At 41.1% G+C, this 72089-nt stretch overlaps 2 protein-coding genes across 2 annotated transcripts; one reads left to right on the forward strand and one right to left on the reverse strand.

The window, feature by feature from the left end:
• Positions 1-6335: 6335 nt before the first annotated feature.
• LOC143284455 (endosome/lysosome-associated apoptosis and autophagy regulator family member 2-like) lies at positions 6336-52402 on the reverse strand. Its single transcript, XM_076591097.1, has 22 exons — positions 52098-52402; positions 51363-51495; positions 48947-49154; positions 44694-44841; positions 43560-43649; positions 42809-42917; positions 41337-41483; positions 40104-40192; positions 38544-38829; positions 37317-37537; positions 36554-36618; positions 33445-33696; positions 30213-30431; positions 28271-28406; positions 20556-20656; positions 18650-18729; positions 18227-18266; positions 16712-16954; positions 14040-14109; positions 12574-12656; positions 10860-11040; positions 6336-10292 (listed from the first exon to the last, which is right to left on the reverse strand). The coding sequence occupies exons 1-22, from the start codon at positions 52191-52193 to the stop codon at positions 10242-10244; spliced, it is 3048 nt and encodes a 1015-aa protein (XP_076447212.1). The 5' UTR covers positions 52194-52402; the 3' UTR covers positions 6336-10241.
• A 1167-nt stretch (positions 52403-53569) lies between these two features.
• On the forward strand, positions 53570-58790 carry LOC143285002 (protein CFAP276-like). Its single transcript, XM_076592169.1, has 4 exons — positions 53570-53762; positions 55837-56114; positions 57228-57346; positions 58493-58790. The coding sequence occupies exons 1-4, from the start codon at positions 53679-53681 to the stop codon at positions 58561-58563; spliced, it is 552 nt and encodes a 183-aa protein (XP_076448284.1). The 5' UTR covers positions 53570-53678; the 3' UTR covers positions 58564-58790.
• Positions 58791-72089: the final 13299 nt, after the last annotated feature.

Genomic DNA, 72089 nt, shown 5'->3' on the forward strand with positions numbered 1-72089 from the left:
TTGAATCGGGGTGTGGATTGGAGAATGTGCAAGGTATACTGTGTACAATCCATCCATTCTGTTCTTCCTTTTATGTTCACTTGCCAATCCATCCATTCTGTGTTCATTTTGCCACTTATCGTGTGTGTTTTTTTGTGTATATTCAAGTCTTTTGGATTTCTTCCCACTCCTCCCTCCCCTTTGGGGAAAGGGGGGCAACAGTTATGGTGTGCGTGTGTACCAGCACGTGCATATTGTATTGTTCATGTGCATTGAAACACTTATGTGATAAATATAACAGCAAGGACCAGCTTAAAATTCAGGCATCAACCAAAGATGTTACTCCTGTAAAAAAAAACTATTTGTGATTTTGGCCCCCTTCTTTCTTCTGGTCCCCTTCACATGATAAAGTGATTTAATGTCTACTGAATGCTTTAGGAACAAAATCTGACTAGTTTTCATGGTTACCTCACTGTTTGAGATCTGATCATTGATTACTGTTGGTGAGACAGTTTTCCGGTTTGCTCTCAGAATAAGAATTTTAAGGACTTCCAATATATAGCATCTTGTGCATTGAAAGTACAGCTTTTGTAAAGGATTGTGATGCCCTTATGACTGTCCCAGGATTTCATAGGGATCTGATAATAGTGTATTGGAAAGCAGCTCTCGGCCATGGAAGCTGGAGCTGGTGCGTCACTCTGTTGAGTGTTCACAACTGAAATGTGAGCTTCGAAAACTGTGTGACATTGGAACTAGTGAATTTGAAACTTATTTTTCTCCACAGCATGACATATTTTATTCGTCATGAATTTCAGCATGTTGACCAAACATGTTTTGTGTGTGCTGTTAGGAGCAGCAGCAACACAAAACAGTGGTCTTGGTACCCCTATACAAAACTTGTAATTTATTGCCCATGCCCTCTTTTGTCCCCAGAAGATTGGGCAGTTGTTTGTTTCTGATACATTTTCTTTCTTGATCTGAATTGAGTCTGTGGTCAGTTGTTTGCGTATGATAATTTTCTTTCTTGCTCTGAATTGAGTCTCTGGTCAGTTGTTTGTGTATGATACATTTTCTTTCTTGCTCTGAATTGAGTCTCTGGTCAGTTGTTTGTGAATGATACATTTTCTTTTTTCTTGCTCTGAATCGAGTCTCTGGTCAAATCCTTTTTGATTCAGTCTGCCCATTTGACATGGTTCGAGTTAAAATCATGTCGTTTACAGCATAGCCGATCACAAGGGATGTCGCCTGTGGGGATGTCAGGGGGTTGGGGTCTTTCAGTACGATTGCACCCCGGCCTTCTGGAAATTCTGTGCTAGAAATTTCCTCTTTTCTATTGCTGTTTCTGCCTTTTTTTTTTTCTTCCTTCACTGTGGTCTCCTTTTTTCTGCCTTCCCAGTCCATTCCCCCTTTCTTTTCTAGCAAGCCTCGGCACCTTTTTCTCTGTTCTGTAGTCTGTGTATGAGGTACTGTCTGTGCTGTTTTGCTCAGGCGATTTGGTCGTGAAATTTTAAACACTGGGATGGGTGAACTCGTCCATTTTGCAGTGTTACTTGCCCGTTATGGCTTTTTTTTTTTATGCATTTTTTGTTTAGCTCGATTTTTTTTTTCTTTTTCCTTTTTCAATTTTTTGTATTGTGGAGACGACATGGTTAGGTTAATGTGTCATGAACTGTGTTTTTTAGGTTTATCCTAATGCTTGTTTTTTTTTGTGTGTGTGTGACTGTTTTGTGTTTAATGCGGTTGGACAATTGAAAAGTTGGGCAGTCTTGATATGGCCCTTTGCTGGACGATAAACTACAATAATAATGATCACAAGAGGCCATTTCATCCAGGGTTGAAAACTTGCCAGATGGATTTTGTGTTCTGCTCCAATCAAATTCTTGATATTACATGTGTGATGTATTGCCAACATTCATTTTCTGTAAGTTGTAATTTTTGTTGTCTTCCAAAGTTCCATGGACTGAAAAATCAGCTTTTTTCTTTTATGTTGCAGTGCAGTTTAAAAAAAAAAAAAAAAAAAAATTGTGGGTGTGGAGATCGGGAGGAGACTGGTGATGGAAGTTTTTTCCTTTACATTTTTTGTGAACAGGTTTGTTTTGTTTTTTTAAACTGGAGACTCATTGAGGTTTGTGGTATTAAGGCCTGCTATATTTCAGGATCTCATGGAGGAGTCACTATATTCAGAAAATTTCCTATATGGCACACCACATCTGATAGACCAGTCAGGTCCTGGGTGCATGAGAAAATGGCCTGCCTGTCACGGTGGATTTCTTCTGCAGAATTTTTCCAGTCGGCAACTTACGTTGACATAAAGTGAGGTACCCCAAGTGCATGCTGCCTACAAGGCCCCGCTTTATTGTCTCATCCGAATGACTAGATGCTTAAGTTTGATTTTCCAGTCAAACTTGTTAGATAGCACGAGACTGGGATTTGAATCCAGACTCTCACAGACACAGCTTTGACAGATAAGCGTCTTAACTATTCTACTGCCTTCCTCCCTAGCTCCATCCCTCTGTCCACTTCAGTCAGGAACCTCGGCGTTGTCCTTGACAACACACTGTCCATGCAAACATTTATCAATCAGACATGTCAATCCTGCTACTGTCAACTGCGGCGCATCAGTTCCATCCGGAAATATCTGTCCACTGACGCAACATCTAGACTTGTCGTTTCTCTCATTCTCTCTCGCCTTGACTACTGTAACTCTCTATTGTCTGGTTTGCCTGCTTCATCCATTCAATCCCTTCAGCGCATACAAAATTCTGCTGCCCGACTCGTCCTCAGAAAGAAAAGATCTGAGCACACCACTCCTCTTTTGCAACATCTCCACTGGCTCCCTGTCTCACACCGAATAAAGTACAAGATCAGCACTCTATGCTACAAATGTATTCACAAATCAGCCCCTTCCTATCTCTGTGGCTGCCTTCACCTCTACACTCCATCTCGCTCACTACGATCAGCTTCGGATCCACTCCACTTACACATACCCAGATTCAAACTCTCGACTGTTGGCCACCGTTCTTTCTCTGTCTCTGGACCTTGCAATTGGAATGAACTTCCTCTTTCGCTTCGTCAAGTCTCCACACTCAGCTCTTTCAAGTCTGGCCTTAAAACCCACCTCTTCCCAAAATCGCCTCCCTTCCCTGCCTCTTCCTTGTCTTTTTAGAATTTTTTTTTTTTCCCCTTTCAGTTTTAGAGTTATGCTTGCGTGAGAATGACTGGTGCGAAAGCGCTTTGATTTGTTTATGCACAAGATTTAGCACTATATAAGTACCATTATTATTATTATGGTGAATTTTTTTTTTTTTTTAAGGAGTGATGCAGAGATTGATACAATGTATGTTATGAATGCATTCTTGTCAGATGAAGGGTTTGCATATTGTGCAGTATGTCCTCGTAAGCCCTCCAGTGATGTTTAAACTTTAGGCATTGCGTGAATGTAAGTTTGTCAAACTAAGTCAGAATGCAAAATGTTTGGGCATTTATGAACTTTAAAATGTTGTCAGACTAAGTCTGAATGCAAAATGTTTGGGCATTTATGAAGTTCAGAATGTTTTCTTTTGAGTTGCTAGCCCAAGGCTTTGTGGTTCGTAGGGCTTTAACCTTCGCTGGCTATCGTGGGTCGTACACGACCCAGAGAGGTACAAAAAAAAAAGCAAATATCTCAGCCAATTCATAATATTTTTCTACAAAATTTCAGAAGTGCTTCCTACACCTGAAAGGTCAACTTTTCCAAAAAATGAAAAAAATTCATTAATTAGTTAATGAATAATTAAAGGTGGCGTTTTAACTACACACGGACGCTTGTGTGGGTCGTGTATGACCCATGCTTTTTAAAGAGGAAAAAAACGTGATAACCCCTCGAAAGCTTGTGTGGGTCATGCACGACCCATACCTTTTTAATAGTGATTTTACAAGGTTTAATTTGCAATTAGTGAAGGAAACTAAAGAAGTTTTACTTTCAATAGCCTCACTACCCCCCCGCCCTGTCCCTTTCACCTGTCTTCAGCTTTAACCCCCTTCCATCCCTTTCTCTAACAGCATGTACCTGTGTGACTGAATATCTTTGTGCGTGTATAGGATGCTACTAGTCATCTCTCTCTCTCTCTCTCGCTGTCTCAGTCTATCTCTGTGTGCATAAGTAGGGTTTGTATGTATGTGCATGTGGTGTTGTGCGTTTGTGTGTGGTCAGTTGTGTGTGCGAGTGTATGCGTTTCTTCCGAGCGAGTCTGTGTGTGTGAGCGCATGTGTGTGCAGTCAGTTGTTACGATATGTTTTCCTTTTTGTAAATTTATTTTTGTTATAAGCTTTGGAAGAATATACAGGTTTTTGTCTCTTTAAAAGGTATGGGTCATGGACGACTGTGTGTGTAGTCAAAAGCGACAGACAGCGAAGGTTAAGCAAGTATTATTAATGCCATATTTCTGACCCTTTGGAAGTGGTACACAGTAACTCGTGTCGACAGTTGTATTTTCAATAGAAAATTTATATATAAGCGTCCAGTTTTGTGTACAGATGTCCATTTTAAATGTTTAACAATTTTGTTCTTGAATTTGTGAATAACCAGTGGCCAGCAGCAAGTATCAGTCAACAAGGATGGGAGGCCTACCATGTACTTACCAACCCCCCCCCCCCCCCTCTTCAAGAAATGATGGTAAAAAATGTACCGGTGAAAATTCCTTCAGCCCACACAGAAAATTTTAAGACCAGTCTACATGGCCTTGCAGAACATACAGAAAGGTACACGATAGAAAAATTGTGACAAAAATGGCCAGCGAATAGGGTGTTGCATAAAATTAGTGTTAATCTGTTTATTTAGCTCAAGTTCTCAAATGTGCCATGTTTGCGTCATTTGTGCTGGAGGGGAGGGGGGCGGGGGGGGGGAATGAGCTGTGTATTGTTTTTAGCATGTCTGGCATTTTCTAGTTACTATATGGTACTGACACTTCCTCTTAGAATTGGCAGTTTCAAATTAAAACAGGCCCAAATGTTTTCTTGTTTGTTTTTTTTTTTTTTTTTTTTTTTTTTTTTTTTTTTTTTTTAAAGATGTCAAGATTTTGTTTTGGGAGGTGGGTGGGTGGGTATTGTATAGTTCTTAGAGTTTCAGGACAATTTTCACCGAAAGGGAAACATTTTTATGCTGGGGAGGGGGGTGGGATGTTTTGTTTTTTGGATAATTGAAAGTTTTGCCAAGCCTGAATGCTTGAATTTCAGAAAAAATAAAAGAAATATAAACTTTTTCCTGGTTAAAGGGGAGAAAGTTTATAAAAATGTGTGCCTGAATTGCAAGTATGCAAGCAATAGGAGGAGTTTGTATTATACTCCATGTTTGGTGTTTACATATACTTACCATGTCAAACTGATGCAAACTAGGCCTATGGTTTGCTCTGTTTGGCCAAATTTCGCGCGGCTAACAGTGAAAAGACGCCCCTCTTAGTCTGGCTCAGGTTTCTGGCTAAGAACCAAGACCCTGAGGTTCCTTCCCCCTCTCCGAGGGTCAGACCTTTGTCTGATATTCTTGCCCAAGATGATGAGGATAGGCACCTGTCCTGTTCGGTGTCTCAAATATTATTGGGATAGGTCTCGCCATAGGCGTTCTTCTCAGAGGTGTCTGCTCATCTCCCTCAATGAGAATTACAAGAAAGACATCGCTGCAGGCACCATCTCCCGCTGGGTTTCCCAAGTCATTCGTAGAGCCTACTCTCATGCACACAGGGATATCAGCTGTCTTCATCCCACAGCACACGAAGTGCGGGCCATAGCTACTTCGGCTGCTTTCCAGTGCCAACACAGCATGTCTTGGAGGCAGCCTTCTGGAGGTCTGAGAATCCCTTCATCAACTTCTACCTCAGGAATTTCCGTATGACCAGGGCTGACGGTTCCAAGGGGATTTCCTTTGTCGCGGCTAACACTGCCGTCTCAGTTACAAGGGCTCCCCATATGAACCAGTAGGCGTTGCCCTCCTCCATTTGCTTTAAATTCTGCATCAGTTTGACATGGTACAGTATATGACACCAAAAGGAGGAGTTTGTATTATACTCCATGTTTGGTGTTAAATATACTTACCATGTCAAACTCGAATGCCCGCCCGCCCGTCCGTCCCCGCGTCTCCGCCGTGGTTCTCATGGGGCATTTTTGTTCATGGCCACGGAATGATTAAGCGCTTATAGTTTTTAGAGGCGTATGATAGGCTGAGAGCGGGTGGGCCCGTCTTTTCACTGTTAGCCGCGCGAAATTTGGCCAAGCAGAGCAAACCAATAGGCCTAGTTTGCAAGCAATTCACAAGTTAATGAACTCAAGTTTTACATAACCAAATACTGGACCCATGAAAAAAAAGAGGAAATATAAAGCACTGGTATGGTCAACCATGCATGTCAAACATGCCAGGAATTTTTTATTAGATCATGTTGTTGTTTTTTTTTTTAAGGGTTTTTCATAGGAACTGCACCTTTCTACAGAACTTGAGGCCTGACTAAGCGCATATGGTTTCACTGCTGGTCAGGCATCTGTTCAGCAGATGGGGTGTAGGATATTCATGGATTAGTCGGAACGCAGCGACGCTTCCTTGAGAAACTGAACTGTTCCTAGACTTGAAAAACAGCAATGAAACTGGTTTCTGTTGGGTCATCTTCTACCTAACAAACAGTTTTGACAATGAGTAACTGGTCCTAACTACTTCACAGACCACAACTGCTACAAAGTTCAGGGTGACCCAGCCTCTTCGGAATCAAAGGCCCATATAGCATAAATACTAAGATCACAGAACGTGTGTTCACAGCATCTGTGTATCACGTTTCTAACTTCAAATGGCATAATATGAATGCTCAAGGTGGAGGGGGGGTCACAGCAGAAATACTGCTAAGAACAAGATCACACCAATGAATGAGGCAAAAACCACAACTTAAAAACAATGTACACTTTCAACACTTGTGAGTTAAGTAAGATTTACCCAAGGGGAAAAATATGAACAAACACACAAAAAATACTGCAGTGACAAAATATCCATGAATGGAAACAAATTTCCTGTTCATTTCTGATTTGATACTGATCAGCAGGGTGGAGGACTTGATGCAATTTATGAAGAAAAAAAGTAACACATTCACACATGGAAAAATAATAATAAATCAAATAATAATCCATTCATAGTAAAGACAATATCAAAGTATAATGGGACTTGATGCAATTTATGAAGAAAAAAGTAACACATTCACATATAGAAAAATAATAATAAATAATAATCCATTCATAGTAAAGACAATATCAAAGTATAATGTATTCACATCAAAGAAAAAAAGCCGGAAAGAAAAACAAAGCATTAACATCAAACTGTTTCAATCTCAAGCAGGCAAGACCTGCCAAACTGTGGCCATATTGGTGATCAGTGAAGGCTGGGCCAGGTCACACATTGTGTTGGTCAAAAACTATTTGATAGAAAAAGCAGGAAACCTTGCAAAAAACAAAACAAAAGTGAGAAAGATTGTGTAAAATACAAAACACAACAAAACGACGTATTTCTTCAGAGCTTTAGCACAGATTGATAAACATTTGTTATACCTTTAGCAAGTGTATTTTTCTCTGCTGTTTAAAAGCATATCATTGTCTTTTTCCTCTAGCAAAATTTTTTTTTTAACTTTTTTTTTTATACTGTATATGTATATATATTACACATTACAATGAAAGTAGCAAAAACTTCACACATACACAAATGAATACCATACTTTTCAATCAAGTATTACACAAAAATGACAGCTTGAGTGACCAGTATTAAATAAATAATATAGGCACAGACAAAAGTACAAAATAAACATCAAACATACTTAACATGAAATCGTTATAATCAATATAATTGAAAAGAAAACCATATGCTTACGTGGTTATTTTACACCTACAGTTCTGTTATTAATTGGGGGTATTCTTGCATAGTTTCTTTTGATTGTAAGGAATTGCTGAATTTAAAAACTTTGTGATTTCCACCCCTTCCCCCTCTTTCTTTATCTTAAATTTATCTAAAATATAGTCTGTATCCATTTTAAAAAACAAATGAAACAGTGAATGCAGTCATTTCCTAATTGATTTTTTTTTCATTACAAGACAGGTTGGGTCAGATCCACTTGGTTGCAAAAATATTGTTCATATGCATTATAAAAAAAAAAATCAAAAAAAATCAGTGTTTATTATGCTGCCATTGTGTTATGCGTTCAATGTGTGCATGTGTTGTTTATCGAGCATACCATAAGCTTCAGTTTGTTGCTGCTCTATGTGTTTGCAATGTCTTTTACTTGATTTTGAGAATAAAGACATGTTTAAAGCAAACACTGCTTTTTTTCCCCAACATATCTGCATTTAGAATTTTTTTTTTTTTTTTTTAAAGAACTAGAGTATATAATGCAAACATTTCAGTGAAATAAACTAAAATGCAACCAAAAAAAAATTAGCTGAAATACTGAATTATGCATTCAAACAATTATTGGCCATTTCAATTTGTTAGGTTGGAACTGAGATTCTTGTGATAGTTATCTCGCAGAATTATCACTGGAATAATTTTCTTTTGTCTCAGACAGCTGAAAGGATTGAGATTCAAAACTGCATTTCATTATTTGAAAAAAAGGACACTGTAAACAAAACTAAAGTATTTTGAAACCAAACTCAAGTCCTTTGTGTTCCACACAGAAATATTACACTCACTCATAACAAGATTCAACAAATTCAGATCAAAGGTATATCTGGTCATAAAAATTAAGAAATTAATAGGTCTTATAGATATTATTTTTCCAAAAAGAAAAAAAACAACCCCCCCCCAAAAACAACAACAACAACAACAAAAAACAAACCAACCCAAAACCACTGACACACTTAACAACAATAACAAAAAAGCTCAAAACTGCAGGCTTTGCCCATGGCAGCCATGCATTCATCTTGGATGCTGAACGGGTTTCTGGTATTATGCAACATGTCGTTCATCACCATTCTCGTAGAGATAGTTTACTGACGCATGCTTTCGCCAAGCTTTCTGGGAACATCAACAACATTAACCTTATAACAACGTGGTGGAGGTGGGGGGTTTGGGGACGGGTGGTTAGTGATGCATCAATTAACTGACTGTTTTGCAATTTCAGTGAGGGCACGAAAACTAACCAAAAAAGAAATGAACGCCATATACATAAATATTTATGTAAGCACAGAGAGAGAGAGATGAGTCACTGATGCAAGACACAAAATCGGAGAATGTAATTTTTTTCATTTTACATCCGCTTGCCAATTCAAAATTTCAAAAGTAAAGCTTTGTTTATAAATACTTTTCACAAACTTTGTCATATTCCACAAAGATTCTGAGACATGGAAACATCTTTTAGCAGTTTTTTTTTTTTTTTAAGGACAATTCTCATATTCTACAAAGCATTTTCAGGCAAGTACTGATTGGACAAGCACTAAATTCAAACAGTTCAAAGTCTTCAATGTATATATATATTTACAACATAGATTTTTTTGCCTTCCTTGAAGGACTTTTCCACCTTTTTAAATTTCACATACTCCTTTCTGAAAATGACAGGTCATGTTATTCTCTTTTCCCAGATATGAAAATATGGCTACAGAAAATAGCACTACCCTGCATTTCCAACCTCTGTGGTTTCAAAGCCATCCTTTGACAATTGTAGCAATTTTCCCATTTTTCTCTTCAGACCTTAGATCTTTATATATATATATAATATATATATATATATATATATATATATATATATTATACAGCTAAAGTGTAAGTCGGCAGACTCTTTCCGAAAACAGATTACATGGTTGTTTCCCCTGCTCTAAATGCCAACACTCTGTGGAAGCCAGTGCTTTACAGGGTTCCCACAGAACTGACCAATCAAAGTTCCATATTTTTTCCTTCCTGACCAGCCTCAAGAGTTACCCAACGAAACACAAAGCCACACTGCATAATTTTTTTTTTTTAATTCCGCTACACAGCTGACAATACAGATCAGTGGATATCCTGCTGTAGATGTTTAATTTTCATCAAATTAAAAAAAAAAATCTATAAAGCTCTTTGTTGAATGGTACTGGTCAAGAGGGTTAAATTCCAAATCCTCAAACCCTTAAAGACAAAAACATATTTTCTGCCAAGACTTTTCCAGTCCTGTAAATAGTTCTCTTTTTTTTTTATCCCAATACTTTTCCTGACTTCCATGACTGTGTGAAAGCTGCTAACATATCATCAAAAAGGCCTCCATAGGGAATATTGTGCACTGTGGACCACACCTTGTCTATGTCAGAGGCAGCTTCTCATGCATGCGCACAGCTGCAAAGGAGTCATCCTGCAACACAACAACAGCATAATTTGTTTGGTAACACATTTTTTCAAACATCAAATCTGCATGAACCACTCCACCCAAAACTTTCTATATTCAATTAAACTTTTTTTTTTTTGGCTCAGTATTGTGATCATACAAATGTTCAATTTATTACACACAGCAAAGTGATCAGATTTATTACTTGACTGAAACGTTATTCACAGCAGAGTGATAAGATGAATTAGTTTACACATTATTCTTGTCATAGTAATCATTTTTTTAACTGCATATTACATTGCTCTCGGCATCTGCACACACCATCACGAACTGCCAACACCAAGATGAACAAGAAAATGTCCAGTAAATAGCTGACAAGACAGTCAAAGCAATACATCAATGAAACTGAACAATATACTTCAAGAATGGAAAAAAACAAAAACTTTGCGACACCAAGTGACCATTAACCAGAGATGTATAGACAAAACAACATTGAATTCCTGGAAAAAATAACAAAACAAAACAAACCAACAACAAAAAAACAAAACCCACACCACAAATTGAACAACAAAGTCACCATCACCCTCCACCCACCTTGCTTCTGGACCTGCGCATCTTCTGCCGCATCTTCTGCAGGAGCCGGGGCCCCTTGCTGTTGGTGAAGTGGACGGCATCCTCCTCCTCCCCCTCCTCCATGCCGCATGTCTCCACGCCAGGCAGCTCACCGTCCTGACCCCCGGCTGTCTCCACCAGCTTGGAGTACTTGTATTCCAGCCTGAGGCACACCACACCACACCGCACCATGCACAGAGATGCCAACCGTTACCATTTCTGTGCTCAATCGCAGTTTGTTCCATCATTATGCCAACGTCAAACTTGTTTTGACAAGTTCATTTTCGGCTACATAGCATGGTCGTGTGCTTTCTTGTTGTAGCATTACCCAGACACTCTAGACTTATCGATCACGAGGCCAGGGCAATCATACTTACCTTGGTCTCACATGATGATGCTCATCTAATCGTGTGCATGAGTGGACCAATCAGCTTAATAAGAGAGAATGTGGCTGAATCAAGTTGCGTCTCTGTCAAACAGCACTTGTGCCCGTTTGCTGATGTGGCTCAGACTCAGTGTTCCTACCAAATTCAGAATGTTCCCACCAATTTCCTGATTGTTCCTATGAACACTTGACAGGGGTTGGCATCTCTGCATGCATGCCATCTCAGCCTGGAATGCATCACTTCTGGTCCACAGATCAGGATTTATAATATGTCCCACTGTGTCAAGAAACTAAACAAGATGAAATATATTTTCTTCTTTGTTGTCAAGCTTCCGTTGCAGAGGCAAAGGGGCAAAGCATGCGGACTGATCCCCATCATTTTGCCACACCACATCTGCTTCATTTTTAAACTATTTCAAGGTGAGAACAAACGCCTGACCTACAGACTGATCCCCATCATTTTGCCACACCACATCTGCTTCATTTTTAAACTATTTCAAGGTGAGAACAAACGCCTGACCTACAGACTGATCCACATCATTTTGCCACACCACATCTGCTTCATGTTTAAACTATTTCAATGTGAGAACAAACGCCTGACCTACAGAGGCTCTGCATTCTGGTCAGTCTGGAGAGCCCAGCAAATACTAGAGAAAAAATTAAACAAGTTTTTTTCTCGATGGTCTACTTATAAATATATAGAATATAGATATACGTTTATATAGAGATTTATGTAAACATTTATTGAAAAAAAAGTATATGTAAGGAAAATCCCAAGATTAAAAACACAAGCTGAAGAACTCACTGGATATACAATATCAAACTAAAATGATATAAAATAAACCAAAGATGTCAATAAATTACAAAAAAAAAAACACCCAGAAAAGAAAGATATAACAAATCCAAATAATTAAAGACACTTATTTAATGGACCATGCTTAGCTAACGTGCATACACATATCTTGTACACACACCAATTCAAGACGACATGTACAGTCTGAGGCATCACTACAAACATGCAATATCATCCTGCAAAAACAAACTGAGGAAAACATCACTGGTGGTAACCCGGATTATGTACCGAATCATTTTTGGTATCTGATCTTCATTTTTAAAGATACTGAAATATTTCATTTTATGACAAGTTTAAAAGTCAGTCTTGTCTTTACGCTCAGTCACATACTCATGATAATATTTAGTGATTTCTGTTCTTTTCCTGCTCTCATACAATATCCTCACTTATATCTGAATGCTCTTGTATGCACCTACATAGTACACACACACACACACACAGACACACACACAACTCACTTTCTGTTTCTTGACCAGCAGTAGATCAGCAGTATGATGAGAATGAGTCCCACAGCCAGAGTCACAGGTATAGCCACCATCACCTGTGACATAATCTTGATAACTGTTTATTTGACATTGCTGCTTATTGTCCCGCTGACCACACAAGGCCATATCCAGGCTGAAAACATTGTCATTGTTGATCCTATAGAACCTAAGAAAAGAAGAAAAAAAAAACCCCAAAAAACCTACCCCCCCCCACCCCCCAACAATCCCCCCAACCCTCCCCACTAAAAAAGCACATTTGGAAAAGAAACTTGGGCACAACTTCATGTTCATGCAGATAATCTGGGCCACACCTTGGATGTTGACCAGTGTGTCCATTTTCAAAAGAGGATTAAAAAAAATCAACATAACCTGAATTCAAACATACACAAAATTACATATAATAGGCATACAAAACAAAAATATATGCAAGCAGCCACCTTACACATTCTGGGCACAAATAAAGCAAACAACAGTAACATCGTTAGAATCCCAAACTATCAAATCCAGAAGAAGAAAAAAATCAAATTTTCTTGAAACAAAATACAGGTGAATGGAGCAGCAAGACAGAAGTAAGAGGCCTGAAACAGAGATAGAAAAGAGGAAATTTCCAGTGCAGAATTTCAATAAGAGGTGATATCATTTGAACTAAAAGAGCCCCTAACATCCTCATGGAGGATGGTACATGAACTACTCTCAATGTACACCATTCTGTCCTGAAACAATAAAGCAGGTAACAAAACAAAAACAAAACAAAACCAAAAAAACAAAACAACAACAACAAAGAATCAGTTTCAAATTCATCTGCATGGAAACTGGTCCATAAGTGCAAAGGTGTTGTATTCAACTGCCATACAAAATACAGCCAGGTAACTGCAAAGAGAACATGCCTACCACATCAAATTTTACACTGTGCACACAGTGATATACTGAAAAGAGAAAGAAACTCCTGTTAACTGTAACGGCAGAAAAGGCTCTTTGTAAAAAAAAAAAAAAAAAAAAAAAAAAAAAAAAGAAAACACTCTTTTGAAGCAACCATATAAGAAAACAGGGAGATGTGACCCCAGAATGGGGCAAACATACAGAACAAAAGGAAAAACCTTCATCAGCTAAAAATTTAAATAGTCTCCAGTGCCATGAGATGGGTTTTTTTTTGTTTTTGTTTTTTATTAAACAGTTACATTTCTACTCTGGCAGACTATACTGTACAGTATTTTGTTTACACATTATACTGTGTCAGATTGAGCAAGTGTGTTGCCGGCTATATATGAAGGATTCATGAATGTAGTGCCACAACAGCCCTGAAAATGGGGTGGCCGAAAACTAAAGGACAAAATCAAATTAAAAAAAAAAAAAAAGAGAGGCAAATACTACAGAAGAAGACTAAGTGTGTATTAAAAGAGATGAGTCTATCACAGATGAATCAGAAGTGGATGACTCACAGCAAAAGGTAGCATCCGACATTTCTGTTTCATGGGCTTCAGGTCCTTGGCATCCAGCCGTACACAGAAGCTACAAACAGTCATTCACGATGTGTTAGTAGCATATCACTGTGAATGTTTTCATGCTTCTGCTGAAGCTAACAATACGCTGACTCATAACACACACAATCACCAAATATCATGTGTGAAAAAAAAAGAGAGCAAAAATGTTATATAATTATAAGTACAACCAGGTCTGCTTTACACACACACATGAATCCCTCTCTCTCACTTGATGTCACCCAACCCTCTATTTCGGATTTTATTTTCTCTTCTCCCCAACCTGCAGACCAAGAGGTGCTGTGGCCCCTACCCTCCCTGCCATTAGGGCATAAATCATGGATTTCACCTGTCAAATCAATCATCTGCAGGTGACTCAATTATAAATCATGGATTTCACCTGTCAAATCAATCATCTGCAGGTGACTCAATTATAAATCATGGATTTCACCTGTCACATTATGGGTTTCACCTGTCACAGTAATCACCTGCAGGTGACTCAATTATAAATCATATGGATTTCACCTGTCACATGAATCATCTGCAGGTGACTCAATTATAAATCATGGATTTCACCTGTCACATTAATCATCTGCAGGTGACTCAATTATAAATCATGGATTTCACCTGTCACATTAATCATCTGCAGGTGACTCAATTATAAATCATGGATTTCACCTGTCACATTAATCATCTGCAGGTGACTCAATTATAAATCATGGATTTCACCTGTCACAGTAATCATCTGTAGGTGACTCAATTATAAATCATGGATTTCACCTGTCACATTATGGATTTCACCTGTCACAGTAATCATCTGTAGGTGACTCAATTATAAATCATGGATTTCACCTGTCACATTATGGATTTCACCTGTCACAGTAATCATCTGTAGGTGACTCAATTATAAATCATGGATTTCACCTGTCACATTATGGATTTCACCTGTCACAGTAATCATCTGTAGGTGACTCAATTATAAATCATGGATTTCACCTGTCACATTAATCATCTGCAGGTGACAATTATAAATCATGGATTTCACCTGTCACATTAATCATCTGCAGGTGACTCAATTATAATCATGGATTTCACCTGTCACATTAATCATCTGCAGGTGACTCAATTATAAATCATGGATTTCACCTGTCACAGTAATCATCTGTAGGTGACTCAATTATAAATCATGGATTTCACCTGTCACATTATGGATTTCACCTGTCACAGTAATCATCTGTAGGTGACTCAATTATAAATCATGGATTTCACCTGTCACATTATGGATTTCACCTGTCACAGTAATCATCTGTAGGTGACTCAATTATAAATCATGGATTTCACCTGTCACATTATGGATTTCACCTGTCACAGTAATCATCTGTAGGTGACTCAATTATAAATCATGGATTTCACCTGTCACATTAATCATCTGCAGGTGACTCAATTATAAATCATGGATTTCACCTGTCACATTATGGATTTCACCTGTCACAGTAATCATCTGTAGGTGACTCAATTATAAATCATGGATTTCACCTGTCACATTATGGATTTCACCTGTCACAGTAATCATCTGCAGGTGACTCAATTATAAATCATATGGATTTCTCCTGTCACATTAATCATCTGCAGGTGACTCAATTATAAATCATGGATTTCACCTGTCACATTAATCATCTGCAGGTGACTCAATTATAAATCCAACTTTGAAAGAATGAACAAGAAGGTAAAATCTGGTACTACTGTTTGTGTTTTTTGTTTCTATTTTCTATTTTTTTAATTCACTCTTTTATCTATTTATTCATTTTTGAAGGTCAAGCTGACTTAAAGAAAAATCAGAACTTGAAAACAAGGAAAATGTTGGAACAAGGTGCAATTCTAGAAAGTGACATGCCGCACATAACTGATGACACTGTTGAGAATTTTCATGTGTGATAAAATACAAACATGTGATGAAGAAAGTACAACTTTGTTCTTCCTACATCTCAACCTTCAACCATTTTTGAAAAATACCAAACAGAAAATACACATTCACTGTCAATCTGACTGAAAAATACCAAACAGAAAATATACATTCACTGTCAATCTGACTGAAAAATACCAGACAGAAAATACACATTGACTGTCAATCTGACTGAAAAAAATATATATGAAAATAAAAGATGATCTGTCTGTAAATCAGTGTGTTCTTTCCGATTTTCAATGCACAACCAGTAAACAATGACAGAATCAGGAATTCTGATATCCAAAGGCAGTAAATAAAAATCTGCAGAAGTGTTGCTTTTTCCCTTCCTCAATCAGTAAATTTTCTCACCATTTCTTCCAACTCTACAACTGTACAGAGCACAGTTACAAACATTGCACAGTGATCCACTGTACAGTAAACTTTGCTGGCATGTTTCATTTACACACACACACACACACACACACACATTTGCAAAACAAACATACGCACATAAAACACTTTCTCTCATCCTCTTGCCAGCAGTAAACAAAGAAAATAACTATCCATGTTCATTTCATATATATATATATATATATATATATATATATATATATATAATTAACCATCTTTATCAAAACAAATCTCCCAGCATCTTAAACTCTCAAACACACACAAACCAAGCCCCCACCTTGGAGCGTAGTAGTGAATCAGCTGCTCCCCGTTGACACACTCCCCGCGCACCACCTCGTAGTCCTCCCGCTGGCAGCGAGGGCAGGCATGCTGGGTGCGCCAGGCGAAATGGAAGGTGCAGCCGTCACAGGTGCCGTCAGAGCACTTGGGGGGCAGCTGGATGGCGCTGGTGGACTTCTCCTCGGGGTCACACCGGAGACTGATGATGGTGGTGCGACCGTCGGGGCAGGCCAGGGTGGGGCTGGTGGTGGGACAAAGGCAAGACAAAATTTGTCATTTCCCAGAAAAGTAAGCTTGCACTGGTGTGTGTATTTTTGTTTTTTTGTTTTTTTTGTCATTTTTTTGCATCCAGTTGAGTTCCACAGCCTGAACTGGGCTGATGGGAGAAGGCAAGACAAAGTTCTTCATTTCCGAGGATGGTAAGTAAGCACTGTTGTGTTGCTTTTATTTGGGTATTTTTTGCATCCAGTCGAGTTCCACACCCTGAGCTAGGCTGATGGGACCAGGACAAGGCAAGACAAAATTCTTCATTTCCAAGAATAGTACATAAGCAATGGTGTGTTGCTCTTTTTTCTTTTTCTTTTTTTTTTATATAGTTTTTTTTGCATCTGGTTGAGTTCCCCACCCTGAACAGGGTCTACATTACTACAATACTAAATAAAGGTATAAGAACAGTGGTAATAAAACATGTAGGAAAAACGGACATAAAAAGGCACACACACATACGCACAAGCACACACACACACACAAAAGCACACACACATCAGAATATAAGAACAATGAAGTCGGATTGGGATGGAAAAAGAAAAGGAGTGGGGGACAAGGCAAGACAAATTCTTTATTTCGAGGATAATAGATAAGCACTGGTATGCTTTTTCACATCCAGTCCCCGCTCTGAATAGGGTCTACACTACACAATATTTAACAAAAATGAAAGCATGGGGAGAGTAAAAGAGGTGGACAGTGATAATTTAAGAGATCATGCATAATCATCTCTTCATAATACTGGAAATGTGAACACTGAAGACACAGAAGACACAGTAATAACAGTAATAATCATAATAATGACAATCACTGGCCAGGGTGGGACTGACGTTACAGTGATCAATTAACAAAAACGATGCATGATCATATTTGTATTTCTATTTCTCTTGTTTGTCACAACAGATTTTTTTTTTTTTTTTTTTTTTTTGCAAAACACAAAGACACACCTTAAGAGGCTACATCCTCAAGGCTCACGGGTGAAAAATAAACATGAAGATTTGATCTGGCTGATTTAAAAAACAACAAAAAAAAATCAATCCTGAAGTCAATTTGCATACAGCTCCAAAATAATTACATCTCACTTTATTTTTCAATCTTTTTTTTCCAAACTATTTGGCACAATGATAAATATTTTGGGTAATTTTTGCAATTGAGTGCATCCCACAAATGGACTTGGAGTGAACTGTCAGTCAGTACGTTTAACACACACATAAACACACACACGCACACACAATGTATGAATACTTACGTCTGTGATTTGTAGTAAAAGTGGATGTCCTTCTCAGTTTCTGGAAAAAACAAACGGCAGTCATTATTTCTCCCTTTTTTTTTAACATAAAACAAAGAAAAGCTTCATTTCATACATATAAGCACAAATGAACAAATTAGAAGATGAACACATGCACATCAGCATGGCCACGCACCTGTGCACATGCACACACTTAAAACCCTTAAAGCTCCCTCACATCAAAAGAAAACATCACTGAATTCCTCTTGACAGCTAGCCTGCTGGTAGTTCAGTTTTTTTTTTTTCCAAACTGCGCAGTACTGTACTGTGTAGCAAGAACAGGCATGTGTAGTTTTGTTCTCTCTCTCTCTCTCTCAAACACACACACCCACACACACACACAGAGGAAACAACCAGATCTTGTTGCAGCACTGAAAAACATACCTTCAGACTGGAACCCCCCAGCATGATACAGGTCGGCAAGGGACACATTGGTGACTATCTTGGTCAGGTGGCTTGCCAGGCTGTAACACGCAATGATAATTACAAATTCTAATCATACAGCACCTTTCCATGCAAAACATGACCAACTGCACTCACTGTACAATGTAAAAACTCGCGTGTGAAACATGCATTTAAACATTAAAATCATGACTAACATGCACAACCCCACACATAATTTCCAACCGCTTAAACAAAGATGCATTGTAACTGTGCATAAACCAGGGACAGAGGGAGAGAGTTCAAATCAGTCGGGCTAGTGATGGAAAGGTTTTAACTCTTGTCTATGGCCAGACTGTCCACACAATTTCCTAGCTGACTATTACTTCTGGAATGGGTTGGTTCACCGATTAACCAATGGTTAAAATCTTATTATTATTATCATTATCATTATTGATGCTATACAGCACCCAACTTTGCTCAGAGACCAAACTCAAATGAAACTTAAGTCTTTTGCATAACAGGCTGCCTACCTGGGTAGAGCCAACTGAGGGCTGCCTTTTGGTGCTTATCATTGGTTTCCTTAGTCATTCAGTCGGGCTTCAATCATACACTCACATACCTATGTACATCAACATCAGAGTGATTTGTTTTTTTAAGGATTTTCAATGTCAGACCCCTGCCGGAGTCTGCACTAGTTGGGTCACGGTTAAGTATGTGTAATTAAATTGTTTTTTAAGGATTTTTCCTGGGACAACACTTTAGTTGCTGTGTGTGGATTTGTAAACATGCTAAATACATGCCAAACATGGAACCTCAAGTAGATTACTCATGTATGACTCACATGTATTGCAATACTTGGAACCATAAAACAATGCTTGTTTTCTCAATTGTGACCCATTCACGTCATATTAAGTGACCAATGAAATTAAGCAGGTATTTTCTGGCACATATCACAGAACAGCACAGGCACAAAAAATCAATACCAACTGTGGAAAAAAATGTGTGTGTGTGTGTGTGTGTGTGTGTGTGTTGGGAGTGGGGGTAGGGGGTTGAAACATGGAGTGTTAGCCTGATGGTAATGTGACCCCTAGGAAGCAAGATAACCTGAGTGCATTGGTTTCCCAGTCGCCAGTATTTTTTTCCCCTCCCATTGGACCTTGAGTGGTGGTATGGACGCTAGTCATTCAGATGAGAAGATAAACCAAGGTCCCTTGTTAAGTATGCATGTAGCACACGCAAAAGAACCCACGGCAACAAAAGGATTGTCCCTGGAAAAATTATGAAGAAAAATCCACTTTGATAGGAAACAAATAATATTGCAGGCAGGCAGCCTGAATTTCACAAAACAGAGAAATCTGTCGGGGCCACTTCTTTGTTGTGGGCTGCAACTCCCACGTTCACTCCTGGTTCACCAGTGGGCTTTTATGTGTATGACCATTTTTACCCCGCCATGTAGGCAGCCATACTCCGTTTTCGGGGATGTGCATGCTGGGTATGTTGTTGTTTCCATAACCCACCAAACACTGACATGGATTACAGGATCTTTAATGTGCATATTTGATCTTCTGCATGTGTATACACACAAACGGGGTTCAGGCACGAGTAGGTCTGCACATATGTTGACCTGGGAGATCGGAAAAATCTCCATTCTTTACCCATCAGGCGCCGTTACCGAGATGCGAACCCAGGACCCTCAGATTGAAAGTCCAATTCTTACCACTCGGCTACTGCACCGGTCGATCTGTTGTGACCAACAGTACAATGCAATACAATGCAATACAATACAATGTAACGCGCTCTCCCTGGGAGAGCAGCCCGAATTTCACACAGAAAATTCGGTTTTGACAAAAAGTACAATACTATACAATACAAAACAATGCAATACATGCAGGACAGTGAAAGAGACCTGACAGGCTGTGTGGAGACCAGCCGTTTCTCCTTGTCGGACTGGGGGATGAGGGTGGACCGACACATCATGCCCACCACCTCACTCGCCTGGTTCAGCAGCTGCCAACACAACCACACCGTATCATCGCTAACTTCATTATCATCATCATCATCATCATAATAATCACATTATGTGTATGATCAATGGTTCCTCCATTGGGATGGGAAGTCATTTACAGCTTAGTCTTTTGTGAAGGGCCATGACAAGACTCTCAAACTACTGATTCCTAATGCTGCAGACTTACTGGGGGCTTAGCTGGCCTTTGGGATCCATCCCAACACTGGCTGAGAGAGTGGGAATGTAACTTGGGCAAGATGCTCTCCAATTTAATCAAATTCCAGCTCAGAGAGTCGGGACAGCAGTTGCCCCCTCTGATGTTCTGGTGGTCATAGTCGGACATGACTATCATACAATAATAATAAGAAGAGGAAGAATACTGATGATTAAGATAATGACTGTAATATCATCATCTACAACAACAACAACAATAATATGTGTAACTATACTATACAGTCCTGTGCAAAGACAGCTCTACGCACTTTCACGTACATCAGTTATTTGAACAAATAAATTATAATAATGAATATTTGGAATCTATCTCCAAAGAGCCCTGAGTGTTTACAAATACAATTACACATTGTATGTACATTGATGCAGATACACTTCATAACATTCTTTTGCCTATATGCATCACAAAATAAACAGGTCACTCACACACACACACACACACACACACACACACACACACACACACACCAGGCATTCAAACCGATATAGCCCCATTCCTCTCTCTACCCACCAATAATCGCAGACAGACACAGGGCGGGTAAACTAATCATAACAACTGTGGAAAAGGTGAGTTTTGAGAGCAGATTTGAACGAGGAAAAAGACTGAGCATGTCGGACAGAATAAACGAGTTTGTTCCAAACGACAGGTCTAATGAAAGAGAAAGCATGTTCCCCAAGGAGTTTCTTTAGCTTATTTGGTATGCAAAAAATGCGAGTGTCACAGGAGGAACGCAGAGACCGAGACAGAAAATAGATCTGGAGGAGTTCCTGGAGATAAGGAGGAGCAGAGCCAGAGATAACATTATAACAAACAGTGGCAATCTTGTACTGAATTCTGAAAGAAACAGGCAGCCAGTGCAGTTCTGCAAGGAGAGGAGAGATGTGGTCACGTTTGCATGCCTTGTAGACAAGGCGGGCAGCACAATTCATCACTTTCTGAATTTTTTCAACGTACTTCTGGGGGAGACATGCTAACAGAGAATTGCAGTAATCTAACCGTGAGAGAACAAAGGATGTAAGAAGGGTCTTTGTTGCGTCAACAGTCAAAAATGGTCTGATAGAAGCTATTCTGCAGATTTCAAGGTCGGCAACTTGGCACATCTTTGAAACCTGATCTTTCACTGAAAGCTTACTGTCAACGACAATGCAAGGATTACGAGCTTTGCTGGAAAAGGGGATATTTCTCTGTCCTTCAAGAGGCAGAGATAACGGAAGTTCTGACAGGGTTGGAAGAGTCAATAAGAATTACTTCAGTTTTACCCTCATTCAAATACTAACTGAATAAAAAACTGGAGGAACTTCAGACTGGAAAGCATGAATGGGGAGAGAGGGGGTGGATGACTATTTTGAAGAGAGGTTTAGACAGGTCTTGAGGTCAGACTTGTGAAAGAGCTGAGTGCAGAGATTTGACAAACCAAAACAGGACATTTATCGTAACAGCCTGTACAATCAAACGTTTTAATTTGAAGCAGCATTACAACACATCTCTAACCAAATACACTGTTAACCTTTTGAGTCTTTTTCTTCAGTTGCCAAATATGATTCAGACATGCCTAAAATATAATTTTCCTCCAAATTTGATATTCAGTTACATCCACTTTGCCATGGGGGCTCCGCCTATCATTGTCGTCACTGTTATTATTATTATCATAATCATCATCACCATTAAATTATCTATATCATTAGCATCATCATTATGAATATAACTGAACTTGAATCTTGAACCAAGGCTATACAACCCAAAATGATTGTGCCCCAATCTCATGGATTATTGGACAAACTGAGCAAACAATACTCTTAAAAAATTACAGTTACATATTACATACAGCACTCTTGTAAGAGATGAATGAAATAGAAGCCTGAATCTGTAAATTATTACACTGCACATCTATATACTGCTAATATACCCACTGTATTGTTTGTTTTGTTTTTTTCCATTTTGATGACAATGTTAATACACTTACACTGTGTCATGCATACATGTGTAGACCTGTAACTTCATAAAGAAAATTCTGTTTAGAAAGCAGCAAAATAAAAAAAAAACAACTTTCCCCCATCACATTCACTTGCAAAAAAGATAATGTCTTATTCAACAGCAGTTTCTCACAATTTTTAGCTGAGTGGGTTGTGCTGATGAGCAAATTTGGATGGACTTTTCTTTAACATGATACTACTGGTAAGTTTTGCTTTTTCCCCATTGACTGCCGGAGTTCATTACACAACCAAACCAATTGCATAAAACGCCAAAGAATAAAAACAAACCCAACCAAAATGAAGACAATACAGCAGAACCAAAATAAAGTAAATGAATACACAAATAGATAAACAAATAAAAGAAAAGGAAAGAAAATAAGCTTTCCAAAAGGGCCTTAAACATAGGTCAATGTAACACCAGTCCTGGATATATTCCACATTCCCCTTCTCTCACAATTTCTTTCCCCATTGGGGATTTTTATCATCAGTTCATGATGTAATGACAAAGTAGTAATCATCAAAAACAAACTGTCACCTTATGACAACGCCTGTAATGGTCAAGATTATACAATGGCAATTTTTGTTTTTATACTACCTGTCAGTAACATGTTCTTAGAGAGATAGAGGGAGAGAGAGAGAGAGAGAGAGATAGAGATAGATAGATAGATAGAGAGAGAGAGAGAGAGAGAGAGAGAAAGGGAAGGGTGGGGTGGGGGTGAGAGCGTGCATGTGTGTGTGCAAATCCATTCAATGATACGTGCGTGCTAGTGTATCCCTGTGTGCATACATATATCTGCAAGCAAGCATGGATGCGTGCATTCACAGATGCAAATGTTAATCGTATCTTAAACATGTTCTCTGCTTCAATATCAGAATCCAATCTAACTGCTTAAACTCGCATGGCTGTGTGCATGCATAGAAAGTGTACGTGCATGTGCATGTGTGTGCTTGCCTATATCTATTTGCAGAGTGTGTCTGTGTCTGTGCATGTGTAAGTGTGCTTCCTTCATTTGTCATGACTATGAAAATCTCTCTCTGAATCTCATACACTAAAAATGTGAGCATGCACACAATGTACCCTTCATCATGCATCCTGCCACCTTCAGTCAGAAGTTAATGTCAATCATGCATTAGTAAGTAGTTTTCTTTTATTTGTGTGTGTGTGTCTGTGTGTGTGTGTGTGTGTGTGCGCGTGTAATCAGTTGAGAAAAGGTTCTTGTTCTGTTCAAAATAGAAACATATTACACAGACATTTTTATCACAAACTTTATCCTTTTAAGTAACCTGAAATTAAAACACAGGCACAGCACAGATGCACATACAAATTATACATTATATTGTATTATTTTATCATTTGCACACACACACACACATCAAATGCATCAATGTTATTCTGATACCAAATGATGGTTTGAATCAATTTACAAGAAATGTAAATGATGAAAATGCAAATACTGTATAATTTCATGCATACTTAAGACAGCCCTTGATTCTGTACCCCATCAGTAGTCATTTAAACAGCAGATTATCTAAATATAAATATCAAGCTGTCTACAGAAACAAAAACTTAACATTTCTGATGTTAGAGAAGCCAATCAACGTAAGTAAACATAAACAATGCACAGCTAGATTATCAAAGCTCACGAAAGAACTGTTACAAATTCAATGAAGCCAATCAGTATCTGACCAATTTCATCTGTCCTTTCATACCAATGAAGGCAGTAACTCCTGATGCCACTGAGCATAGATGAATCTCCAACACATGTGCTCGACTAAATGAAAAATGTATGCTACAAAATATGTTCCAAACCAGCCAGTTCACTAACACTGGAATTAATGGTAAACGGACAATGAGAACATTACATAAGCCTTCATGTGGAAAGGCTAGTAGCTTGGCGGAATAAGCTGACTGATATTGATCCAGATTCTGTCTGTTACTGCAATTTGATTTTTGGCCAGTTGTCTGCAAGTAAGTTATATGGATGCATGGACATGATATCAGTTTGCTCTACCTGTAACACGGCTGCTCAGCCGAGCACAAAATCCGGCTCTTTAGTTGGCCGAGCAGCATCTAGCGTCTTGGGTCAAAATTTTTTTAATGCCAGACTTTCCCACCACACTCTGTACTGACCGGCACATTCGCCGCGGTATTTCTGGCCCCGCGCGCCAAACTGGGACACTGCCTTCTTTGTTTCACTCAGCCCCGCGGCCCCCACCCCGCTCTTCCCACCTTTTCACAGCATCCACACATTTCCTGCAGCGATTACAGAAAGTTGAATTATTGCTATTCCTGCTTGTATTATTGGAGTGCAGTTTGATTTGATTTACACAATTTCATTATTTTATCAACATCATCGTTTCATTTTTTTTTTTTTTTACCTTAAAAATCTTCATCTTTCTCGTGGAATGAAGGGCACGGCAGTGCCATAAGCCGACAGATACTCACCCCGCTCTCCATCCCCCTGCTGCTCACTCTCACCATGCTACAGTGTGTTCATTTAAACGTTTGTTGTGCTGCCAAGAAAAATCGCACAACTCAAAAGGTAAGCTAATCTGCATGCAGGCATGCTATATGTTCTGTGTGTATTTACGATGTTATTTTGCTAAACGCCTGTTTTCTTAGAGAGGGATTTAAACTTAATGATTTTTGCGATCATGTTTCTGCTTATCCTTCTCTTCTCTTTCTTCATTTATGTTTCAGCCGTTGCCGCAACAACCGCTATGTAAGAAAACATATTGTGTTTGGAGTCAATGGAAAGCTTATTTTGTGTTCTTTTTAGAAAACCACTTCTTTAGTCGTTATTTCCGATCCATCCGAGGAGATGATGCGCGAAAGAAACAAAGCAGATTTACCGCCGAACAAGCGTACAGCGAGTGCCGTTGGCGCGGCCTGTTTGTCAGCCGCGTTTATTTATATCCATGCCCTACTTCCTGGGTTCACGAACTTTCGCAGGGCCAACTAAAGTGCCAGCACTGAACACCCGTGGTAAGTACACTTCTCTTTTTTGATGCAATAATTACTTCAGTACACTACCACACACACAAACACACACACACACACACGCACGCACACACGCACGCAGCACACACATGCATATTATATGAGTTAACACACACGGTCTTTGACTCACGCACACTAAAAAAATGCAGATTAGAGTTAGTATAGAAGCAGCAGATACTGAAGCAAAGAACTACCAAAAACGGATACTGTGAAGATGGATGCAACCAAACTCCACTATCTCCAAGTATGGATTTACCCAGACGCCTAGGTCCGATAAACTGACCAGCTGCTGACCACCACCTCTCTAATGTTAAAAAGCATAACTGTTAAGTTCAGCAGTTAAGCAACCCATGTCCAGATCCAAACCCACTTCACCAGAAGGACAAAGAAAAACCTTACCAGGTGTTATTGGGGCTGTAGAAGACAGCTGAAAAGGTTATCAATCAACAGAAGAGTATGGAGATTCACACACACAGTATTGATTGTTACATTTTTCTCAATCTTTCAGAATATCTAGGGGAAAGAAATGTAAACAAGATGTATAAAAAAGATGCCCAGACCAAGTTCAAATAGCAGTTCAGATATTAGAGACATAAAGAAACATGACACACTTGGGGTTCTTCAATACAGTGCATCATTTTGCAAACATTTTGCAATTGGCCAAGGTCCAAGAAAAGTCTTATTTCAGAAAAAAAAAATCTCAATTGTTTTTGGATTGTAACTGAAATAAAACCTCTTAGCTTTTTTTGCCCAACTCACCACACTTTCTAAGTACTTAATGTTATGGACTTACAGCAATAAAAAAAAAAGTTATTCAAAAAAGCCAAGGAAATAATCAAGAAACAAGGAAACTGATTTTGCTAAGAAATCAAGAATAATTCCAAATACAGCTTTTCAGTGTCAATGCCTTTGCAAAAGATCATTTATTTTTCAAGAAGCAGCATCAACAGTGTGAGAGCCAAGGCTATTCACATATCACAGCGTAAAAGGGCTTTCATTGTGTTACTGCTCATCTTATATACATTTTTTTTTTTTTTTTTTAACAAATCCTCAAGTGAAATACACAAGCAACATCGAAATAAAATATTCCACAACATCTCACACACACACACACATACATACACACACATTTATGCGAATAACAACAAAAGCAAAACACACATTATTTTACATGTGTACACATCAGAGCCACAAAATCATTTTGAGGGCCCAAGTTACAACCGCTAACTTTATATCAACAGTAGGATGTTAAAGAAATGTCATCCCACAAAGGAAAAGCCACATACAAACTGAACGATAGCAATAAGTCATATGTCAAGTTAACTAACAAGGGCCAGAAACCAGACCCAGTTGTTCAAAACAGTCAAACATAAATCTTTATACCTTTGCCCAGGCTTTCCTTGCCTGGAAGGGAATAAAAAGCCTCAAATATATACCAGCTTTCATTTTCCATGAAAACAGATGTTCTCAAGACCCAACTCTGTACAATATGTCCAGGTAACATATTTCTAGCCTATGCAACTGCCAACCCAACCATACAAACAACATATGCACACATACACAGCACAAGACAAATGTGATATGTCAATAGATACTAATGATATTCAATATGCAAAGTTGTGACAATTAAGTCAAGACTCCAATCCAATAAAAAAAAAAGTTTTTGTTTTTCTGAATAATCAGAATGATTTGCTGAATAAATACTGGATAGTAGTATAGTCTTCTTCTGCATTTGTGGGCTGCAACTCCCATGTTCACTCATGTGTACAGGAGTAGGCTTTTACATGTATGGCCGTTTTTACCCCGCCATGCAGGCAGCCATACTCCACTTTCGGGGGTAGTAGTCTTCAATTTGAATATGTTTCAATAAGATTGACAAAACTTATATCAAAAAGAGACAAAGAGAGGAAATCACAGGGATTAACCTATTTCTAAAGTCAACTGTAATGAACGACAATCTTTTCAACAATAATATTCAGTATTTATATAATGCAAACACCCAGTCTGTTGGCTTTATGTGCCTCATATGCAACAACCATAAAACAGTATATAGTGGCATAAATCAGCACATGAAGGCTGAACAGAAACATATACACCACACACATACATACATACGCACACACCAAGATGTTAAAACAGATTGCAAATATGAATCATCACATCCAAAAAGTACAAAATCACACATGCACACACGCGCCACAGTACACACACAGAGAGAACATCACAACACACACACACACACATTAGGTTGGAAAAGAAAACTTGAGGAGAGAAAAAAACCAAAACAAAACAAAAACGGAGAAAGACAACAAAAAATACGACAATGCACATCCATATGCCACGTAATTTTGTTCTGAAAGAGGACAGATGTGAATGAGCGATGCAGATCCAAAAGCGTAGCTTATCCTACCTGGCTTTCCGCAGTCACGTTGTTGATGCAGATGGGCAGTTCCTCGTTCTTGGCGTTACACAGAGTGAGGTTGAAGCCATGGTAGTACATGGTGCCACCCGCGGTGAACAACCTTCCACCCTGAACATAGTGCACCCTGAAAACAGAGGAAGCATGCACTGGACTGAAGGTGCAGGAGCTCTAGCGCCCTGATGCATACTTACCTCGCAGACTTGAGAGATATATTTACATTCACAAGATGTGTACAATATACTTACCGTAAAGTTCGGTCTATTGAGCGCACTGGTATATAAGCCGCACCCACTAAACTTAGGAAAAAATTGAACTTTATACATACATAAGCCGCACTGGCTTATAAGCCGCACTTATTTCCGGTACCGGAACACATACTGATACTACAGAAAAGCTGTCAATACTGTAGGTTATGAAATAAACACAAGCGGGAACAACACAAAGAAAAGCAAGCGAAAATATTGCTAGTGCCACAAAAAAATAATAAATAAACACAACGAAAATAAGATCCATAATTTAGGGATAGTCACATTTATTCAACGTCATCCTGCTCACTGAATCCACTGAAATCTTCGTCTTCAGTGTCCGAGTTGAAGAGAACCAGCATAGCTTTCTCCGCCATCTTGTCACTGACTTCAGCCTTGCTTTCACTTCATGAACATGAGGTGGAGGTCGCTGCTGGTTCGTCGCTTGCACTGTCGTCTGCTAGGTCGATCGCCTTCAATTTGAAGGCTGCATCATAGGCATAACGTTGCGTTTTCGGCATGATGAGGGTGTACGCTCGAGCAGAGTAGAACTGAATGATGATCTGAAGGCTTTAATGTGTGTGGATTTGATTTATAAAACGTGAACAGTTAGCACACTATCCTGAAGTTCATCCAAAAATTCATGGACAGAAATCATGATTTTGGTGAGTTGAAGGGCAGCTAAGAATAGAAATGTGCAATTATTATAATTATTATTCATTTATTTATTTATCTATGTAAGCTTATCTATTATTTATTCCCCTGTTTTTTTTTGTTTTGTTTTTTTGTTTTTTTCTCAAGGCCTGACTAAGCACGTTGGGTTACGCTGCTGGTCAGCCATCTGCTTGGCAGATGTGGTGTAGCGTATATGGTTTGTCCGAACGCAGTGATGCCTCCTTGAGCAACTGAAACTGAAACTGAAACTAAGAATAGACGAGAACGTGACCCTCCCGGGATCGTTAAAATCCTCAAATAAGCTGCATCATTGTATAAGCCGCAGAGGTTGAAGCTAGAGAAAAAAGTCGCGGCTTATAGACTGAACTGTACGGTACATATACTCATCTCATACAGACCTGACACACAAATTGTGATTACCTCCTGAAGTCAGTCCCTCCCTCCCTTCATTCCCCTTGCTTTTTGTTCTGTTTGTTATTGAGGCCTAGCTGCTGCTTTGTGTGTGTGTTGCTTTAACTGGTGCGTTTCAGTCTATGGTGAAATGCAGTAGTGTGCAATTATATTCCACACCTTTGAACATTGGCACAGTAAAATCTTTGTCTCTGACAGTTACATATTCATAAGAGGTGTATAATGACATGACTTAATATACTTATTCCACATACACTTCACATTTATAATTGTACACATGAGACATGTACAATATTACATTAACATATACTTTACAATAACACACAAACACATTAACTCATGTATACTTGACACATATACACATCCATGAGACATACACAATACACTGACATATATTTAATCCCACACAGACTTGAAACAATACTCATTCATGAGACAAGACAAGAATACACACAAGGCCATAACATACCTGCATATGCACATGCACACGCAAGCACACACACACCCTACATATCCACACACGACACTCACACATACACAGCACAAACCCACTCACTCACAAAAAACTACAGTTGATGCACACACACACAAACCCTCACCCATCCAAAGAAGTGAAGTCGTACTGCCTGCCCTGTGAGTCGGTGAAGCGGCAGTCAGACTTGCAGAAGCGTTTCTCCACGGCCTTCAGGCCCTCCCCGCAGGCCTTGCACGACTCCTCCCCCCACGAGTTGCCGCTGGGCAGCACGGTGTCCGGCGGGCAGTCCACACACTTGGCCGATGTCTTGTCCACGTACTGACCATCGGGACACGGCACACACCTGAAACAACAGTCAACAGGAAGATTAACGGAATCTTCAGTACAGGGCACACACCTGAAACAACAGTCAACAGGAAGATTAACGGAATCTTCAGTACAGGGCACACACCTGAAACAACAGTCAACAGGAAGATTAACGGAATCTTCAGTACTGGGCACACAACTGAAACACTCTCAACAGGAAGATTAACCCTTTTGCTGCCAGGAAAATAAGATTTAAGTGAAATCTATTTGCCAGGGTTATTTAAAAAAACTGGGTATAAATTTTCAAAAAATTCTGTGCTCTTTGTTACTGGAGAAAGACCCATAAAAGTGCACATCTTCTGAAAGGTAAATGAGTAAAGAATACAAAACACATGTTTTCCCATTTTATATATTTTTAGTGACATGCTGTTGCTTTGAAATCAGTGTTTTGTTTTTTGTCATATTTTCAACTTGTTCATTACAAACATTAGTCAGGTAATTTGCACTAAAATATCATATTTTCTGGACAAATGGATATCTGCACACACAAAATCATACTAGAACAACCACAATAAAAAAAATTTTAAAAACGAGATAGATACACAATGCATTGTGACTTCTCCAAGTGATAATATGGATGTAAGGCCACGCCCCTTCAGTCTCCACCCCCCCTCCTCTTCACCCCTCTCACACGGTCACTTTATCCACTTCCCATCAGATTGTGTTGGCTGAGTGCCAAGAAAATCGCTCACACTGTGTCCTGCTAAAAAGTCAGTCACTTTCTGTCGCCTGCAACACCTGTACAGCCGGCATCACATACTGATAGTCATATCTTGGCCACTCTCTTGATTGCTCCCTTTATTATCAAATCATCCTAAAAATGTTCACTACTGTCTTCTTTGAAATTACACTTCAATTCTTTCTGAGCATCAGCTAAAGAAAGCAATCTTGGTTTGATTTAGTTCACCACGATTGCATGTCTTGAGCATGGCGTCAGTCTAACATTTTGTTGAGCGAGCGAGGAGAGGAGCCAAGCAAACACTACGGCAGTAACCCAACCAAAACATTCAAATAAAGGACTGCCTCATGTCGTAGATGGTGTTTGTAGCTATGAATAGAATCTAGAAAGATTCCCCAAGCTAAATCTACCACTATTTTTGTCAACGAACTGAATGCAAACCTGGGAAAAGTCAGAATATTTCTATGACGAGTTATCTCGTCATTGTGGCAGCGAAGTGTACATGCTTGCGATGACAAGTTATCTTTTCATATAGGCAGCCTAGGGGATTAAGCACTCCACAGGACAGGGCACACACACACACACACACAGCTAGTGGAGGCTCTCAAGGCCTGATCAGAGCACTGGGTTTATGCAAAGGTGAAGCATTTGCTTCTCTCTCTCTCTCTTTTTTTTTAACCCTCAACAGCAGATGTGGCGTAGACTGCATGCTTTGATGCCCCTTTGAAACTAAAAACACAGTGCAATATGTGAACTCAAACTCCACAGTTATGTATGGATGCAAATTGAATGACTGAGAGACTGTGATCACTGAATGTGTACGACTTACCACTGCATGTGAGGTTGTGATCACTGAATGTGTACGACTTATCACTGCATGTGAGGTTGTGATCACTGAATGTGTACGACTTATCACTGCATGTGAGGCTGTGATCACTGAATGTGTACGACTGTTATCATTGCATGTGAGTGTAGCCGGGTTGGCTACGATCTTCGTTGGGCCAGCTTAGCAGACGACGTTTGTGACTCGCCGAAGGTTACTAAGGAAGTTGTAAATCTGTCACAAGTTATCTCCCTTTACATGGGAACCGTATGATGATTTTCATCAATTTGTTAAATTATAAACACTTCCTTATAGATGAGATTATAGTTTTATGTTATGGGACTTCAGAACAATCATACTTCTCAAATATAATGATATCATTTGACCAGAAAGCCTATAACATTTTTAAACTAATATTTATGTGAATGAGTTTTGGCGCTATCTTCGAAATCCACTCTTACCACCCCGTCACATGAGGTTCACACATACAGGTTCACATCAACTCAGCATTTAAACATGTTGTGTCTTTTGTGTGTTCATACTGATTGAGTGTGACAGTCATGCACTGTTGGTGTAGAATGTGAACTTCTCTTGCTTCAGTTTCTCAAGGAGGCATCATTGCATTCAGAAAAATCCATAAACACGACACCGCATCTGCCTGAAAGCAGCATAACCCAATGCACTAGTCAGGCCTGGAGTGCATGCATAAATATCCATGTACCTATCAGTAAGGATTTCTTCTGAAGAATTTTGCTGGAGGACAACACTTTTGCTGCCATGGGTTCTTTTTCAATGCACCAAGTGCGTGCTGCACATGGGACCTTGGTTTATTGCCTCATCCAAATGGCGAGACACTCAGTTTGATTTTCAAGTCAAACTTGAGAAAGGGCGAGAGCAGGAATCAAACCCAGGTTCAAATCTCGGTAACGGAGCCTGGTGGGTAAAGGGTGGAGATTTTTCCGATCTCCCAATTCAACACAGTGCAGACTTGCCAGTACCTGAACCCCCAATTCGTGTACACGCACGCAGAAGATCAAATACGCACGTTAATGATCCTACTCCTCTTCTTCTTCTTTTTCTTCTTCTTCGTTCATAGGCTGCAGCTCCCATGTTCACTCGTTACATATGAGTGGGCTTTTAGGTGTATGACCATTTTTACCCCGCCATGTAGGCAGCCATACTGTGTTTTCGGGGGTTAAAGATCCTACAATCCATGTCAGAGTTCCATAGGCTATGGAAACAAGAACATTACCAAGCACCCAAAAATGGAGTATGGCTGCCTACATGGTAAAAAAACGGTCATACACCTAAAAGCCCACTGGTGTATAATGTACAAGTGAACGTGGGAGTTACAGCCCACAAACGAAGGAGGAGAAGAAAGGAAGAAGCAGCGAAGTTTTCTCACCCTTTGTCTGTGGTCCCCTTGGGGGAGTTACAGCCCACAAACGAAGGAGGAGAAGAAAGGAAGAAGCAGCGAAGTTTTCTCACCCTTTCTCTGTGGTCCCCTTGGGGCAGGCCAGGCACCCAGTGGCTCCACCGTGCTGCACGTTGCTGACCTTGATGGCGTAAATCTTGGCCATGTTGTTCAGTCCAGTCACCTTGCTTCTGCTGCTGCTCCTGCTCTCCCCACCCTGGTGGTCCTCTGAGGAATCATCCCCCTCCACCACCTCCTCAAGGTCGTAGTTCACTGGCTGGAAGGCCCAGCTGAGCGTCAGGGGTTCATTGCTGTGCACGTCGTAGCTGAAGGTTGGAAGGACAGAAACTGGATTTGTTACTCACAGGGTTCACAAAAAAAGTTAATGACTACTTCATAAAAAACAGGATGTTTTGCATAAGATGTTAAAAACTCGGACCATTCAAATTATAGAATAGAACTCTAGAACAGAATAGAAAATGTCTTTATTACCAAGTGTACCAGGGGGGGATAGTACATAACAAGGTACGAACATAAATCTAAAATCATACACAAACGCAAATACAGTAGAAATTAGGATACATACAAGTGCATATATATCTAAAAACTTGTGCATACTCACACATGCATGTACTGCACACACACACAAACACTCTCTCTCTCTTTCACACACACACAAATACACATACACACACACACACGTTTGAACAGGAGCCGCATATTACATGTGGATAGGGTTGATGACTAGATCTTCAGGTAGATGGTTGTTGATTGCACAGTTCTATTTATCATACTGGATTTGATCGAGAGACAGGGCACTGACTGCTTTGGGGAGCCGCTTAATGTCTTCTAGAGAAGGCAGATCAGCCCCGGTAATTATGCAGGGAGCATATGCAGGGAACTATAGCTGTTATTTTCTTTCTTTCTTTCTTCTTTTCATTTAAAACTGAAGCACACATGCAAGAAACCTCTGGTTATGAGTGCTGCTCTTTAAATCGGCTACACACACTGCCGTCTGGTGAAAAATCAGCATCATTTAACCATGGCTCCGGGGAGAAAACTTTGTATGTTCCCAAGTGTATACTGTTATGTTGCGCTCAAAGCATGTGTTACCTCCCTTACAAAGGATCGCTCTGGCAACAGCACTCGGATGAGACCAGTGCTCATACTCTGGCAAAGTTTTCTTTATATGTTTGCATTGATAAGTTTCAGTTTCAGTTTCAGTAGCTCAAGGAGGCGTCACTGCGTTCGGACAAATCCATATATGCTACACCACATCTGCCAAGCACATGCCTGACCAGCAGTGTAACCCAACACGCTTAGTCAGGCCTAGGAAAAAAAAAAAGGTGAATAAATTGATAATCTGAGGATTAATGTATACCTCAGGTACATTTTTGTTTCTCTGAATGCTGCTAAAACATTTACCTATTGTTTCCTAAATATTGCTAAAATTACACTTCCACGCTGACAACGTACTACACTAACTAATTTACTTCACATTCAAACTGAAACTGATGTAAACCTTTCTTTCACTGTACCAAAGTAGTTTCACAATTGTACTTGATAATTATGTTCAAGGATTTCTTTTGTTTGACATCAGTTCGATGTCAAATGTACACTGTCAAGGCTTGTATATTTGCCAGTATGCCTATCTATGTACACACACAGGAAAAAAATTGATTAAAATTTTTTTTAAAGATTTTTGGAGCAGGAACATCAATAGTCAGTGGATGCTGTGCCTCAGTTGTTTGACTGAATCTACTTCCAACGATCTTAATCTAGATGGAAAGAAGCGCTTGCACACACACGCAAACACAGTTTCACTGGGATTAAACATGTCATACAGCAAACACTGTACACACTTCTTTTCAAGACTCTCAATTTTATCTTGTGACCAAGCGCTATGCTTGCTTCAAAAATTGTTTCACACACAAGCTACAGCAGACAACAGATTTTGCAACTAACTGGCGCACAGATTGTGTGACATCACTTCCAGTTTGAATGCAAAGCCGCTTACATCATTTTGTTCTCGCCAGACAGCCTACTCCTCGACCAGCGTCATGGTATGCTATTGGCTGAGCTGGAATCTGTGTTTCTGCTCCACCTTAGTTAATTAATACCTCTTTTGTCAGCTCAGTAAACTACAAGTATAATATACTGGCAGAATTGTCGCAATTCCATCTTTAAGTCTATTCCATTTATGTTTGCCTACGTTAAACTGATTTTACGCAGTTTGTAATTTTCAGCGACGAGCTCGTTAAAACTGACCCTGTTCAGGTGACTTAAATTAAGATTATAAGTTCATCTTAAATAATCAACACTTCATTTTATACTCATGATAAAGTAGGTGTTGAGCTCTTTCTTTTGCAACTTATCCGACGTAAAATCGGTTTAGGAATCATTTAGAAATCTGTCACTGAACACCTTGTAAGAACACAGATTTCTAAATGATTCCTAAACCTTTTTATATCTTTTTTTTCTTATGTTCTCAAAACTATTGTAAATAAAACCCATTTGTGACTGGCCTCTATATGTTCCTGGCCTGTGCGCGGGAATTCTCGTCTATCCTTTTATCATATAAATCATTTAGTTAGTTCTTTTGTACTGTACCCTTGAATAACCACTCGGTTCAGGTAAGACGGCTACAATCTGATTGGAAATCATGAGTGCATTCAAAGGCTTGTCACTCACAAGACACACTCACCCATCCCACAGCCAAATCAGACACAAGTGAGTACAACAATGGGCCAACCAAAACAAGCTAAACAACAACATGAAAGCAACATAACACAGCAGCTTCACTCACCACAAAACAGAATAAAATAAAACAACACTTATCTCAAAAAACACTATTTCCAAATAAGAAACACTGCTATAGATTTATCATCATCAATTCTTAAATGGCAGTTCCTCACTGCTTTCTTGAAAGCAATCAAAGAGATATGATTTAAAAGGTACATTAAGAAGAATTCATTCCAAATTAAAAACCCCACCCAAACTAATGACACATTCTTTAAAGTGCAGGTGCAGTATCTAAAACATACCAGTTAAACAAGTATGTATACATCCACTTTTACACACTCTTAAGACCTGTGACCGCAAGTAAAACACTTGAAAATGCTGCTTAAATATCCAAGTTTTTATCCATACATAAACTGAAGGAAAACACCAAACACTACTCACACAAACTCCTGCTTTGGCATGCTGCCCATCCACAGCTCAATGACCTTGTTTCTGCCCCCAGCATCCTGCAACACACCAGTCAAATCACGTTCAGTTGCTCAAGGAGGCATCACTGTGTTCAGACAAATCCATATACATTACACCACATCTACTACGCAGATGACTGACAGCAGCATAGCTCAACTTGTCAGGCCTTGAGTGCATGCATATATATTTGCTCACCTATCAGAGTTGATTTCTTTTACTGAATTTTGTCAGAGGAAAACTTTTGTTGCCATGGGTTCTTTTCAGTGTGCAAAGCGGGTGCTGCACATGGAACCCCATCTCATCCAAAAGATGCTCACTTTGATTTTCCAGTCAAACTTAGAGAAAGGGTGACAAGGACCATCTAACGAATCCTGACCACAAAATGAAAAAAAAAAAAAAAGAATGAAGAAAAAGAAAACAATAAGGTAAGACAAACTTATTATCATGTCCAGAAAAAAAAGACAAACATTTTTTGAGGACAAGTTCAACAGAAAATAAGAAAGGAAGAGGCTAGTGAAAGACACCCCAGCATCCCCAAAGGGATGGGAGGACACAGGACACAACAGCCTGTTGATGTTTTTCAAGCAAAAAATTACAAAACTCACAAATGGGCAAAAAATGTCTTAACCCTGATTAGTATGAGACAGGCACAACACTAAAAACCTGACAGTCATGACAAAAAGTAACAACAACGAAAAAAGAAAAAATGTAAACCACAAAAAATACACACACTTACCGACAAAAAGGTAAACTCGCAGGGGCCTTCACAGCTGATCTCAAAGGTGAAGCGGACCTGGCTAAGGGAGGTCACTTTGCCCTCGGTGGTGGAGGGCTGGCCGCGGAAACCGGCGACGTACAGTGACAGGACGAGGTAGCTGCTGCGATCCGAGGGGCTGAAGCTGGTGTACACATGGTCCCCAGCTGGCTGCCACCCCGCACTCTCAGCACACTCTGCCACTGCCACACAAAACCAGTTTTGTTTTTAACTTGTTCTACTCCAGGTAATGAGTTAACTTGTACCATGATTACTTCCACTGTGGACCAGTTACAAGTATTCTCGTACCAACACACAATTCTAAATTTCGTTTATTCTCGCTTGGCACAGCTGGCGTTCTAAACTGAACCGTTTACCAATTATGGAAGCATGAAAACAAAGCTTTGTTCGACCGATTAAATCAATATGGATTTTCAGTTTCAGTAAACAACCTTGTTTTTCTTGCAGTGGTCTCATGTAGTGCTGGTCAAGGAGAATTGTAAGGGGCATGTAGCTGTGGGATAGAATCAGTTTCCTCTCCCTCACCCCACCTTCCCCTCTTAACTGTGCATGGTGGGATATAGTGGAGTGATGGCCTAGAGGTTATGCGTCCGCCTAGGAAGCGAGACAATCTGAGCGCGCTGGTTCGAATCACGGCTCAGCCGCCGATATTTTCTCCCCCTCCACTAGACCTTGAGTGGTGGCCTGGACCATAGTCATTCGGATGAGACGATAAACTGAGGTCCCGTGTGCAGCACGCACTAAGCGCACGTAAAAGAACCCACGGCAACAAAAGGGTTGTTCCTGGCAAAATTCTGTAGAAAAATCCACGTCAATAGGAAAAACAAAACTGCAAAATACAAAAAAAAAAATGGGTGGCGCTGTAGTATAGCGACGCGCTCTCCCTGGGGAGAGCAGCCCGAATTTCACACAGAGAAATCTGTTGTGATAAAAAGAAATACAAAATACAAAATAATTGGGAAACAGGGATGTGTGTATTTTGATTGTGTTTTAATTTTTTTCCCCCCCTTCCTTTTTGCTCATGTTTGCTTCTTCAGCTTTATTCCCTCTTTAGCTGGAGAGTCAACGAAACTCTCTTGGCTGATAGGTGTCAACCATTCTGCCACCTTCCTCCCTGTCTAAGAGTAGTAATACAATATTGTACAACACTACACAAAGCAATGCAATGCAAGTCAACACAACACTTACTGCCCACAGAGAAGCAGCGTGTGGTGATGTTGGGAAGAAGACTCATCCACCACTGGTAGTCCAGGGCGTACTGGGGGGACGTGGACACAGGGCATGCCTTGCATTCCATGCTGCCATCGGAGTACAGGCCGCCAGCGCAGAAGTCGCAGTAGGAGGTGTTCACCAGGTACATGCCTGGGTTGCACGGCGGGCAGGACTCCAGGTCCGTGCTGTGAGGCAGGCCCACCGAGGCGGCGGCTTTCGGGTTGCAGGTCTGAGGCTCCATCCACTTGTAAACTTTGCGAGTCTGATCAACGACAACAATCATAACAACAAAACTGTAAGCAATAACTGAGCTGGTTCTGCAAGCATGCACTGTTTATGTGGAAGATTATTTATAGATGCATATTCTTTTATTTGTAACAACAACAAAAAAAGCAGAATCAACATACCAAAAACATTTTTACATGAACTGACACAAAGGTACACTGGATACAGCGGCATGCAAGATGCATTTTATTTTGTTGTTCATTCAAAATACACAACTCACACACACAAACACACACACACAGATAGACAGACAGATAGACAGAGATATAGATACAGAAAAAATAAGTGTGGATCCACTGAATACAGCTTCTGGAATTTGCAGTGAAGATTACAAGACAACCAATGAAAAGGTAACAGTCATGACACAGTGCACAGACACACACAGTCCTCATTGGTTCTGATCTATTATTTGAAACATGAAAACATGAATAAAGTCAGAAGCAGGTGCACTGAGAACAATGGATACAGATATAACATTCATGCACATATATAAAGATGCATACACATGCAAAGATACACACATACAAAGACACAATCAGGCAAAGATACAGAGGATACAAAGACACACAAACACTCACACAAGTAGTAAGATATATATACATTAAGTATACATAGACACACACAACTACAAAAATAGACACACATACAAAGACAGACACATACATACAAAGACAAATGCACTCTGAATACCACATCCATGTTAAGCTGTTTTCATGGGAATGTGTGTATGTTCACAATGTGTGTGTCTGGTACACACCAGTATCTAACAGAGAAAAACAAAAAAAGAAAAGTGTATTTGTTTTCCTAAAAAAGTGGGGTTTTCTTTTTTTTTTTTTTACAGATTTTTGCCATGGACAACCCTTTTGTTGACATGGGTTCTTTCACATGCGCAAAGTGCATGCTACAAGAGACCTGGGTTTATCATCTCATCCAAATGACTAGCATCCAGGCAACCACTCACGGTTTAGTGGAGGGGGAGAAAGTACTGCTAAACGTGGGTTTCAATCCCATGCACTCAGATTCTGTCACTTCCTAAGCGGCTGCGTTCCCACTACGCCACCACTCCCGATAGAACCTGGGGTTCGTCAGGTTGGGGGTTGGGCACCTGGCTGACCACCCAGTCCCATTTAAAAAACTACAAAAGTTTTTTTATATATTCAGGAAACCACAATAAAATGAGGCCCTGTGCTCTCCTTAAAAAGTCAAAACAGAAAAAGTCAAGTAAGTCAAGTCAACGCAGGATTTACGCACCTGGTTGTTTTCATCACAAGGCGTCTGGAACTCATAGTAGTCATACTTGGTACAGGGAGGGCGCTTCCAGCATGAACTCGAACCGGGTTCTGAAATGAGAACAAACATAAGTATCAGGCACAACCTCTTCAAAAATATCAAACTGAAAACATATAATATGTAAGTTCTAAAATAAAACACATTAAACATTCATTCACCTGATTACCACAAAGCTGCATTTTCAAGCTGAAATCCAACAACAGCTACATTGTTAACACAGTGCTTCCTAACATAAGGCAGACCAAACCACTGTAACTTCGTCATCAGCACAACAGACTGGAAAGCAAGATGCAGGTTAAATTTCCATTAATAGCCACATCTTGCTCACTTGGAAGTTTCTGTTACACTTCCAATGAAACAAAGTTCTACCAATCATGACTGCAATCTATGTGTCCAGCCACAACACCTTTACAAACGTTGCAGGTGTCCATGCTTCTCAGGCTTAACTTGTGGCAGATATACAAGTTACTATGAAAGAGTGCAGGGTATAGGCAAGTTGCTCAGTCTTAAAACCAGATAAGGGACTGTCATTGCAATACTCATGTGTCTTCATCCAGCAGACCAAAAAAATATCTTTAAAAAAAAAAAGAAAAAAAAAAAAAAAGGATAAAAAATACAGTTGTCTTTCTCACAAGCGGATACACAGTGACTTCACATCAACTGCTTTGTGTGAACTGCTGGGTCTTTGGCGGTGACATGTCAGTCAGAGTGAGGAGAGGAGTGACAGTGTATATGTGTGGGAAACTGTGCACAGATCATGACATGTGGATGTGTGGGCAACTGTGCACAGATCATGACATGTGGATGCGTACGTGAGCAAGTGCATGTGGCTGAGTATGTAAAACTGGATTTGTACATGGGTGTTTGTGTGTGTGCATGCGGGGGTGTAGTGTGTGCTGGGAATATATGCAGGAGAAAGCATGAGTGGGTGGATGCATGAGTGTGTGCCTGTGTGTGTGTGAGGGAGTGAGTCTGCCGTTGAGTAAGTAAGACAGTATTCATGTGTGCATATATCCAAGAGAGGGAGGGGAAGAGAGGGGGTACTGAGGAGATGTGAGTACACTGGGGTTTTTAGTCAGCAGGGTTGAGGGGAGCTCAATTTGTGTACCAGTCCATATTCTCTTGCCAACAACAACAATCAATCAATATACAAAAAAAAAAAAAAATGTCAATCCAAACTAGCAGTGAACCTGCCTGAGTACTCATCCTCCTTGCAGGCCTGGCACTGAGCAGCGCCGCGCTCAGAGAACTCATTGGCGGCACAAGGAGCACAGAATGCTGTGCCCCCACTGCTGTAAGTTCCGCTGCGACACTTGGAGCATTCAGACGTGTAGGCAACACCTGTACACAAGGAAGAAAAAAAAGAAAGGTCAAAGTTTCCAACGATTTTCACAGCCATCAGAGCAATGAATTCATATCCACTGTGTCAAGGACTATGTATAGCAAGGACCTAATCCTCTCCTTCTGCCATTTCAACCTTCCCCAACCTCAACACCAAGCTCTGGGGGACGGTAGCCGATCTTCGCCGGACGTCCAAGTTTGTGGCATCCCTCGGACTTCGACCCTGACTGTGTAGCTGTCGAACGCAAAAGAAAGAAAAACCTTCCCCAACCAAAGTGAGGAACCCATTCAAACCTAGGTGCAGTGAGAGGAACTGGAGGAAAAGGCACACCACTCTTCCCAAACAGGGCCTCAAACCCTGCTCACTGGTGAACATTAGATTACAAGTTTTATGCCAGCATGCAGTTGCTCAGCCTGTTAAGTGGCGGTTTCAGCTGAAGGGATGAAATAAAGTTCTACCAGTCATGACTGAAACCTATATATCCAACCACAACAATTTTAAAGTGTAATTTTGTTTTTCTGATATAGAAAATAGTCCTTGGTTCGAATCTCAGTAACGGCACCTGGTGGGTAAATGGTGGAGATTTTTCCAATCTCCCAGGTCAACATATGTGCAGACCTGCTTATGCCTGAATCACCTTCGTGTGTATATGCAAGCAAAAGAACAAATACACACGTTAAAGATCCTGTAATAACATGTCAGCATTTGGTGGGTTATGGAAACGAACATACCCAGCATGCACAACCCCATGACTGCTTACTTGGCGGGGTAAAAACGATCATACACATAAAATCCCACTCATGTACAAACGAGTGAATGTGAGAGCTGCAGCCTACAAACGTAGAAGTCTCCACTGGAGATCTTACTGCTCTAAATATATATATATTTATATATATTTTTTTGTTTTAATCATTGCAAGCAGAATTGTTTACACACTGAATGGTCGACTAATATATCTTACTATTCTAAATACATATATGTTTACATGAATGCAAGCAGAATTGTTAATATACTGAATAAAGAGCCTAGAGAAATACATTTCACACTTCATAAAAATCTCCAAAAACATACATCTCTCTCTCTCTCTCTCCCTCTCTCTATATATATACATATATGGATAGATACAGATATAGATTTTTTTCCATTTTATGATAACATTTTACACAAGCAATTGGTAGGCTTCCAAGGCTTCATCGGTGGGTTTTTTTTTTTTTTTTTTTTTTTAACAGCAGATGTGGCGTAGTGTATATGGATAAGTCAGTACACTTAAAGACACCACCTGGAAACTGAAACTGAAACTGACTGTGCACAAAGCAGCACCAACCTGTCACTTCAATTTTACGGATGAGGACAGGCTTCTGGGAGCCCGACATGTCTGACAAAGCTCCGATGACCCGCCACTGAAGAATGTTGGTGCCCGAGTTCAGCGACAGCTGCAAGAAGATTATTGACGGTTTAACATGTTGACACAAAGATCAAACTGACCACCCAGCTTCCCCAACCCCTTTTCATACTAGCAACTTGTACAAACCGCTAACATGAACACATCACTTTTACTCCGTCTCATTTTTTTTCACTTTCACATTCTCTCACACACCTACTTACTCACTCACACACACACACACTCACACACCCTCCCTCCCTTACACCCAGCCACCCACACACCAATATGCAGAAGCTCAGCCAAACTGCATGCCTGTACTCACCCACAAAAAAAACAAAACAAAAAAAAAAAACACGACTTGTGAGTTCTTAAAAAAGGCAAAACTGAGCTGGAGGAACCCATTACTTTATCAAAAATAAACAACAAAAAAGGAACACATGAAGTTATTCAAAATGTTAGGCCAAAAGCGCATAATAATACTGATCCAAACACAACCTAACAATGAAGAGAATCCACTCTGTCACATTATTGTCTTGGTGTACATGCTTTTTTCCCTTTGTATGTCTTCATACACTGTTGTTTGCAGTTATGCCGTTGTGTATGGAATGTTTCACATGAGCCACTATGAGCCCATCATATCAGAGTTAACACCATGTATGTAATCAATATTATCATAATTATTATTTCTTACCGTCATGGATCCCCATGAGCCTTCTTTCGTGACGTCGGGCCACCGGCTGCTGTTTTCATCGTCCGCAGCTTGACACTGGTCATTCTGTATCTGTATACAATCACACACACAACTGGTCATTCTGTATCTGTATGCAATCACACACACAACTGGTCATTCTGTATCTGTATACAATCACACATGACACTGGTCATTCTGTATCTGTATACAATCACACATGACACTGGTCATTCTGTATCTGTATGCAATCACACACCACACTGGTCATTCTGTATCTGTATACAATCACACACCACACTGGTCATTCTGTATCTGTATACAATCACACACCACACTGGTCATTCTGTATCTGTATGCAATCACACACCACACTGGTCATTCTGTATCTGTATACAATCACACATGACACTGGTCATTCTGTATCTGTATACAATCACACACGACACTGGTCATTCTGTATCTGTATGCAATCACACAAACTGGTCATTCTGTATCTGTATACAATCACACACGACACTGGTCATTCTGTATCTGTATACAATCACACACCAGTCAACATTTTGTATCTGTATATAAATATACACTAGATATCATTCTGTACCTGTATACAAACATAACCAGAAATCATTCTGTATCAGTAAAAAAAAAACTTACACCAGTGGTCAAATCTGTATCTGAAAACAAACACCAGTGGTCATTCATTATCTGTATACAAACACCAGGTCATTGTGCATCTATACATACAAACATACACCAGTCATTATTTATCTGTATACACAAACCAGAGATCAGTCTGTATCTGTATAGAAAGTTACACAGCAGTCATTTTGTATGTTTACACAAACATACAGTCATCAGATTTAAAGACCTAAAGTAAAAATTCACGTGTGGAAACCATGAACGGAACTGGTGTAACTAACAGGGAACAAAAAGCAACTACATTGGAAAGCACACACACATACGCACACACACACACAAAAGAAAAGGAGCAATTAGATGAGACGAAGGTGCACTGTGCGGAGGGTGGTGATGGATTTTTGTCTAAAATCACAGCTGTGGATAAGACACAAAAAGACTGAACAAACACACCACACACACTCCAGTCTTCAATCCCTCCCCACCCCACCAACTTACAATGAAATGGAAGATGGTCTCGGGATCTGTGTACTGATACTCAAACGTGATGATCCCTGCCTTCACCAGTTTTGTGGAGAAGGTTAGCGTGGTGGTGCAGGGTCCTGGCAAAGCAAAGATGTACGCTCCTCTTGGCTTCCACTGGGCTCTGAAATCACACATCATATACACGCTTTCATGTATATAATGACTATGACTATCAGTCTGGGATCAATAATGAATATTCATTGCAATAGAAATAAGAAAACACACAAAAGAAAAAATAACGGCAGAAAAAACAAGCTTGAAAATATGCTATTTTCTACAAGCACCAACAAACTGATTAAACTGACTCACCATCATCTACACCACAGAGCATTTATGCAAAATAAAAGAATTTTTCTTTAATCAGATTTTTTTTCAGATGTGCACATACATGCATGCATGAGCCCACACACACACACACACACACACACACACACACACACCTGATAGTACATGGATGCACTTGCAATATGCCCTTGTACGCAAAAACACACTGAATGAACAACCACACACACATTATTCATTAGGATGCGCACACACACACACACACACACACACCTGAATACATATCCTCACATAACTGCATGTGAATGATTATGATATAAAAGGTTCACAAACGAAACACAAGAGCATTCCTAGAGCACAAGGCATTTCCTATTACAGACTTAACCATGAGAAATTTTGATCTGATCACCCAGATTTTGTCTTTTCTGAGAATATCTTGGAATTATTTGTCATCACAATTTTCAGTTCATTATGTTGACTTGCTATTTCACTCATGGTGAAAGCATATTATGGGCTAATGCCAAAAATGCCACTGTGTGTGTGTGTGTGTGTGTGTGTGTGTGTGTGTGTGTGTGTGTGTGTGTGTGTGTGTGTGTTTGTGTGTGTGTGTGTGTGTGTGTGTGTGTGTGTGTGTGTGTGTGTGTGTGTGTGTGTGTGCATCTGTGTGTGCACATGCATGCACATGCATTCACACACATGAAATATATTTATTAAGTCTGGATTACCTCAACAGTGGAACTAAGGTAACACATATCCTTGCAACCAGTCAAACATAAACCTATTCTCAGAAACACAAAGACAATGGAAATTTATCAACACAGTTTAATAGCTGACAGGACAAAATGTCAACTGGCCAGTGACCAATCAGTGGCTATACATTCAATGTGCAGTTGACAGAGACAGAGAAGACCTTCCTTCCTACTTCCCGTCCCAGTCCTGAGTGACAGGGAAGACAAGGAAATCGAACCAGGGAAAACGGCCCAGTCATGAAAGGAGACAGACTGACAGATCAAGGACGGAAGTTATCACTTGAAGCCTAGTGAAGCAGCCTATTCCTACCCCTTACCCACTTTTCCCCCCCCTGGGTAAAATCTGGTTAGCTCAGATTAACCCCAGGGTCTATGCAGACTAGCCTGAAATGACACCCTGAAGGGGATAAACTTCACCAAGTCAAAACCCGACCCTCCCCCATCCCCCGCCAAGTTTGATTTTACCCCCTAATAATGAATATGGGGGCCATTTTAGTCTAACTTGAAACAAAGTCCTTGGGGGAAATTTGACCCAACACAGGCTATGAGGGTGAGGAGGGGGGGTGGGGGGGGGGGGGGGGGGTTAGAGGAGGGTTGTTATGGCCTAGCTCAGAATAACCCTGGGATAAAACCCAGGAGGGGGGTAGGGAGGCTGTTACACCAGTCCTGTGATATCTGTCACTGCAGTGCAGTGTATATTTTAAAGGCTTCACAAAAAGATAGGGACCACTTGGGAACTTGTAAATGTACAGTTTTCTTCTTGGGTGCATGGTGAAATAACAAAGTTTTGGGCAAACAGTAGTGTATGCAGCCAACATAAATTATAATAAGCACCACACACACATCCAGAGGTGCTTTCTTGTGCGTTCACTTACTTTCTTAATTGCAATGAAAAACTACAGCTTTCGTTTATAATCCAATGGACAACTGCAAATTTTGGGGTAAACATCAGGTGTTCACACACATCTTTCAAGCTCTTCATCAGTTCATGGTGCACCGTAGGCTGAAACAGCCATCAGTGTATTCATATTTCAATGAGAGAGTTCTCAAAATAATGAAAGAGTTCTCAAAATAATTTAAATTTTGTCTTTGGATATTTTACAAAGATATATACATATATATATCTATATATCTATATATATATATATATATATATAGAGAGAGAGAGAGAGAGAGAGAGATTTGCAATATGAAATGGTGCTGAACTTTCTGTAAAGGCTGAATATAACTATAAGTTTGTTTTTTTGTTCGTTTTTTTGTTTGGTTTTTTTTGGTTTTGGTGTTTTTTTTTAATACTTTTTTTAACATCTTGTCCCTTCTCCCACTTATTTTTGTTACATTACTCAACTCATTGTTCAGGGTGAAAAATAATACTTCCTGATGCATACAGGGGGCTGTTTTGGTCTGATGACATAATTTCTCAAGGCCCGGAAGAAGTGTTTAGTTGCAAGTCAAACATGCATGCATACAGAGGTGCATACACATGTGCACACAAACATCCTCACTCACAAAACCACTAGTGTACTTTCATACAGAAACATATATACTATTAATGCTATTATTATACACAGAGAAAAATACATAGTTCTACACAAATGCATCAGAATGCATGTATGCACAAACACAAGTCAGGAGACACACGTACACTTGCTCACTGCACATATATTTTTGTCATGTCTTCTCTTTGCACCTGTCTGATTTTAACTGATAAAAAAACATTGATTCTCATTCTCTCTGTGTATTCTCTCACATACACTGAATATATAAACACCCACATGCGTGCACACATTGATGTTCATGTAAATGACATTCATCAACATCGAATTATTAATATGTGAGATCTTTTCATGCCAGGTTCACAAATGATTTAACACATCAGTAGTTATTATTCAACCAATGAAAGATTACAAATGGCAGTGTAACTGTAACTGAGCCTTATGCCAATGAAGGTCTTAACTATGATGGGGATTATCGCATAAACTTGGCGGTGAAATACAGTGACCGATGTCAGTATCGACTATCAAAAGTCACCAAATTTATCTACACTAACATAATGAAATTCAATGCTCAGTTTCCATCACACATGAGCAGAACAGAGCAAATTCGGGGGTGGGGGGAGGGGAGAGGTGGGGGGTGGGGGGGGAACAGACTGACTGCTCCTGAGTATCAAATCAATGTCCAATGCCAATGTCAGTCATGAAGCAAACGAACAAACATTTCAGACACGCCACACAGCTCCCAACATGCCATGGATGTCAAGTCATTACCAAATAATGACCCCCTCCCTCCCACACACATACACTTCTCTCCAGTCAGAACGCAGATGGTGCCTGGGGAATTTGTAAAGCACAAGTGGCGTTAAAGGTCAAAGTGTATGGGATGCAAATTGCCACAGCATGTGCCTCAGCCTGTGTTCGCAAAACTCATGCTGCTGAACTGTGTGCTTACTCACACTGCGTTGCCAGACTGTTCAGAACCAAAGAATTGGTTGTTTTCATTTCAAATTCAAACAGGAAAACAGGCAAACTACACACAAAGAGACATGTAGATTTTTGTTTCCTTTTCGGGAGTAAAAATCTCGGGATTTTTTATCAGTAAGAAAACTGATTGAACATTACAAATCTTCATTATGTCAACTTGCTGTTTCAGTCACTGTGAGTGTGACTGACAGACAATTTTTAACTGTTTCAACAATTCTTCATTTTAGTGCAACATAAAATTCTGTTCCATCTCTGGGAAGTGTACAAGTATACACTTGGATCTGCTGAACACAATAGAAAATGGCAGTCCATGAATATGGACAATAAAATAAAATAAATAAAATAGCTGATCTACAACCTTTTGTCCACAGTTCTGTTGCTGCCGGAGGCACCATAGCCAAACTGATCAGGTTTTGGACAAATGATCCAGTGATCAGAGCTGGAGGATCCAGTATGATACTGAGTGCTTGGGAAAGGAAAAGCACTTTTCTCCAATTTTCCTCACTCGACCCAGACGTGAATGGGTACCCCATGGTTTGGGTTGGTTAAAACGGCGGAAGGGCGCCCCACCTTCCTATGCCGAGCCCTTGACACAGTGAATATCAATTCACTACCCCAACAGACATGTATACAAGGCTGTGGGGCCTTTTCACCATAACCATTTCTTTCTCTCTGTTTTTACTCCCATTATAGCACTGTACAAAGTTCCACTCACCTGCTGCAGTTCCTGCTGTCAGCTTGAGAGTGAGTACCACCCAGGAAGCCCAAGCCCAACTCCTCGGACGTGGAGGAGAAAGTTTCAGGCAGCTTGTCCCAGTCGTCGAATCGAACCCCTCCACCCAGGGAGTACGTCCCCGCGGGGCAGGGTTGACAGGTCTGGTCACCAGTCAGGTTCAGGTATTGTCCGGCACTGCAGGTGAACGCTAGGAAAAAACAACAACATTAATTCCAATAATTCAATGACAAGAGCAACCATCAAAGCAAAATTATAAGGAAAATACCCGCTTGCCCCATCCTGATCCCACTCAAATGATTAACCATACCATGACCCAAGTTGTACTTTTAAAATGCTTGTGACTGAAGGCTTCTGAATGATTGCGTCCATACAAGCCATCATATTTTCTCAAGACAGCAAAAGCCTATAGATGTCAGTTACAACCATCTGTGGGCTCACTAAACACAATGTCCTTTTCTTCTGTTCCAAAGGAAACCCAGACCCATGACCTAAAAGTTGCATCCTGGCAGATCTGAAACAAGTCATTCTGTTTGACTGTTCCACTTTTCTTGCTGAAAGTTATTTACTTCTCTATAAACTTTTACTCTGGGTTTGATGCCTGTAACGCTACAGGGAACACTGCTTTGTTTTGTTTTTCATTTGTTTTTCTTTTGGGTGGTGTGGTGGGTGGGAGCTGCTGGAATTGATAAATTCTCTGGCAAGCGACAAACTGTGCTGCCCTCATGTCAGTATGACAAGGGTCCAGCCAAAAGCCATGTTTTAACATGGGATTCAGTTCATGGTTTTCAGAATATGATTTATTTAGTGATATTCAGTACAGACTGGGCATCATTTGACAATGCCTTGTCAACAATATGGACTAAGACAGTTAGCTGACAGCATGTTCTCTAAACAGGAAGGGATCATGTTTCATTTCTTATATAGGATCGTATAGCATGATGTATAAGGTCACGTGACCACTCTTGACAGTAATGGCATCCTATTAACAGCACACCAAATCAATATATAAGCTCTACAGATGACCTGCATCAACCATTACAAAATAACTCAACACCAAAAAAATTACATTCTTCCTTTTCTTCAGGGAAAAGGGATCATGTGTCCCCTTTCTGTTTCAGTTTGGTCTCTAGTAGATGATTCACTAAAAGTATTTCAAGGTGGATTTTTTGTTCTTTGCTTTTTTATGTCTCATGATTTATCATCTCTAAGTTGTTTGTAAAATAGTCCCTCTTGCCTTAATAAAGATTTTACTTAAATTTGAGAGCTAAATTCTTAAGCAACAAACAGAAAGCTTATGAGGTAAATGAAATCTATAACTTTGTATAACTATAACTGTATAAGCCAAGTCAAGAAGCATCCTCAGGGGATATCAAAAAGAAAAAAATCTTGCGACAATACATAATTTGCAGACAGTGACTGAGTGAGTCACAATTTACAGGCAGTCATCAAATAAGTGACTTCAGAGATACATTTGTTAATTATGTGTAAATATTTTCTTCTGTGTACATGTTTATCATTGAGTGTGCATGTATAATACATATATGTGCATGACAAAGAGCACAAAGCAATTTAACTGCACCAGTGTTTAAAAAACTGTTGTGGTATTGTTCATTCACTCATCCTTGTGCACTACTGCATATAGTATTATTACACAAGACTGAAACACGTTCAATCGAAGGACCATATGCCCTAAGCAAGGAAATAATGCAAATAAAAATGGGAACATGGGAAAGATTGCATAAGTATAACTTCATCAGTTCATGAGTAGTAAGAGCACATTTGTAATCAGTCCATCTGTTTTGCTTAACTGTAACTGTTACATGAGAAAGACATGCATATATATATATATACATACACACTTGCACCATGTGTGTCCATTTGTGAACATGCTAACCCTGTTCAATTTACAATCTCAAAGAATGAAAAGAATAAAACTGCTAAAAAAAAAAAAAAAAAAAAAAAAAAAAAAATCTTTCATATATTTCTTCCCAAGTTATATGCATTTCCTTCCATATTTAGTGGCTTATTGAACTGGAAATTGGAGTGGGGGAGAGAGTGGAAGCTTCCCCATCTGCAATTGGTATCTGGTGTGTAAGTGTGTGTGTGTGTGTGTGTGTGTGTGTGTGTGTGTAAATATCTGTATCACTGTATGTGCGTGCACGTGTGTGAACGTGTGTGTATCTACACTGTAACTCAGTTACACTGTAAGTATGTGTATATGTGTGGGTGCATGTATGCATGTGTGCATAAATGGTTGTGTGTGATCACACACACAGCTGTGTGTTCACAATATTGTCAATTTACATTTTATCTTATTTCAATATGATAAAGTTAAATCGACACCATCATTATCATTATCATCATAATAAATGATTTGTTGTCAATTAATACTCACTGCAGTCCTTCCCTCTGACAGGGGGGCTTGGAGCACCACCTTTGCTGACTTTGCACATGTCTTTCTTGGGTACTGACACTCTCCACCTGCCTCCATCACTGTCACATTCTGTGTATTCAAAGTGGAAATCTTCCTGCAAAATATAAACAATGTCATTATTGTCAGCTGGAAATTTGCATTCTTGCTACTCAAATCCTCCCAGTCTTGTCCACTGATCCAATGATGTGAATAATTATATATAATTATAATATATTTGTTAAAAACTATGTGGTGAAATCAAATGGCATGTGATATCTCTGAAATAATAACAATAAAACAATATTTCAAAACAAAAATGACTTCAAAGTATTATTTAATAATCTTCATGAATACATACGTACTGGAACTGATATCGAGACAGATGTAGCCTGTGTTGGGTAACTGGCTGATGTTTGTGGTGGTAAAAATATACAGCTGGTGTGGTAGGAACATGAGGAAATCCTAATTCCGCATGTAAGCAGATCAACCATTGAACAGGCTTCCAACCAAACTGAATCATTTAGTAGAAAAATTGATCCGAAACATGGAGCAAACGTCGAGAGAGACAGAGAGAGAGAGAGAGAGAGAGAGAATTATCCACTGCAGCGTATTATTGATTGATTTAATGAGATAGGCAGAAAAAAAAGGCGAAAAACTGTTTTATAATATTTCGCAAACACTTATTCCCAGTCCATAAAATCAATAAATTGAACTTACCGGCTTGCATTCTGGAAGCGAGTCACCTGCGACTCGTCTGTCCACCATCAAAACGACACACAGCACTGTCACCAAAGCACCAACTGTATTCATCATTTCATTGTTCGCAGAACCGATAAAATGGACACACAATCAACTGTTTCAACGAGCTGCAGACTATTTATCGGAGAACTCACAAGCTATATTTCCACAGGCAGTTTGCAAGAAGACCGAAATTATCGTGCCGTTTGGTGTTGAATGGAAAGCGAAAGCCTGCACGTCAGTCGCTGTGCACGTCAGTGAGCGCTGTGGCACAAGTCCGCAAAAGCGAAAAAAATAGCCACAAATAAGCTTACGGATCAGCCAGCAAACAACCAGGCTGCTGTTTTTTCGAAAACAACGCGCGTTGTGGGCTATGAATACTGAATTCACAAAAGAAAGAAAGAAAGAAAGAAAAAAAAGAGAGTTAAGGACCATAAACATTTAAACTTGAATTTAACGTAAAATAATCGTGATTTTAATCCAGTTAGGATCATGTACAAGCAACGTACGTTTCATAAACTTTGCAACAAATATTTGTGATCCCAGTCAATGCAAACGATGGTTGGTTTCCTCACACTATGCCATCTGCATAGTAGCTAAGCGCGTCGAACAGGAAAACTCGTTTTTCTTCTGATTTTTATTTTGTTTTGTTTGTTTGTTGTTGTTTTGTTTTGTTTATTAAAGACGAACGTTTTATATCTCTCACTTATTTTTTTTACCCTTGCTTCTAGCTTCCACCTCTGAACTTCCATGTTAAGCCCAAATGTGACAGCATGAAGCCGCATCCTTAATTTTATCTATTCATTATTATCTTTTTATTTTTATTTATTGGGGGCTGCATGCATGATGAGCTTGGGCGGGGAGTGGGGGAGAGATTCAATTGGAGGGTGGGTGTCTTTCTGTTTCGCGATCATAAGTACGCATGTCATGCCAAAAGAAAGATTATTATATTATATTCTCTTTACAAAATAAATATGGATAGTAAAATCATAATTCTGATTTATTTTTTTCTGTTAATCAATTGTCAGTTGTCAATATCGTCATCACCACTTAAGTGTAAATAAATTTGTGCCTCATTTAACATGTACAATTACACTGGCAACATAGCGAGCAAACCTAGCTCCCATGCTGAATAATCTCAGTCATTGATTCTAGTGTCTTATATTTCAGTAGACTGACTGCTCATATTTTCTTCGTCAGGTTTATGTTTATTCAAATAACCTCGTTTCTCGATGCGCATGCGTAATACTCTGTCGGTAGAACTCGGAATCATTCATCTGCTTGAAAAACAACAACTGATCGATAACGCTACAAAACTGAAATTTTATGATAAAATATCTTCTTATAGGACCACTTTGTATACTGATACAGACATCGAGAATGGGTAATAAAAACTAGAGTAACAACAATCACTTCCGTTCCCAGAGTTCAGTTGTGTATCCTTGGTGATCACCTCAGCTTCGTCTGCTGTCTGCTGGCTGGCTCGTCAGGTGCGCGTGCAGGAAATCACCATCCTCCGTCGAGAGCGTTTCGGTGTGTCCGGCTGTAAATAATTCCAGAATGGCTACTATGTCGAAGAGAGACCCCTACCCTTTCCCCAAACTGCAGAATGACGAAAACTTTTATGGCAGTGGAGCTCAGCAGGTAAGTGTGGGCTGTCACTGAATGGAGCCTTTGTTTTTCGCCTTTAACTGAACCTATCGCGCGTTCGTGTGTGTGTGTGTGTGTGTGTGTGTGTGTGTGTGTGTGTGTACGTGCGTGCGTGCATGCATGCGTATGTGTGTGTGTGTGTGTGTGTGTGTGTGTGTGTGTGTGTGTGTGTCTCGATCTGTCTATGTCTATTCGGCTGTCAGTCTGTCCCTGCCTCTGTTTCTCTGTCAACTGTCTATCGGTCTGTCTGTCTGTCTGTCTGTCTCTCGTCTTACTCATTCGATCTCTCTCTCTCTCACACACACACACACACACACACACACACACACACACGCATACACAGACACGCACGTACGCATACACACACACGCACGCACGTACGCACGCAAGCACGCGCGCGCGCGCGCGCGCGCGCACACACACACACACACACACACACACACACACACACACACACTATTGTTTCGTTCATTTTCATTTTTACGGAAAATTTGGAACCTAGTAGCGAACACGTATAACTTGAACTAAGACCACAATCCAGCAAATACCTGGTCGTAGATCTGGACAAGGCTAACAACTAATGGAGTGGAAAAGTATAACTAATACCCCGACAATTGGCGCCTGACCATATCTGTGTCTCCAGGTCGGACCACGAATAATGATCACCGTTGGCTACCTAAGTGGACTGCGGTTTTGTCCACGCTGAGCTTATTTTCACCTTGTATTATATTGGCCTTGGGAGGAAACCAGTCGTACTACTTAGGCTATACTAAATGGTGTTGTAGGTGATCGCATTCGTTCTACATAACCGATCGAAGCAGTGCTTTCCATCAGTAAAAGACTGTTATTGCTGCAGAATCGGCGTCCACCCAGTAGGCTATACATCTGCATCCTTCTCATGTGGAACGGTCAGGCTTGTAAATTCGTAAAGAAAGATTAAACATCGCACTGAAAACAATGAATGAATTGCTGGCACCTGGCCGTTATCAGCCTACCTTGTAGAAGATGATAATACCTGGAGAAATGCGACTCGATCAGTCACTATAACATGCTCAATCCCAAGCCGTTCTCTCATTCTCGCCGTCTCTTTCACCGTACGTGCGCACTATCGTACACACACACATCGCTCTCATGATTATCATACATAAACACACTGACACGTGTGTGTGTATGTGCGCGCGCCACACACACACACACACACACACACACACACACACACACACACACACACACACACACACACACACACACACACACACACACACACACACACATGTACTCACAGGACACGCGCGCGCGCGGATAGTGAAAGTTAAAGAACAGTTACACACATTTCTCGGGTAATGCCCTATTTTACCATTCTTAATTCATGAACCTATTTCATCGGCAATTTTTGTTCATGTATGAAACGATATTACCGTTGGTATAATTGTATTGTAACCCATTGTCAGTGGATTCCGACTCTTATTAAACTTTTGTACTGTTATATATTTAATTAAACAAATTTTGTACTCAGTTTTGATGCTGATTCAGTCACTAAACTAACGTGCCGCCTTCATGCTTTTCTCCGGTTTTTATTTTGGTCCTACAAAGCATGACTGAATAGGTACCCAATAGGACGGGCGCAATAACAGAGTTGTCAAAGCGTTGGACTTTCAATCTAAGGGTCCTGGGTTCAAATCTCGGAAACGGCGCCTGGTGGGTAAAGGGTGGAGATTTTCCCCGATCTCCCAGGTCAACATATGTGCAGACCTGCTTGTGCCTTAACACCCTTCGTTTGTATACGCAAGCAGAAGATGAAATATGCACGTTAAAGATCCTGTAATCCATGTCAGCGTTCGGTGGAGTGTTGAAACAAGAATATACCCAGCATGCACACCCCCGAAAACGGAGTATGGCTGCATACATGGCGGGGTAAAAACGGTAATTTACGTAAAAGCCCACTCGTGTACACACAAGTGAATGAAGATGAATAAGTAACCAATAGGTGCAATAATTTAATACCCTAACATAAGAGATTGCCCATTTCGCGGCCCCACGACTAAAGCACGAAGTGCTGGTGACACAGGTGGCCCCCAAGACCAACAGCTGGACGGTGTTCAAGGACTCGAACGAGGTGTACGGGGTGCCGACGCATCTTGCTCAGCAGCAGGAGCCGTGGAAGCGGCTCAACAGCACCCACACGCTGAGCAGCTCCCGTCACGAGGTCTACCACTTCGACCCCCAGGCCCCGCGCGACTCGCTGGACTTCGTGCTGAAGGCCAAGTACGACCAGCACGAGCAGTTCTTGCAGGACAAGAACGAGACCCTGCACCAGAGGGAGACGTTCGACGAGGACCAGGCTGGGTGAGTGAAGAGTGTGGTGCTGGTGGTGTGTATCTCATTGGAATGCCTTTTACACACACACATACACACACACAGTAACACACACACACACACACACACACACACACACACACAGTGACACAGAAACACGCATACACATGCACACGCACACACGCACGCGCGCGCGCGCCCACACACACACACACACACACACACACACACACACACACACGCTTCGTATGGTTCGGCTCATTCGATCTATTTCTGTTAATTTTTGTCTGCCGCGTCTGTCTGTCTGACAGTCTGTATGAACCCCCCCCCTCCCCCCGCCCACCCCCCTCACCCCCACTCACCCCTCCCCCAGAAGCATGTTCCTTGCTTATCCATTGACTTCGTTAAGGAAGAATTCTATTGAGTGCCCTTTAGTCTTGTCTGGAGTTATCTTGTCTTGCCTCGCCTCGTATCATCTCGTTTTCATCTCGTTATCATCTCGTATCATCTCGCCCTGTCCCGATCCTTCCCGTTCTGTCACCGGATCTCGTCTTGCCCAGCCCAGTCCTGCCCCGCCCCGTCTCACGTGTATACATTATTGTCTCGTTATGTCTCTCGTCTCGCTGTGTGTTGTCCTGTTCCGTCAGTCCTGTCTTGTCTTGTCTTGTCCTGTCGTGTCTTGTCTTGTCCAGCCTGTCTTGTCTCATCCTGTCCCGTCCTGCCCCGCCAGTCCTGTCTTGTCTTGTCCTGTCCTGTCCTGTCCTGTCCTGTCCTGTCCTGTCCTGTCCTGTCCTGTCTTGTCTTGTCTTGTCTTGTCTTGTCTTGTCTTGTCCTGTCTTGTCCCGCCAGTCTTGTCTTGTCTTGTCTTGTCTTGTCTTGTCCTGTCTTGTCTTGTCTTGCCTTGTCCTGTCTTGTCCCGCCCGTCCTGTCTTGTCCTGTCCCGCCAGCCCTGTCTTGTCTTGTCCTGTCCTGTCCTGTCTTGTCTTGTCCTGTCCTGTCCTGTCTTGTCTTGTCCTGTCCCGCCAGTCCTGTCTTGTCTCATCCTGACCAGTCCTGTCTTGTCCAGTCTTGTCCTGTCTTGCCTTGTCCCTCTTTGACCACACGCGTCACTGATTTGCCGTTGCTCTGTGCCTTGTCCCTCAGCCGTAAGCTGAAGAACCGGGTGGTGGTGGTACCCAAGAAGGAGCCCGAGATGAACCACCCCATCTCCATCACGGAGCAGGAGAAGAAGGAGAGCATGCACAGCGTCAAGAACGCTATCGGTGAGTTGGTCAGGTCGTCAGGTGTAGTTTCCTGCAGCCGTCAGAGCATGCGGACGCTATACAGCATCTGCTGAATCAAAACACACACGCACGCACGCACACACGCACACACACACACACACACACACACACACACACACACACACACACACAGAGTCTCTCTCTCTTTCTCTATCTATCTATGTGTATATATATATATGTTTGTATATATATATATATATATATATATATATATATATATATATATATATATATAGAGAGAGAGAGAGAGAGAGAGAGAGTATTGTATTGTATATTGTTCTTTTGTCACAACAGATTCCTCTATGTGAAATTCGGGATGCTCTCCCCACGGAGAGTGCGTTGGTACATTGAGAACGCCACCCATTCTTAAATATCCTTTTTTTCTACCTGCAATTCTATTTGTTTTCCTATCGAAGTGAATTTTTCTACAGGAGGAAGAAAAACTGGTGGCTGTGGGACTCGAGCCAGTGCGCTCAGATTCTCTCGCTTCCTGAGCGAACGCGTTACTGCTAGGCCAACACTCCAGAAGAGAAAAGGCAGAAGATGCTTTGTCATTTCTTACTGCAAAAAGTCCGCTTTAACTCACTCAGTACGGCCAGTCCTCTCTTCTCCTCTACACAGACCCCTCGGATGTCCAGTGGGTGTCTGAATGACCCAACCTTTAGCTTCCGTCGTCAGAATTGTGGTATTCTTTGTCAACATTCACCTCTTCAGTATAAGAGCCTTCCGCTTGCAATATTTTGATGATGGTAATTGGGCTGAAACGCTGTTAACGTCGTCTCTTTCGCCGTTCGTATGGAAAGAGTTAAGGCATATATCTCTCCTCCTCATCTTTCTTCTTCTTCTTCGTCTTCTTCTTTTTCACAGTTTGTTTTCAGTTCCCGTGGTTCAGAGCATTTAGCGGTCGCCCTTTTTTTCATGGCTAATTGTTCCTGTTACTTAAGTGTGCATGCAGACATGCTTATGTCGATGCTGGTGATCGAGCTGTGCGCTCCAGTAGGTCCGTGGGTGCGTCAGTAAAGGTGCGCACGTGCGTACCTTGTGTTGTCTGGCATTCGATTTGAGATGAATGGCACTCTGTCTATAACGCTGTTCCTGCAACGTAGTGTGTTGCCTGTGTTCCAGAGAGTCACCACACGCAGACCACCAACAAGGGCTACTCGCGCAAACCTGACGGTGGCTTCTTCACCTCTTGAAGAGCATGCAGTTGATATCTTCACCCACCCCATCCTCCCTCCTCCTCACGTCAATCTTTTTTTTGTGTGTGGTTCAGTCGTTGTCATCTTTCTCTGTGACCCCATTTTGTGCCTCTCCTTGTATCCTTGTATGTATGTATGTGTGTGAGTGTGGTGTGCATGTGTGTGTGTAACTGCGTGGTGTGATTTGTTTTGTTCAACGATCTCTCTTCACAGACACCCACCCCCCGCCCCCTCATCCCCCCCCCTCCCCCCCAAAAAAGGACCAGGACTGAACGTAGTCCTCACCTTATGTAAAAGAAGTCTGGACACAATTTTTAAGTTTGAATTATGACAGCGAAGAAGGGCAGAGTGATCTTCAAGCATTGTAAAGGTCTTTCAGTGAAGACGTAATTACAGTTGCCAAAGCGTCTTTTCAAGCGGATGTCACCAGAGATGGGCGCGCACAAAAGAAGTGAATGTGCGCTTTTAATCGAGGGGAATAAATTCCAAATATCTGTCCATTATTTGCCATGAAGTTTATATATGTGCGTGTTTCCAGAAGCAGATGTAAAAGTGGTTATAAATTTTGTTTTGAATATCGAAAAAAAACAACCCAAACTTCCAGTGAATAATGAAAATCATAGAAGAAATTGGAAGAATCACATAGAAACAAGCTAGTATTCAGCCATGCAGTATCTGATGTACCAGTATTACTGTATATGCTTTGTTGTTGAAAGGAATGAATGTAGGTGCATGTCAATTATATATGCATTTGTAAATAAATAACAAAATAGCAGCAAACGTTCAAACGTGGAAAAATTGAAGAAATCGCAACATGAATCTGTCTGTGATACAAACATGTGTGAAACCCAAGACAGCAGTTGTAATGAGAATTGTTTACTTATTCAACACCTACAACAGTATTACATATGCATTCTTCGCTAAAGCATAACCTTGGCATTACAACCCGGATTCAATGTACATATGCTATTGTCAAATTTATGCTTTTATAAATGATTTTTGCATTTTTGTTTAAAATCGCATTTAATCAAGGAAATAAAAGTTGATCAATAGTTTATTCCACACCGATTTCATTTGATATTCTGCGTTATCATGAATCTGCTTGACCAATAATTAATTTTTTACAGAGAAAATTAATACGACGATAGTTTATGGTACATAACGAAGAGGAAAACAACAACAACCAAACTTGAATGTCACAAATAGCTACTGGTGATTAAACTGGTTTCAAAACCTTAAATAAATCAGATGTCCTACAGAAATGGAAGTAACGAATGTTATTCTTTTTTTTGTTTGTTTGTTTCCGCCAGGTAAGTGGAAATCAGCCTTCCTTGTCAAACAGCTGCCTTATTTTATTGTTATTCATTTATTTATTCATCTATTTATCTATGTTGTCATTTCTTCAGGTTGTGTGCTCTTTGTCATATACTCTTGTTAACTCCCTAACCCCACCAGTATTTTGGTTCAGTCTTGAACAGCGCTACACTTTACACAAATGCCTGAAACAGTATTTGAACTAGCAGTGCACTTACGATGTACAACCATGCACACTTTGGACGACTTCTAATATGGGTCGAGTGCTGTACTGCTGTTTTTTTTTTGGTTTTTTTTAATAATATTTTTTTTCAGTCTGCTTATTTATAGATTACCTGTAATTTTCAATTTCCCGCCCATCCTTTATTAATTGTTGTAGGGAATCTGAATCAAAAATTTTGTTTATTGTGTGTTTGTTGATGCAGCATTTCTGATTATGTTTGACATTGAGTGTATGACATCGATTCTCTTTTTTTTTCTTTTTAAGCACCAAACCATGTCTTTTTATTTTTCTATGACATGTTGATTTGCATAGTAATTCCGGCAATAAAATCTACCTTGCTGATCAATATTGCAATGTGAGATCTTCAGTTTAACGTCTATTCACTACAAGTGTTATTAGACGGAAAGAGGAGCAGTAGTGGATGAAAGAAAGGGAATGCATGTGAATATTAGTGTAGGAAAGTGTTAATGATATGTATTAGAGGAAAAGTATATCATGAGAAATTAAAGTTAAAGAGATTGTGATGTGTAATGAATGAGGTGTCATAGGAGGGATAATATGTGTATGCATATCAACAAGTATTAACTTACAACAATGTAAATATAAATAACGACATTAATCAAAATACATCAAAGGAGGATTCCAACAGGACTGGAGTTTAGAATTTCCGAAAACTTTCTAAGCAATGAATAATCATTCAAAATCTTTTCAGTGGATAATGGAATATTGGTAGAAAGGTCATCAACTGCATCTTTTGGAATTAACTGTCTTATGATTGGACAATGAATGAGTAGATGGCTTACAGTTTTTTTTTGTTTTTTGGGTTTTTTTTACCGCACATACATTTTACATTTTTAGAAAATTTTGTACAAAAGGCATTTAGACGAATTCTGTAGATTAGACTTGTAATTTGTCTTGAATGTGCTGTTGGTGTCAAATTTAGAAAATCTTTGGGATTAGCCGCATTCTTGGTGTTTACACAATATTGGTAATATTGATTATTTGAATCTGTAAGCAATTTCTTAAACCGATTTCTGGCTACATTTTCTATACTACTCCAGCAATCATGTAGATCAAACTGGATGTCAAGTTGCATTGCACCTTCGAAATTACGTGCTGCTTTTCTACCTACTTGGTCTACCCACTCAGTGTGTGTATGTGTGTGTTAAAAGGTATCTAGATTCCGCTAACTTACATTCAAAAGTTCAGGCAAGATAGTCTTAAATGACTATAAATAACTTATTTGTGTAGATTCTTATTACATTTAAGACAAGAACACTCTTATTTTGTTCTTTTATAGATAATGAGATGGGTTTTCATTCTGCTTCCGTCGCGCCAAGGTTGATGAATTACACACTTTCCATTATAAACTACAAAGTTCGCAACTTAAAACCCTTTTATATGTCTCCGTTTTTGTATTTTGTATTATTTTATTTAATCTTTTATTGTGTTTAAAAAAAAAAAAAAAAAATTATTACAAGCAATCAAATCACAAATTACGCATAATGATAACAGAGCAGAAAACTGCAGGGGAGCCAACTGACTGATGATGTCCTGTTGTGCTCAATGAATGATAAGGGTTTTCTCCCTTACACACACACACACACACACACACACACACACACACACACACACGTTCAAATCTAAGTTGTGATCTGTGCATTTGTCCATTTCTATTGCATTGTACCAGACTGATGATTACATTTGGCCTTTTATATCATTTTATTTTCCCCCATTTGTATTATCCCCCCTTTTGTTTCTTCTTTTTAAATTGTCTTCGCTCTTCCTCTGTGGCCGTCATCCTGTTATTGTCATGTTTCCTTGTTTCTCTGTGACTCAAAAGAGTTAATGGGAATAAACAAACTCTGAAACACACACACACACACACACTCTCTCTCTCTCTCTCTTTCTCTCTCTAACTCTCTCTCACTCTAGCTCTCTCTGTATGTATGCATGTATATAAATATATATATATATATATATATCACACTGGATTGTGGTGATGGGTACATAAAAAACACGTAGATTTTGAAAGATCCTGATTTTCACAAGGAAAAAAAAGTATGCGCGTGGCTATTACTCACAAGAAAGAGAAACTGCGCGTTAAACTGATGCTTCCCAAAAGGCAAGAGATGGCATTACGTATTTGCTTAATGGACATCAGTGACTTATATCCATTCACATTTATTTACTTCATCTATTATCTGTTATATTTTTTCTTTCTCTCGTTTCTTTCTTCTTCTTTTTTTTTCTTTCTTATTACCAAGTTACTCCCTCAGTTTCCCCCTCCCTCCCAAGGGGGACCACTATTGTATTCTGCACAAAAAAACAACAAAAAAACAAAAACAAACAAACAACCCCCCCCCAAAAAAAAAAACAAGAAAAAAAACACACCAACAAACAAACAAAAAAAACAAAAAAACAACAACAACAACAAAACAAAACAAAACAAACAAACAAACAAACAAAAAACACACACAAAAAAAAACGAAGAAAGAAAAAGAAAAGTCGCGCAATATAATAATATAATAATGGCTCCTGGAGGAGCACTCCCCCCCCCCCCTCCCCCCTTACCCAACCACCTCCCCGTCACCCTTCCAGAACCCATTCATCTTCCCAAGAGGAAAATAAACCGTGTTTGAACAAAGCAACAGGGCCACCCTAAAAAACAAACAAACAAATTAAGACAAAAACAAAACACACACACACACACACACACACATAAAAGAGTATCGCGCAAATGGCAATCCACTCAAAGCAATATCAGTTAATCACGCTGATTGCGGTCTGTTTGCGTTTTTTTTTTTTTTTTTTAAACCCGAACAATCGTCAGTTTATGTCCATCTGTGAACAACCTGTATTCTAACTTTCATTTGCAGCGTCCATGTGCGAACGGTTTAAGTGTTTCATTTGTGTGACAGACACAGTGGTTGATTTTTTTCTGAGAGAGAGAGAGAGAGAGAAAGGGGGGGGGGGGGGGGGGTGATCACGCGTCCAGTTAAAGAATTATCGCAAATGTGTCATTCATAATTATGTTTCATCTCAATTATACCTTTCCGATGAGTTCAGTACATTGTCAGCTATGCAATCAAGTTGGGTAATCATCTCAATTATACCTTTCCGATGAGTTCAGTACATTGTCAGCTATGCAATCAAGTTGGGTAATCATCTTAATTATACCTTTCCGATGAGTTCAGTACATTGTCAGATATGCAATCAAGTTGGGTAAACACAAACTTTGAATGCACACATATATTCGCAACATATATTTTATCAGCGTGAAATACACAGACGGACAAAGCATTCTTTTCAATCAAACTGAACCACCAGTTTAATGAATCCGTTGCAATCAGTAGTGAGCATCAGTTTTGTGCTGGGACATTTAAATAGGCAACCTAAGGACAAAGTGTGCACTTCAAAACGTCATCAGGAAGGAATCCGTTACATGGTAGAATGTGTAAATATAGAACTCTATGAAACTGATAAGCACAGCTCAGAAGTTCCCCCCTGTCATACAGTTCACAGATTGAAAATAACCGCACTCTAATGTATCCCTGAACAATACGACATTGAGAACCGCTCTTATAACCCTGAGCAAGATTCCCAGAAAGTCTTATGATAACAAAACGATGCCCATTTTCCCGACTGTGCGCCTCTGAAAGTGAACAACACAACAACAACCTCTGCAATCAAGAGGGACTATCACCAACACCAACTTATTATTATTATTATTTTTAAGAAAGAAAAAAGAAATCATATAACACCGATCATGAGAACGTAGAGAGAAACAAATCCATGTGAATACAAACAGGTTCGAAAAGAATATGTCAATACGTACATATATTTATATATTTTTTAAAATTTCCATCTGGACCACGGTATCTGTGAGGATGTATTTCTCTCCACGATAAAAACCAGAGGCTTCAGATCTGCCTCTGTGGTGGTGTCTTTCACTGAAGAATGAAACCACAGTCCTCTTGGGCATGGCTGTGTGCAGTAAATGATCGGCCTGAGAGTAACATTGTTGTGATGACAGAGACGGTAAGGGTCACACACACACACACACACACACACACACACACACACACACACACAAGCCAAACCTTTGAATACATCAAATAGAAATCAACAACTTGTTCAGCGTAATCTTTATAAAGAAAAAGAAAAACAAAGAAACAAACAACAACAAAACAACAACAACAACAACAACAACAACACACACACACACACACACACACACACACACACACACAAACAAACAAACAAAAAACGTGAAAGAAACTTTTCACTATGAGGTGAAATTAATTCATTTCACACACTTGATGCTTGTAGAAAAAAAAACCACACAAAAAAAGCATACCGTCCTTATAATGTTCGAGTGGAAAGAACCGACTGAAAGTCTGAAGGAAAATTAACCCATGAAAGAAGTTACGAAAGAGCTACAACTATGTCAAATTTCGTCGACATTTTGACTTAGGTCTGTTCCTAAAAATGTCGACGAAAACGTATTATCTTTGATGAATAAAGTTCTCATTTCTTTGCAAGAAATTACGGGAATTTTCATGTGTTTACGAGCGACCCTACCATGACTAGAAACTATGAAGTTATTTCAAGAATTTTCGACGACGATATTATGCGGTGATTGCACTCCACTTCCATGTTTGATTCAGGTTCACTGGCATTTTCAAATTCTCGCGCGGCCATATTTCGACGATGTAGTCAAGTGTGTAAATCACTCGTCCTCTTTCGCTTGAAGTCATACGACGACAATTGTGACTTTAACGACGATGGATAGTCTCTGTTGCTTTGTAAATTTGCTTTGAGGCTGTCCACACCTTGTGAATTAATTTGAGTTGATTTCATTTGATTTTATACGGATACTTATCCTCGGCCAGAGACCAAGCTCTATGCTCTTTACAAAATCACGGGGTCATTTGCACAACAGGCTGCCTACCTCGGTAGAGCCGACTGACGGCTGCCATTGGGCGCTCATCATTCGTTTCCTGTGTAATTCAATCAGATTTCAGACACACAAGGAAAGAAAACGTTGTTCTGTATTCAGACGTAATCCATAATGCTCTTGGAATGTGCTATTTGTCAGGGCCGATTACACATAAGTTATGCTATGTCACCCTCAACTATTTTTTGAAAATAACTCGAGTGAAAACAACAACAACAACAACCAACCAACCAAACACACAAACAAACAAAACAGCAACTCAACACAACCACAAGCACAACCACCACCACTACCAACAACAACAACACAACCAACTGAACAATGAAACATAAGTCACACCAGTTATCACTCTCATGTATGCTGTTTGTTCGTTTGTTTGTTTCTACCACCACCACCACCACCACCACTACCATCAATAACAGCAACTAAAACCTACAGCACAAGCAACACCAATTGTCGGCCTCACGTTTGTTATTTGTTCGTTCGTTCGTTCGTTCGTTCGGTTGTTAGTTTATTTATCTTCCTCGTGGACACAGCCTCTCTTTAATCGTAGCGGGCCCGGGTCATGCTGTTGCGGTCCGAGTAGTTGTAGGCGGAGGGCGAGGCGAAGGCCCAAAAGTGCAGCATAGAGCGGAACTTGCGGCGGAAGGCAGCGTTGCAGAGCGGGTAGAGGAAGGGGTTGAGGGTGGAGTTGAGGTAGCCCACCCACGTGGCGGCCGTCAGCAGCCCGGACCGGATGCAGTGGTCGCAGAAGGCCACCACCAGGAAGAGGACGAAGTAGGGCAGGAAGCAGAGCGTGAAGGCGCCCATGATGACGCCCAGCTGACGCGCTGCCTTGATCTCCTTCCTCAGCGACGAGCTGACCCGCAGGTTGCGGATGATGCGGTGCCGCAGGTTAAACACCCCGGCCAGACTCCGGTCCTTGTCGTCGTCGTCATCGCCGCCCCTCAGCACAAACACGTCCCTCTTGCAGTCCCTTACCATGCCTGGGGAATCGTCGTCCCCACCGTCCCCTCCACCACCTCCTCCTCCTCCCCTGGTCTCTGCCGGGGACGATGTCTGTAGGATGGTCGTCTGGTCCACGAAGGTCTCTGCGATGTGCAGGTGCCTGACCAGGGAGAGGTTTTCCACTGGGTGGGTCTGATGGTGAAAGCGGTGAGTGCTGTTGTTGCCCATCACACGGACCTCGTGGAAGGAAGAGTCTGCGGAAGAGCTGGAAGAAGACGTCTCTGTTCTCCTGGACACGTCCATCACGGACGGTTCCACACACTCACCCTTTGTTTTCTTCTTTGAGACACCGCAGTCACTAGCAGCACCGCCACACCCCTTGACCAAGCTCGGCAGGTCCTCGCAAGACACAGACGACAACGCCCTCGTCGTTTCTAGAGCGGATCGTTTGCTTTTTCTGGAATTTCCCGGCAAGGTGTTGGCGGTCACATTTCTGCTGTTTTCCCACGCGTTCTTCCCCCCGTAGAAGTGCACAAAGGCATCACCGACAGCACCTCTCATTTTCACAGGGTTGTCTTCGCGCTCTGTATGGCCCACCAGGTTGTCCCACGACCACCCAGCAAACTCTTCGTCGAGGCGTCCGCTCGACACTGGCGTGGCGTTCTGCTGCGGATGGCGGAGCGCTTGACGGTGAAACAGCGCTGCTTGTCCACGTGATCCTCGTAGTAATACCTCTCCAGCTTCTCCGTCTTGGGGTCCACAACGTTCTCGTCGTACACGTACTCCACTTTGTCAGGCCTGCTGCTGCTGCGGACGAGGAGTGGGGACGCCGTGGGGGAGAGGGGGAAGGAGGAGAAGGAGGGTTCCCGCTGACCCGTCTGACGCCTCATGGCCAACAGTCGCAGGTTCCCGTGGTGGCCGGCGTTGCAGGACTTCCTGCCCAGCCAGTCACACCTGGGGCTGCTGCTGGCTCTTCCTCCCCCTGCCCCGTTCTCTCGCGGCCTCCTCCCTCCCATCCTCCCCCCTCCTCCGCCTTTCCTCCTCGCTCCCCCGCTGTTGCTGTTGGTGCTGTAGCACTGCGCCAGTCTCTCGCTGGCCCCCGCCATGCCCATCTCCTGCATCGTCACGCGCTCCCGTGACGACTGGTCGTCCGTGAAGGTGTCGTCCTCCCGACCGTCACTGCCCTCCTCCTCCACCTCCCCCCGGCCCAGCGCGGGGTTGGCCTTCACCACGTGGTATGACAGGCGTCGGCGGCCCGGGTTCCGCTGACCCAGCTCGAACTGGGACCGCTTCCGGATCTCCATGAAGATGCGGATGTAGAGCCCGTACATGACGGACAGCGGCAGGTAGAAGTTGAAGAAGGCGGTGACCACCTTGAAGACCGAGTCCCTGGCGTACTCCGTGTCGCACACGTCCGAGGGCACGGTGCGGACCCCGCCGTGGGCGAAGGTGTGCCAGCCGACGATGGGGATGACCCACAGGGAGCTGGCCACCCACACCACGGAGATCATGCTCAACGCCCTCCTCCGCGTCCTCTTGTGCAGGTACTGCAGCGGGGCCCGCACGGACCAGTAGCGGTCCAGGCTGAGGATGAAGAGGTTGAGGATGGAGGCGGTGGAAGCCGTGTAGTCAATGGCGATCCAGATCTGGCACACGGCCACCCCGAAGAGCCAGTCGCCCGTGAAGATGTAGATGGTGGAGATGGGCATCACCACAAGGCCGACTGTCAGGTCCGCCACAGCCAGGGACACGATGAACATGTTGCTGACCTGAAACACCCACAGCTGACGGCATTGAGTTCCGCTGGCTGCTGCTGATGGTGATGGCGGCAGCATTCCTTTACAATAATAATACAGCAACACATAACGGTACAGCGCAGGACAATACAACACCAACAGCTGACGACATTGAGCTTTGCTGGCTGCTGGTGGCGGCGGCAGCATCCCTTTACAATGATTTATAGCAACACATAACGGTACAGCGCACCACAATACAACACCCAACACTGAAGACACTGTGCTCTGCTGCCTGCAGTGACTACATCATGCTGAGTACAGGCTGATATAGGGCACTGCAATACAACACCCACAGTATTGGAAGACACTGGGCTCTGCTGCCTGCAGTTACTACATCATGCTGAGTACAGGCTGATATAGGGCACTGCAACACAACGCCCACAGTATTGGAAGACACTGGGCTCTGCTGCCTGCAGTTACTACATCATGCTGAGTACAGGCTGATATAGGGCACTGCAACACAACACCCACAGTATTGGAAGACACTGGGCTCTGCTGTCTGGAGTTAGGACAGCATCCCCTGACAATACAGCAACACAGAACGGTACAGCTCATTACAATGCAACACCTATATTTGAATACATTTAGTTCTGCTGGCTGGTGGTGGTGGAGGCAGTATCCCTCCCCATTTTATGTGGAGTGATGGCCTAGAGGTAACGCGTCCGCCTAGGAAGCGAGAGAATCTGAGCGCGCTGGTTCGAATCACGGTTCAGCCGCCGATATTTCCTCCCCCTCCACTAGACCTTGAGTGGTGGTCTGGACGCTAGTCATTCGGATGAGACGATAAACCGAGGTCCCGTGTGCAGCATGCACTTAGCGCACGTAAAAGAACCCACGGCAACAAAAGGGTTGTTCCTGGCAAAATTCTGTAGAAAAATCCACATCGATAGGAAAAACAAATAAAACTGCATGCAGGAAAAAATACAAAAAAAAAAAGAAAAAAAAAAGGGTGGCGCTGTAGTGTAGCGACGCGCTCTCCCTGGGGAGAGCAGCCCGAATTTCACACAGAGAAATCTGTTGTGATAAAAAGAAATACAAATACAAATACAAATAGCAACACAGAATGGTACAGTGAAGCACAACACAACACCCAAAGCTGAAGGCATTGAGCTCTGTTGCTTGGGGTGACGACATCATGCCCAATACAGCCATGCAGACCGCCACGGTGCACTGCTACACCATATTTGAGGACATTGGGCTCTGCTGTCTGATGTTAGGACAGCATCCCTTCACAATATAGCAACAAAGAACAGTACAGTGAAGGACAACACAACACCCAAAGCTGAAGGCAGTTGCTTGGGGTGACGACAGCATGCCCAGTATAGTGTGACAGACCTCTACGGTACACTTCAACACATATCCTTTGAAGACACTGAGCTCTGCGCTGTCTGGAGTTAGGCCAGCATCCCTTGACAATACAGCAACACAGAACGGTACAGCTCATTACAATACAACATCTTTATTTGAATACAGTACAGCACTGACAACTGAAGACATTGAGCTCTGGAGTCTGGAGTTGGGACCGCCTCCCTTTAGTGATAAGAAACTGAGAGCTGGACAGTACAAGGTCTTCAGAAAAGAAGCCCCCCTCAGTCAAGTGTTTCGGCCCTTAACTCCTTACACTCTAAGGGGGCCGGGCCGCACCCAGGTCATGACTCCTGGATGCCCTTGTATTGCCACCTTTTCTTTATTTTTCCTGGTCCTCAGCAGGTTCGAACCCGCGCCTCCAGGATGGTCGCCACTTCTGGACTGAGTCACCTTTTCTGGCAGACGTTTTAACCACTGAGCCATCGTACGCCTAGTCTGAATAGGGAAATTTCTCCTCGACCAAACCCTCTTGCAGCAATCTCTATGGCGAGGACTTTGGCTTGGAAGCCAGATTCTCTCAGGCTGCTGGTTAAACTAGCATACTTCGGTCTTGTTGATGTGAGCTTCCTCCATTCTGCTTTCGTATGGCACAACTAAGGACATTGAGCTCTGGTGTCTGGAGCTGTGACCGCCACACTCTGCAATATAGCAATACAGAACGAGACACAGCACCACAGAACACAGCTTCCATAACTGAAAACACTGAGCTCCACTGCATGGAGAAGTGACAGTGCACCAACACAGAATGGTACAAGTGCACTACAATAGAACACCCACTGCTGAGAACATTGAGCTCTACTGCATGGAGAAGTGACAGTGCACCAACACAGAATGGTACAAGTGCACTACAATAGAACACCCACTGCTGAGAACATTGAGCTCTACTGCATGGAGAAGTGACAGTGCACCAACACAGAATGGTACAAGTGCACTACAACAGAACACCCACTGCTGAGAACATTGAGCTCTACTGCATGGAGAAGTGACAGTGCACCAACACAGAATGGTACAGGCGCACTACAACAGAACACCCACTGCTGAGAACATTGAGCTCTACTGCATGCGTGGAGATGTGGCAGCATCCCTTTTTTTCAATTTACAATAGTTATTGATAACAACACAGAGCGATACAATGCACGTTGATACAACGCCAGAAAAAGAGAGCGAGAGAGAAAGATGAAGCGAGTGTTGAGTGAGTGAGAGAATGCGAAAGGGGACACACACACACACACACACACACACACACACACACACATGTACATGTATACACACACACACACACACACACATATATATATATATATATATCACACATACATATATGTACATGTATGTACACACACATACATGTACACATATGTAAGTATGTATGTATGTGTGTGTGTGTGTGTGTGTGTGTGTGTGTGTGTGTGTGTACATACATGTATGTATGTATGTGTGTGTGGGCGGGGGTGGGGGGTGGGGGTGGAGAGGGCGTGGGAGGAGGGGGGTTAGGGGCGGGGGAGAGAGAAAGAGAGAGAGAGCTAACTGACCGACAGACAAACAGGCAGACAGTCACAGTAATCAGCTTAGCAAAGAAGCCTGCCGGCACATCATCTAACCAATAGCTTGATTATTATTATTTTTCTTCCAATCTTATCTTATATATCATATTTAATACAGAGCACTTTTCAACGATTTTATAATTTTTTTTTTCTCCTCGTGATTCCTTTACTGGATAAAGCGCAAAGCAAAAGTGAGTCTTGAAAGCTTTGCCTCTTGTTATCATTAATATCATCACTATTGTAAGCGCTCCTCTACAGTTTAGTCAGTCAGCAATCCGGAGTTTTTCGTGGCACTGAACAGAAAATGTGTCAGATACAAATGTTATAATTAGTCAACCAATTTGTGAAGACATAAATATACCCGGATAAACCCCAGTTTGAACTGTAGTGGGCGTACGTCCCCCATCACCCCACCCCTACCTCTCCCCTTCTCTCTCCTCCAAAGTCGGCCCCCCCACCCCACCCCCGCCAACCCCCCTCAAGTATACATGTCTGGGGCAACAGTCCCCGGGGGTTGGGGAGGAGGGGAGGGAGGGTGGTGGGGGGTGGCAATTAGCGGTCACATTCGCAGAAGAACCAGTTTAATCAACCGGTTAACTGATTTAACGCCGTCTGATCCGGTTGATAGAGGTCACTGGCTATAGTAGTTTCTCCCCCCCCCTTTTTTTTCTCACGTTGTTCAAGGTTTAAAAAAAGAAGTTCTTATTCGTCCTCCAGCGGTGTGTTTAATCAGCGCAGTTGTTACTTTGTTGGTCGTTGTGTTTGTTTCCCTTCCTTCTCTAATTTCCTCTCTCTCTCTCTCTCTCTCTCTCTCTCTCTGTCTCACTCTCTCTGTGTCTCTCTCTGTCTCACACCCTCTCCTCGCCCCAAACTCTCTCTCTCTCTCTGTCTCTGTCTCTCTCTGTGACATATATAATGTAGTATATTGTGTAGTGTAAACCCTGTTTCAGGGCGGGGACTGGATGAAAAAACGCGTGCCAGTGCTTATCCCTTATCCTCGAAAATAAGAATTTGTCTTGTCTTGTCTTGTCTTGTCTTGTCTCTTGGTCTCTCACGACACGTGTGTGTGTGTGTGTGTGTGTGTGTGTGTGTGTGTGTGTGTGTGTGTGTGTGTGTTTTCTCTATATTTGTTTTTCCTATGTATTTTTTTTTTATAAACACCATACTTGTGCCTCTGTGTGTGTGTGTGTGTGTGTGTGTGTGTGTGTGTGTGTGTGTGTGTATCTTATTATTACCATGCTTATGCCTTTATGTAGTATTTTGTAATGCACGCTTATGACTTTATATAGTTTTGATTGTGTAGTGCGTGCTATGACTTGAATGCGGTATTGTGTAGTGTAGACCATGTTTCAGGGCGGGGACTGCATGTT

This window comes from Babylonia areolata, chromosome 8 (assembly GCF_041734735.1).
Source record: "Babylonia areolata isolate BAREFJ2019XMU chromosome 8, ASM4173473v1, whole genome shotgun sequence".
Lineage (NCBI taxonomy): Eukaryota > Metazoa > Mollusca > Gastropoda > Neogastropoda > Buccinidae > Babylonia > Babylonia areolata.

Coding starts and splice junctions, on each gene's coding strand:
- LOC143284455 (XM_076591097.1), bottom strand. CDS start 52,193: ATGATGAATACAGTTGGTGCTTTGGTGACAGTGCTGTGTGTCGTTTTG. Junction 43,650..44,693: donor AGACCATCTTCCATTTCATT/GTAAGTTGGTGG, acceptor GATTGTATACAG/ATACAGAATGACCAGTGTCA. Junction 38,830..40,103: donor CTTGTGATGAAAACAACCAG/GTGCGTAAATCC, acceptor GTCGTTGATCAG/ACTCGCAAAGTTTACAAGTG.
- LOC143285002 (XM_076592169.1), top strand. CDS start 53,679: ATGGCTACTATGTCGAAGAGAGACCCCTACCCTTTCCCCAAACTGCAG. Junction 53,763..55,836: donor ATGGCAGTGGAGCTCAGCAG/GTAAGTGTGGGC, acceptor CTGGTGACACAG/GTGGCCCCCAAGACCAACAG. Junction 57,347..58,492: donor CAGCGTCAAGAACGCTATCG/GTGAGTTGGTCA, acceptor CCTGTGTTCCAG/AGAGTCACCACACGCAGACC.